Source organism: Lates calcarifer, linkage group LG6 (assembly GCF_001640805.2).
Source record: "Lates calcarifer isolate ASB-BC8 linkage group LG6, TLL_Latcal_v3, whole genome shotgun sequence".
Lineage (NCBI taxonomy): Eukaryota > Metazoa > Chordata > Actinopteri > Centropomidae > Lates > Lates calcarifer.
The window spans coordinates 4709913-4782001 of NC_066838.1; positions in this window are offsets into that span (position 1 = coordinate 4709913).

A 72089-nucleotide genomic window follows, 5' to 3' on the forward strand; every position below is an offset into this window, starting at 1 on the left:
CTGAAGAATAGAAGCGTCTTTTGAAGCGATTCTTAGTGCTGATGTGGTCCTGCTCGCTTTAGCTTAACATCATCTCGTCAGTCGATAAAGCTTTCTTTTTTGCTCCACAGATATCTGACGTTTTTGGAAGAATAGCTTTTATTTCTGTGTGTGAAGTGAGAGGAATGTACAGGCACGCAGTTCAGCCTTGGGAAACATGGAACTCACTTCAAACTGAATGTGCAGACAGAGAAGTTAGATTTTGATATTTAAATCATATGAACACTGGAGAGACCATCTGCATCAGATTTGTTTTCATCATTATTGTCTTAAGCATACCATATTCAACAAATACATTGAGGAGGTTAATATTTACTATGCTGCTTAACACACCTTGGGAAAAACTTCTTCTCATCCATCAAAGCACAATTTGTTCTCTAGAAGTGTATTTTTCTATGGCTGTGAATTTCAATAACTGCTTCATATTAACTTGAATGATAATGTGATTAAATCATCTAGATATTTGCAGTACAGGTCTGAGCATGAGACAACCATCATTATACTGTGAGACTTTTTGATGATAAGAAATACAGTGAAGAAAGCAGTTTCCACTCGGAAACTCACTAGGAATTTCGACTGTGACAGGCAGAACACCAGACATGACTCAGCAGATATCTTAGCTTAAACAGGGTTTACTAGATACCTTTTGAACACGCTAGTGACCTTGTCCAGCTCCAAGAACCTCTACCAACAAAACTGTATTTTGGCCACAGGAACCCACCGATCTTACTTTGGTTCCTGTGTTGTAGTTCCTTTCCCACAAAAGCGGTCCCTGCTCTTGAGATCCTGACCTGACCCATGCATGTAAGGATGGGTAGGCCTGTGCTACCCAGTTTTTTGCAACTGCTGCCCATTTGAAAGATGTATTTATTGATACAGTGCAAGAATGAAATAAAGTATTAGTTCAGAGCATGCCAGCAGAAGGTGCAATTAGCCAGTAGGCAACAACAGGTCTCATCAAATCTAACTTCCAAGAGAAGAATGATAACAATTGAGCTAGCTAACTTGAGTAAAGGCTAAACTGTCCAATAACTCCATGTGGCTAAATAACAGATCTCTTAGTTCCATTTTTCTAGGGACTGTATCAGGAAGAAAATAAGGGGCATTCTCAGAGTTGGCCATGTCCAGGCTCCACACAGACAGGCCAGTTTACACAGCAGAAGATGCCTCTTCCCACACCTGATCAGAGCCAAGATCACCTGCCTCTCAAACCCACAATGCCATTGGTGATATTCCAATAATTGAGCTTGTGGAGGGAAATAAGCCAGCCTTTCAGGCAAAATTTATGCAAGTCACTCCCTACATCACAATCAGTGATTGTTTTTGTTTCTTGGGTTTTTTTTTGTTTTGCTTGCTATGGTGGCTTGTGCAGATGCAGTGACCTCATGAGAACCAAATATTACTCTACATGTCTTCAAGTGAGTGCGTCTATCGAGCGTGAAAAGAAAAGAATCTTTGTTTCAACTGAAACGTGGCTACACAGCAACATTTTGGACATGGCCATCAAGCTGCACAGGCTACTCGCTACTGAAACAGCAATGAGTCATTGCTGTCTGGTGGGACTTGTGGCAGTGGATTGTATGTTTATGGTTGCACATCTGAAGTTGTGCCAATGCTGTGGTTGTGTCCAAATACTGTTTTCTACCGGAGGTATTCACAATCACGAAGCACTGGCCTTTCTATCTGCAGAGGGAGCTCACTGCTGTTGTTATTGTAGTGGTCTGTCTGCAAGAGCTGTACAGCGGCATCAACAACACACCCAACAAATCTTTCACACTGCTGGCAACTTTAATCATACAAATTTAAAGACTCTTTGTCCAAAATTCCACCAACACATCAAGTGTGCTACAAAAGGAGAAAATACACTGGACCTTGTTGCTGCTGATGTGAGAATGCTCACTCTTACCCTTAAGACTATGTGGTGTTTGTATGTCTGTTCTATGTAGCACTACGGACAGTTTAATTCCCTGTCTGTATGCCAAGCCTATGTGTGGTATGGTAATAAGGCATGGTAAGATTCTATGTTCCTGTATAAAGGAATCAGTCATTTCTGCACAGTAGGTCAAGCCTGTCATTTCACTAACATAATACTTCTTTTTATTATGTATGTATGTCCATAAAGTAACATTTTTCTGAGAATTTTACAGTTGTAAATGTGTGTTCTCAAATTAGTCTCAGTGTAACTTCTACAAAGCATTATTAAACAAGTAGATATACAATCCCCAACAGGGAAAAGAGAGAGAGACAGAGCCAATATGGTGCATTAGGTTGGTGAGCTGATAGTCATGAATAGATAAATTTAAACAAAAAATATAGTGTTCAAATTCTGCAGTGCAGTCTGGTTTAGGCAGATCTCAAAGTCATGGGCATAGGCTTATATTATTGTTGACTGTGATGGCCCTCTGGCTCCACCATGGCCTGTGCCTTTGTGTCTCTTTTTAGGTCCTGGTAGGCAATGTATTAATGCATCTGGGCACACCTAGCTAGCCCATCCAGAATTCACACAAGATCAGCGATCCACAAGCCTTCCCTGTCTGACTTCTGGCTCTCCCCTTTGTGATTATCTTTAATTTATACCTCACAACACTGCACTTTTACACATATACTCACACACCCTGGAACTAACTGATCACACATTGACTTTGTCGATTTTGTTACGATATCCATAAATTAATTTCCTTGTATAACTGTGCATTTTTCTCTTTCCTTGTAATGGCCCAAGAGCCAGGTCTTGACACTGACTGGTCAAACACACACACACACACACCTGACATGTACAATTTGTGCACAAAATTCAGTCAGACTACAAGCAAGCTTTAGCAGTAGCTAGTGTTGATGTTAAGACTTGATATATATATATAGACTAGAATACTTACTGTTCTTGATGTTCAAATGAAAGTTATGTGGCTGACTTTTACATTTGAACACTCTGAACTACAAGACTGAGAGCAAGTAAGTGCACAAACACTTGAAAATATCAGGCCTAATTTTCTCTTTACAACTCCATCTAGCATTTCTTTAAGCACAGTCTCACAGTCGTGCAACATTAAATTCCAAGAACTCAATGGCTTTCTCTCTTTTAGTCTGTTATTAGTCTCATTTAGCTAATATTCATGGTTCTTCACATTTGGTGGAAACAATTTCAAGCAGACCCATAACAAAAGTGGAAACTCTTTACCCTAATCACATCACAAGTCATAACAAGTCACAAGTCTACAAACAAGGGCATAATGCAACAGTCACAGTCTGTGTACCACAAGAACCATACGACCCAGCATTTTCTACCCTCTGAAAACTTAATTTGCAAACAATGAAGTAAATGTGTTCAAGACACACTGATAATGACAAGTGTGATGCTACAGAATTATCAAGTGTATATATACTTAGTCAGGTGATTAAGAATTACAGCCTGAGACAACAGGCTAATGTATTCAGGGCTTGGAAGGTGTGAAAGGAAGAAAGGAGGAGGAGGAGTATATTTCTGGATCTACAGGAAGGGGATAGCAGCCTGTCTCCAAGAAATGGCTTCAACCCCAGACATTTATTGCATCATACCTTTCCCTTTTCTGAGTGCCCAGCAGTGACAGCTGGAGCACTGGGAGGACTGGTGTAAATGTGTAAGTGCTTGTCTTCTGCTGCTAATACTGCACTCCCCATTCAACTGATGCAAGACACAACTTGAACTGGAAATAAGTGTTAGAAAGATGTTCTATTTTATCAATTCAAACAGAACACGCCTGGTAAGTGGCTGTAGATTAAATACAGTTTATTCAATTTGTCATGGTTACTTGTTTTACAATGTACCAAGTTCATTTATCTTTGAAACCTGAGGCTACAGTATTTGAAAGCTTGGAAGGCCGTGGGCAACTTTATGTTAGTGGAGATCACTTCTGAAGTCATACTGGTGGATTATGTACAAACAGGTAAAATGTCCTAACTAGAAACATTTCTCATAGTACAGTAGTTAAATTTAAGGAAATGATTCCAGCTTACCTAGATCCAGTGCCCTATCTTAATTTAGCAGAAGCTACTCCCTCCCAGCTTGATCATCTTGTAGACAGTGTTGTAGACTCACTGTGTACTACTTCAGACTCCATTGCCCCCTTAAAAATGAGAACAATAAAGACAAAGAGGCAAGCTCCATGGTTCAACTCCCAAACCCGTTCACTGAAACAAACAGCACGTAAGCTCGAAAAAATGTGGCGTTCCACCAAACTGGAAGAATCCCGCTTAGCCTGGCAGGATAGTCTTAAAAGATATAAAAAGGTCCTCTGTAATGCAAGAGTTTAAGAATTACTCATCACTAATAGAAGATAATGAGAACAACCCCAGGTTTCTTTTCAGCACTGTAGCCAGGCTGACAGAGAATCATGGCTCTATAGATCCACACATTCCTTTTTCCCTCAGCACGATGATTTTATGAACTTCTTTAATGATAAAAATTTCTACTATTAGAGATAAAATTAATCGAATCCTGCCCTCAACCAGCACTGATTTAAGTCAAAACACAGGATCCATAGACTCAGCTGCAAAACCTAACCTTGACTCTTTTGCTCCCAGCACCCTCCCCCAGCTAACATCAACCATTACAGCATCTAAATCTTCAACAGGTCTCTTAGACCCTATCCCAACTAGGCTACTTAAGGAAGCCTCTGCCCTTAATTTGCAGCTCTGTAAGATATATAGATATGTTAAATCTGTCCTTAGTAGCAGGATGTGCTGTAGTCATATAAAGAAGCTGTAATCAAACCTCTTCGAAAAAAGCCCACTCTTGATCCAGACATATTAGCCAACTACAGACCTATATCTAACCTCCCCTTTCTTTCTAAGATCCTGGAGAAAGAAGTTGTAAAACAGTTGTGTGACTTTCTCCAAGATAATAGTTTATTTGAGGATTTTCAGTCAGGATTTAGGTTGTATCACAGCACAGAGACAGCACTTGTAAAAGTTACAAATGATCTCCTTATTGCATCAGACAACAGACTTGTTTCTGTACTTGTCTGTTAGATCTCAGTGCTGCTTTTGATATGATTCACCATCACATCCTTTTACAGAGACTGGAGCATTTTATTGGGATTAAAGGAACTGCACTAAACTGGTTTAAGTCCTATCTATCTGATAGGCTTCACTTTGTACATGTTAACAGCAATTCCTCCACGTACACAAAAGTTAGACATTGAGTTCCACAAGGGTCAGTGCTTGGACCAGTCCTATTCACTTTGTATATGCTTCCTATGGGCAACATTATCAGGAAACACTCCATAAATTTCCATTGTTATGCAGATGATACACAGCTTTATCTGTCAATGAAGCTTAACAAAACCAATCAGTTACCCAAACTCCAGGCTTGCCTTAGGGACATTAAAACTTGGATGACAAGCAATTTTTTACTGTTGATAAAACTGAAGTCATTTTAATCGGCCCCCTAACACGTCAGAAATACATTTTCTAATGATGTAGTTCCATGAAACGGCATTGCCCTGGCTCCCAGCTCCACTGCAAAGAATCTGGGAGTTATCTTTGACCAGGATATGCCCTTTAGCTCACACATCAAACAAACTTCTAGGACTGCCTTCTTCCACCTGTGTAATATTGCCAAAATCAGACATTTTCTGTCTCAAAAAGATGCAGAAAAACTAATCCGTGCATTTGTTACTTCCAGGCTGGACTACTGTAATTCATTATTATCAGGCTGCCCCAACAAGTCTCTAAAGACTCTGCAGCTGATCCAAAATGCTGCAGCACGATTACTGACAGGAAATAGGAAAAGAGACCATATTTCTTGAACCATCCCTTAGTTATGTTGCTACAGGACTAGACTGCTGGGAGATCTCCCATGAAGGACTGAGCTTCTCTCTCTTTCTCTCTCTCACTCTTTCTCTCTCCCTCAATATGGATTCATATCCCATGTTACATGTTACTAACTCAATATCTCCCCATTCCCGTAGTATTGTGCTCTCCCGTCTCTCTCTCCTCTTCTGTCTCTTTCTTCAGGTATTTCTGCCTCTGGAGCTGTAGAGTCTGATCTGTGATGACAAGTCTCCTGCTGCTCCTACAACTCCACTCAACACCTGCTGCTAGAATTAGAAATGACTTGTACTGCTATTAGTTTTATTGCTACATTAGCAGTTAATAATTTAATTATCACTACTATCATTACTATTACTGTATATTTGGTATCACCTTACATTTTTGACATGGAACCCGTGTTATGCTATGACAACCCCCCACTTCTCACCCCAACCAGTCGAGGCAGATGGCTGCCCACCCTGAGTCCAGTTCTGCTCGAGGTTTCTGCCTCTTAAAAGGAAATTTTTCCTTGTTTTTCCTTTCCACTGTCGCCTAGTGCTTGCTCATGATGGGATTCTGATTCTGATTCTGATTTGTTGGGTCTTTCTCTGTAAATATCTATTTTAAAGATTATGGTCTAGACCTGCTCTATATGAAAAGTGCCTTGAGATGACTTGTGTTGTGATTCGGCACTATATAAATAAAATTGAATTGAACTGAACTGAGATTTGGCTAATAATAAATGTGTTTTACATGTAAGATCCTGTTGTCAGTTCATGTATTTCACTCCAAGAAATGATTTTACACATATGCTCCTTGTTAAATGCACTATTTATGAATAAAACTGTAATCAGTGAAATGTCACATCTTGCATGTTGCATCTTGATTGTACAAGTGATATTTGCCTGAGGGTCCCACAATCCAGTTAGCTCCATACACACACACACACTCCTGCATGTGTGTCTTAATTGCATTGTAGAGAGTATAATATTTTCACACAGTTACATCATGAGGATGGCCTTCCATTTGGGGACAAAATGCATATCTTCACAAATTAAACCCTTACGGGATTAAAGAAAAACTACAGTTTATTATTATTTTTGTAGTTTTGACCATTTGTTCTGTTGTTTATAAAATATTGTACTCACCAAGATAATCCATCTCAGAACATGGAGACATTGCTAAGAAGTGGTCCAAATGGGCCAACAAACACAAATGGTAAGACATTCACACAGATTGTAAACAAGTCAACAGATTAGTCAAACCTATTTGGTAAGGAAAAAGGAAAACTGTAAAATTATTATTCAAAGTATCTGGCTATAAACATCCATCATGGTCTACAGGTCAGGCTGACCTACTGTAACTGCTCGAGTTGACACTTTTTCACTCCAATGAAGTATAAATAGTGATATTGAGGCTTCCCCAACATATTCATATTTAATTTACTGGTTTTCTTTTTCCTCTCTTGTCCTCTGTTTTTCTTCCTTTTCCTTCTCCTCTATGCCTCTTCAGACAACTACATCCCCTATACACATCCCCAGTCATGCACAAAGGTTACCCACTGCAGCACCCACCAAAAATCACATTACACCATCCCAAAGGGTTGCCAACGGTCACACTTTAGGCAGACAGACAAACAAATCTCATGCCAAATACAAAGGAAAAAAAATAGCTATTGAATTTATACAGGCTTTCTCTATGGACAGAAAATGGTCTGAACATCAAGCCTTTTGTTTCATGTCTCACCACTAACATTGGTACATAAAGATTACAGAGAATGCAACAGCCATAAATAGTTGGCGGACACACACAGCTTATTAAATACCTGTAGCCATAAAAAAGGCTGCAAGATCAATATATGTGTCTCCCAAATGAGAGACATGTTATGCACTTTTTATGCATGTGGCACACTGGCAGTAACCAGTAATTGTTTATACCTCCTGATCCTGTACACCAACAGCATAGGTAAGGATCAGACAGTAATTGAACCTCTGTACTTTTCTACACATCCAACTATGTTCTCAGGATAACTCCAGCTCCATCAGAGCTGTGAGGACATTTTTATTCCAAGCAAAAGTTACAGTGGTAGAAGTGTTTGTGCCAAATTTATACCTTCCATATTCTCCACTACTTGGTTAAGCTGGTGGTTCGAACAGCTCTGAACCTCCATCTTGGCTGTCAGTGAGAGTCTGGTGTGACTGAAGTCATTAGAGTCAGTATAAAAGATGCTTCGGGTCATGCAAGTGCAATGCGAGCCACTGAACACTGGTAATGACAGCAGTTTTACAATGTACTGGCTATAGTTATGTTTGGGGTAAATGTTCAGGGAATTATTGTAAGTCAATGCAATATCACATTAACAGACATAAACAAAGTGTGGGTGTGTGTGCTCATACAATTAGACCATCATACAGTCATCCTCTGTTCAGATTGTAGCTTTACATACAGTTTCACAAATATACCCAGTAGCCACAGTTCTGGGTACAGAAATAATCACACTGGAATCACAGTTTTTCAAAGCATAAATCAGACATATTTACATATAATTATAGAAAGTCTGTTTATACAGTAAAGACGGAAATGATAAAAAACTATTGATTTTGCTATAGCTGCAGTTTCAGTGGTGCAGGAGGAGGGGAGAACATTATTTATGAACTTTCCCTACCCATTATTTGTGACTCCCACTTTCTCACCCGACCTTTCCCTTTAAGCCCCCATCGTTGCCCACTGCCAGCCCTCAGACCCTCTTTACTTCCTGTTCCTTCCCATCTTTCTCTCCCTGCTGCTCCCATTACTTCACCTCAGGCTTTATCCCTCTCACTCTCTCTTTTCATCTTTTTCATACAGACTCACCACCATCATTCTTTTTCTCACCTATACCCGTTCCCACCTCTCTTCCCTCACTCAACCAATTCCTCAGTCTCACCCATTCATCTGCACCATAGCTTTTCTTGAAAGCTCTCTCCACTTCACTTTCCACCCATGATCCACTTTTATGAAGCGCTCTGATTTCTTTGTTGCCAAGTTTCCTCACCCACCTAATAATCTTTCATTCCCCCCTTCTCCCTATTCAACTCTGCCATTTCTCTCTGTCTTTTCATAATCTGGGTCATCTGTCCCTACACTTCTTTCTGTACGACAGAAAGGCGATGGGACCAAAGAAGCTGCAGCAACACAGACAAAAGAAAAAAAATATTTCCCTGTCTACAAGTTTAGTTCACACTTAAAACCACTTTCCATCAATATGCACCAAAGTATCAAGGCCATCAAACCCATACACCAAATCCAGATAATGACTCATTTTCTTATAAAGGTGAAAGCAGAGCAAACATAATTGCTAACTGTGGGACCTTGAAAAGAAAATACAGCCTGATGTGTTGTTGAAGGCTGAAAACATGTTCTCTAATTCAGAGAAGTATTTCTACACAAACAGGAACATAACTTGTGGTCAACACGCACTTTTGGAGCAGTAGACATCTTTGGGCTGTCTCAACTGCTCAAAAACCTGAGGATCAGAGTTGTCTACACTTTCTAGTCCATCTTCATTCCATGGGTCATTGGTCTTATAGGGTCTGTATGAACCCAGAAAATCACCATTAGGTGTAATATAGAAAATAATATATATAATACTAGATCCATGTTGTCATGGTAACAATAATATGACTATAGAGAACTCTTATTATCATGGTTACAATAATAAACACATGGTTATGGTCCTGGAATGGTCAGATAAAAGTGTTATTTTAGATAAAAGAGACAGTACTGGCTATTGGTTTCACACAAGGAATAAAGGGCAGTTTCCTATGTAATACTGTGTTTTGTTGACCCCTCACCCATTTACTGTCTGACTTAAAGCTGAAGACATGGAAAAAATGTGAACTAAGATACTGTATAGGGTCTGAATTGCTTGTAGAACACAAAAGGTCATGTTTTGGCTTTGGATTGCCAAAGAAAAATGTCTGCCTTTTACTTTTGCTAGTGACCTCACTTAACTTTCTCTATTTGGATTGTTAACATAATTATGCAAACATTTAAAAAGTAAGGCACCAAGGAAAATCATGTTTATAAGATTCTCTAAAGCATCCCTTCAGTTAGAAGTACAGCATTTCCTTTACATTATATCTGCTCAAACTTCAGAAAGTTAGCAAGCATTTCATAAAAAGCAGAAATATATGGGTGAAGCAAAGATTTACCCTCATAGTGACTCGCTTGCACATGAAGCAGATGGTGACTAGAACATCCATCTATCAGTCAATTTTTCATTGCATATCAAGGTACAAGTTGTATGGGCATTAGGCAAAGTAAAGAAGCCCATACATCCTTCTCTCTAACATCATCTTCCAACTTCCTTTGGGGATCTGGAGAGGTCACATGGGATAAACCTTCCAGTGGTTTCTTGGCCTAAATCACAATCTCCACTAACATCTACCTCCAAAGGGAAGTGTCCAGGACCCATCCTTATCTGGTGTTCAAATCATGTCAACTGACTCAATGCAATTACACAATGAGCTCCTTTCTAGGCAAAACCTGGCAGAACTGTATGTGTGAACACAAATGTCAGAGTCGGACCAGACATTAAGCAACCTTTATCCTGCCAGCTCCATAGTATAAAGTCTGTGTAATGAATGATTGAGCCCATGTGTAAATAGAGCAAGTAACTGTGTTGATGATGTCTCTCCTGCAGCACTGTTCTACACAATTTACCTGAAGGCGCCACCTCAACCAAACGGAACTTTTCCAGTAGGCAAGAGTATGTGTTACACAGACATCCACCAGATGTGTCCTGCATGTGTAAAAAGGCAACACGGAAGAAAGTCTGGATGCTGTGCAGAGTTCAAATGTGAAAACGGCTTAAAGGTGAGTCCAACTAATTTTGGCTGCTTGTGTCCTTGATCTCATTCTTTGATCAATGTCATAAGTTCATGACCATAGGTCAGGGTTGGAGAGTAGATCAGCTCAGTTCCCTCCTCACCTGAACAGTCCTGTATAGTCAGTCCACCTGTCATTCTCACGCTCCATCCAACCCTGATAGACTGGTTTTGAAGCCTGGGACCAAAAGACCAAAGCCCTAACCCTTGGCTGCCAGTTATTGCTAACTGATTAGATTTTAATTAATTATTCTATATTTGTTTGGATTATTCCCACAAGGGTAAAATATGGTGACAGAATTATAGAAACTCAAGTTCCAGTTCAAAAACCGTACACAACCACCAAACAGATAAATTAAAACTAAATAAGCTAAAATAATTTCTTTATAAATTAAGATCACACCAAAATTATGAGAGTTGTGAACATGACAGAAAGAATGTCACAATGTCATAACAATAAATTCCATTAAAAAATATGATGAGAAGTAAAAACAGAATAAAAAAGGTATGTGCATTTGTGTTGCTGTTTCTGTGTGCAGGTAAGTGTGTGCAACTAGAGGGTAATAAAAAATTGTCCAAGGCTTCTCTTTTAAATGGATAAAAAAAATTACTTCAGTAGGTTGTATTAATTTGTTCCCTGCAAGTTATGCAACTTTTACTATAACTAAAAAAGGAAAGGGAAAAAAAATTAATCACCTTCAGTGACTTTCCAAAACATTTTCTTTTGTGGTGACTCTTTGCTTAAATTAGTTTTCACATTTTAAAAATGTCAGCAGCAGTCAAAATGATTGCTTTTCTCTTGCAGCAAAACTTTGTTAAATACTTATGCAAACAAATGTCTCTTTTTCAAGGACACCTTAACCACACAGAACATTTTCTTATTGTAGATTATCAACACAACTCACAGCACAGAAGCACTGGGAGTACTGAGGTGCAGTGAGGGGGCGGGTGGTACAGATCAATACATTGACAGACAGCAATCCTGATGTTGTCCATCAATTCAGAGGAGTCTTTGTAGAGAGGTATTCATCCTTACTCAAGGTTTTGAAACAAACTTAAAGGTCAGCCTCGAAGCTTCTACAACTTTTACGAAAAAAGTCGCAAAATTAATGTCATGTTTGACTCAGTTCTACTCAAGGAGAGCACTCCTACTTTGAGTTGAGTTCGGGTTCCACCCACTGTGAGAGCAGAGCATTGCCATAATAATTTGAATTATATCAGCAACTGTGAGGCTGTACATATGCACAGCAGTGCGTTGAGCTAAACGCTAGTATTAGCATTACAACCTGCCCAAAATGACAATGCTGATATTTAATGTTTAGCAGACATAATATTTGCCATGTTCACCATCTTAGTTTAGCCTGTTAGCATGGTAATCTTAGCTAATTAGCACTAAACACAAAGGGCATTAGTTTTATGATTATTTTACAGTTTTATAGATTTGAACCCTCAATCAATCAAATAACTGGAAAATCTTTAAGATTTAAACTCACTATCAGCTATGTGTCCTCTAAAAACGCTCTTAAACAAGAAACAGTCACAACTTGCTTCACTGTAAAGAGTTTTGAATAAAAGCATCAAAAAATACGTGATCAGAGAAAGTAAGTAAAACCTAATATAATTCAGTTTCTAGCTTGTGTTTATTGGCTTGGTTATATATGTCCCAAGAAAATGTGTAGACGTTGTGCAGCCCTGGACTGTACCATTCATGAGGAGTTATCAAGAACACTTTGATAAGAAACATATTTGAAATGTACTGCATGAGAAAAAATAACTATCCTTATTTAAAGCAGAGGTTGTGGCTGTGTATAGAGTAACTTTGTTGCTATGCCAACTACTGTTAATAAAATGAATGAAAAACATGTTTGAATCATCTGCCTGTGTTATAGTGCCGTATCCTCCATTATGCTGAAAAAGACTGACAGCACATTTTGAAGGCCATATTACTTAAGGATGGCTCTAAGTGCAAATCAGGAATGATTTTGTGCTGTCAGACACAAACAGAGTCGCAGATGTTACTAGTGTATCAATAAAAAGAAAGAAAGAAACAGGAAAAGGGCACATTTAGATTGCACCTATGCTGAGTGAGGATGGGGTGGGGGCGGGGTTGATTTATAGAATGCACATATTAATATACAATAATATATACACACAATACTATATTATGACACTATAATTATGCTAAGTTCATGTTGCTGTTAAATTAAGCCAATACTGTATGTTCCACTGTAATTGCCAAAGAACTAATCTCAGTGGTAATTAGGCTGACACTGTTTGAATTTGGTACTACTGTATGCGAAAGTGCAGTACTTAAGAATGAATTTGAGGTACTAGTGTTTTACTTGAGGTGAGTATATGCTACTTTGTACTTTTACTCCGCTACATTTCAGATGGAAATGTACTTTTTACTCCATTGCATCTGTCTGATAGCTATAGCAAGTTACTAGTCACATGGATAAGTAAGTAAGCTAGCTGAGCTAATGGTGGCCAAAGCTGTGTAACTTTCATTGATGCTGTAAACACATGTAGTTGTAGGATATTGATACATGGCACCTTGCACAACTTGAGAGTAGACTGAAAACTCCTAAGTTAGGGGCAGTTGTAATGTGCATGCAAAATTGCCATGAGAGGTTTTCTGATTTTTCCCTCACTTAAGGCCAACTGGACTTCCTCCCACTGCTTACACAAGCTTGTTTTTCAAAAAATTACATAATATCACTCACTGAGTTATTATGGCCTGATTTTTGTAATAGGCTTTACCATTTTCTAACACTTAAGACCAATTTTACATTTGTCTGGACCTCCTCCCATTGCATACAATACACAACTTCCAGGACAAAAAAAATGCAATTCTGACATATATTCCTGTTTTCTTTCGTTCTTTTTTTATTTTTATTTTTTGAAAGAAGATAGGGCTGAAAGCCAAATCAACTGTTGAATTTATGAATGAATTTAGCTACATGATTAAACTATGTTCTTAAGTGCTGAAGTTGAAGGCAACTGGACTTTTTTTTGGTTGACCCACTCCAGTCTTATTTGCGAGTCATTAGGGTCACATGAGCCTAGATGTGACTTGGTGGGTCGTTGCCCCACCCTGACATTGTGCCATCAGCCACCTACAATGCAGTCCTGCACACACACACACACACACCTTGAGACGTGACCCTAACGACTCACATGATGTCCTCCACTATGCCGTAAACCATGGTAGAATATGTCAAATGACTCCCTGTCTCACCTGTATTAGCAAACCCTTTAGATTTCAAGACTCAGCATTACAGTAGATTAGATTCAGTCATCAATCCAGCGACCTATCAGCCAACCCAGCAGTCCCAGTCAGTTTTGTGCCTGAAGTTCAGTGTAACTCTCTCTCTCTTTGTGTAGCTTGCTATCATGTTGTATTCCTGTATCTTGTGTTATTGCACCACATGCGGCAGCACACAGAGGCTGCTCACTGCCACGAACTGACATTCATTGAGGGGTACTTTGGGGCGAATGCCAAAGAATTAGCCTTTGCGAATATGCATAAAATCTCTTCAATAGACAGACAGAGAAGGAGACAAAGACATTATCTGTGGAGCTGGCACAGATTTCCTCGGATAAGACCGTGTGTAGACTTTTGTGTGAAGGTTTAGACTGTGGGTGTTTGGGGAAGCAATCATACCAATTACTCTGAGTGTGTGTCTTTGTGTGTGTGTTATAATGAACCCATTTGTCTTAAATCTTGTGCTCGTTCATAAAATATAGATGCTACAGATTCCCATTAGAATTGCAATGGTTATTTATTATTTCTGTGGAATGAATAATTCAATTTTAATTTTTGCAAATGCAGCACTCAAAAAGATGAGAAGATAACAGCTGTCGTAACGGCCACTCTATCTCTCTTTCGCTCTGTTTGTCTGACTTTCATTCTTGGTGCTGATGTAACAAAAAACACTCTGTTTCCACCCCTGACCAGTAGGCCAAGGCCCAGCTTTGTATCGCTCTGTGAAACTTTACAAATGCAAGAAAAAGTAGGCCATTTTCCTGAAGACCCTAATCACATACATTTGAAACATTTTACAAAGTATTACACTTGTTTGGCAGTGTGTGTGAGTTGTATAAAACAAATACTTTTTTGTTGCTGTTAGCAGACTGTGTTTGGTAGAAAAGGAGCACAGGAATAGGGTAGGTTGTCAATCCAGGACCTTCTTGCTGTAAGATGATGTCACCAATGTCCAAATAAATGTACTGAGCTTATATAATGGTTTTCCTCTTTAATGGACAAAGCACTTTGACAACTGGAGACTGCGCTACTGTAAAATGCAAGCCCAAAGATTGTCTTTATTAAGTGACTCCTATTGGCTGTAGTTATTATGACGGAAACAAACAACATTAGATGATGTAGTATATAGAGTTATTAAATTTGCATTAGATAGAGTTTGGTAGATGGTTGGGTCGAAGAAAACAGGACTTTGACACGTGAGATCACTCTTTGTTTTTCGTGTGAAACCCTCAACATTGTTTCTTTTATCCATGACTGGTCCACGGCCTAACCATGACGATTGTTACCATGACAATGAAGGGCTGATACACCTGCCACCAGTATGCTCCCATGTGTCATGTTCCAATATCAATAAATGTTCAATACACCTACTGTGTGGTGTGTGTGAGAGGGAAAAACACATTGTCATCTTCACATATCTATTTATCTACAGGTTACACAGATAAGGTACAACATGTTAATCAGTCAGTTCTAGCTGTTGGTAGGCATGTTTTTTTTGGGGGGGGGGCTAGCTCTCACCCTGCCACCAGTCCAAATGCTGATATAGGCTACAGCCACGTCCTCACTCCAGCACCGTACTTGACACAGACAGGATATGGATATCAATTCTGTCATCTCAAAGCAAACAAGTGCATTTCCCAAAATGTTAAAACTGTTCCTTTGATAAACTGTCAGATATTAGTCAAAAGATAACAGTAAACAAGTCTGATTCAACAGGCTTTTATTTCAAGCTCTGTAAGTTATGACCTTTCAAAGTGTGTGTGGGCTTTTAATAGCTACTGTATGTCATGATCTTTTCTCTCTCTTCTCGACCTTTTCTTTCTCACACAAGAGTGTTAATGAAAAAATGAATTCAAAATGCCACAAAAATCACCTTTAAAAAAAGGAAAAAAGCGAGATGAAAGGCTATTGCAAGTTTTAACTCTGATGCTATGACAGTCACAGTGACAGACGCATCATTCCTACTTCTAACAAGGAGTGCCAACAAAGACAGATCAGAGATTGTAACATGGCATCAGCAACTTCTGAGTCAGATTTTCCTTTTGTTATTTTTTGTCTGTCTATCTAAATCTTACTCACCTCTTAGGTTTTTTTTTAATGTCCTCTCTAATTTTAATTCTCTGTCATACTTCCCTCCCTCTCTTTGCGTCAGTATACAACAGGTCAGTGAAGAATTGGAAATGTGATGTCTTAAAACAGGCCAGGTCTGTCACTGGAGGCTGAATACTAAAAACACAACCTTTCTCCAAATCTCTGCTTCTCTCACTACTTTTTTGCTCTCCTCATCCTCACACAGTCACTCATGTAGCTACTGAAATGATCTGGCTATGGAGGCTCTAAATTTGCATCCCAGATCTAGTGATAACCAACTAAGGTGACATCCACTGGCTAAAACTTTCGGAATCTCAAACTTAGGAATCCACCTTGTTTCAAAAGCTGTAGCTCTTTCTCCTTGCCTTCCTCTTCATCATCACAGTCCCCTTTTGGCTTCTTCTGTGTTCAAACTGTGTAACTTTAGTGCCCAGTGGGTGAGAGTTGCCTGCATGTTAGCAGCCTGGTCACTGCCAAACACCAATTTATTGATCTCCCCTGGGGTCAGGCCGAAATCACTCAACTATTCAATCAGTCAATAATAATCTCTACAGATTGGTGGCAGTCTTCTTCACAGCTAATATTCCTGTGGCAATCTGTCCACATGTCTGTGGTTGCACAGCATGCTAGTCTATAGGTGATGGCTTTCTTGACAGTTGGCAGGAGCGCTGCCCTAGGCCGTCATACTTTCTGTTTGTGTAATGAAATACAAGTCACACCAGAGGAAAGGAGACTGACATCACATTGGCCATGAATGACTCCTGTGTTAACTCTGTGAATCCTGGTGTTTCGTTTTGGAGGCTCTCAAGTTCTCAGCACATAGTTTTGTGCATTTTTCTTTAGCCTTTGTCAACATGTTGTTGACACATTGAAGATGCTTGGGTTGAGGTCTTTTTTTTCACATGATCTAATATGCTTCAGGAGATATGAGGTGTCCCTTCTAAAGGAGACAAAAATGAACGGTTGCACATAATGGCTCTTTGTTGACTATAGCATAAAACAAGACGAAACAACTGATGACCCCGTAGGTTTTACCTCCTTGTACTCCTTTTCCTTTAACTTGGTCTAACACCTACATATTCCCCTTTACTTCACATCTCATTCTCCCTCTCACCTCCAAACACATTGTGTCCTCCATCGTCAGAGCTGTTCCTGGATCTAAGAATTGAGTGGACACATGAAGGCTTCTAGTTTTAAGATCATCCCAAGTACTACACACCATTGAGTAACCTGTTCAAGTATGACACTGACGAAGTAATAAAAGCAGAGCACAATGCATAATCAAATGGGTATATACCAAATAGATAAGGAAACAAAAAAGAAACAAAAAAATAAGGGTGTTTGTTATTTTTACTTATTTCACCTAATGAACTGTACCATAGTCCATTGATGAGCTGTGCTTTTTCATTCTCTTTTCAACATGTTATTTTCTTTATATTTTTTAAAAACCCTTTACACACAGCAGGTCTGTCAAGTTTCGAATTTTTCAATGTGCTTTACCAGTGTGCAATGGGCTCTAATATGAGCAATTCTTCTGAAGGTTGAGTTGCTTTTTATTGATTTTTCTAAATTAAAAATGCAACAGCCAAAGTGTAGGGCATGGATTAAAAAAATGTGTTGTCTGTTCTTATATGAGCTGCAGAGGTTAAATTGGGCTGAGCTTTGAATCCTAACATCCAAACAGCACAGCTCCATCTTCTTCAGTATCAGAATGTTGTCAACTCTTAAAATTTTGGCTTAAAACATCAAATTTCAGACACTGTCTGGGATAAAAGTAGCCATGCTCAAGTTTAGTCCAGCACCATCAAAAGCTGCCTCTACATTTTAATTATAGTTAACCAAATCTGGCTTCCAATAGACCCATGCTTTTTGCCACATTTTTCAGCTGTATCACTGAATCTTCAGTTTGGATACTTAAAAGCAATTGCCATATTGTCATTACTGCAAGCCTTTAAGTAAAGTAGTGGTAAATAAGACAATGGACAGTCAGTTATATATCTGGGGTGTTATTCTTGTCCTTTGGGACTCTCAGTGCATCATGGGGGTGAGCTTTTTTTGTCTCTTAAATTCATTTAAAAGGTCACAACTCTCAATAAATATGAATATAGATAAGATAAAAATAAAATAAGAAATCAACAGCAATATCTCTTTCCAGAAACCGTGCTATTCTTATTCCTGACAATCCACATTCACTGATCACAGTGTCTACAGATTTCATTGGAACTGCTTTTTGCTAAAGGATCACATCTGTAGAAAGGATCCCTATACACCCAACCCCCAACCTCTAACTGTTGTGTATGAAGCCTTTATTTGTGTAAAGCCAACTTTCCACTGGCCTTTGATGATTTTTTAAATGGTTTATGAGTGTCTACTTTGGTTGCTATGAAACTAGTGAGGCATCCATAAAGACTCTATACAGACAATATAAGCTCTGCCAGATATTTTTTTTTGTGAGAACTGGGTTTTGTGTTACAATACACACAACTAACTGTATTTCACTGCATCCAAGAGGGAACTGCCTGCGTTTGTTATTTAGTCCAAATGTACAGGAAGACATCTGCAAAGGCTACCACTGTCCTTCATTCTAGCATTCTTCTCTTCTCAACTGTTCCCTTTATTTGTGTTCAGATAGAACATGAACTTTAGGCATTGTGCATCTGAAATCAACAGAAAATTGCAAGTGACCCAAGCGGATGCAAAATTGTTTGCAAGCTTACAGTAGTAACCAAGTACTTATTAGTACTAAGTTTTATTATTATTATTATTATTACTGCCAAAACCAATACATCATATCATTAGTTAGCTAACAAGGTTGCATTACTTTAATTGGGAAGTAGCAGGTTATGTTACCAAAAAAAAAAACAAAACAAAAAAAACACATTCATCACCACATCCACTGTGAGGTATTTCATAAAAGTGCAGAGGCTGGTCTTAGATGACAACAGAGTTAAGTTCAAGGTGCTAATGTAAGCTCTACGTTAGCTAGCTACAGCTGATTAAAAAGAGTTTCAGCTTCTTTCAGTTGATTATATTTGGCAACAAAGACCCCCATGCCATCTCACTTTCTCTCACTGTTTCATCAACAGAGGAACATAAAACAGCTTCCCTCTCCCCTTGAGTGAATGATGCATACTGTGGCATGTTAAAGGTTAATGGACTAAGCCAATGGCTCCACTACTGCACATCATAAAAAACAACCAAATCATCACCACGGTAGCTATTTGCCAAGGGCAAACACAGCACATGAAACAATGCTTCCACAGAGGAAGACAAGATTAAAGAAAAAAATGCTTAGCGAGCCACTATGTGAATATTATTGGACACCACAATGATCCAAGAGGTAACTTTATCATAAACTTAGGAAAGCTTCAGAATATTATAGTAATTATGTTGTACTGATATCTGTTTTTAGATAGATAGATAGAATATACTTAATTGATATTGAGATAACCAACAGTCACCTGTGAAGTTTTAAAGTTTTTTGAACTATGGTGAGCTTCTATATACACCTCTACACAATGCATGTGAGAGCAGTCTGTCTGTGTGTGTTTGTGTGTGTATGTGAGAGACAGCAAGACAGTGTGAAAATACCCTGTAAGTTCCACTCCAACGCCTCTCATCCTGTCAGCCCTCTGCAAGGCCGGGTCACCTCAGGGTCAGCACATTTCTGATTATCCCAGATGATTGGCGGCTCTGTCTGCTGCCATGGGTGAGTGCCTCACTATGACATCAAGTCTTATTGGAGGAGACCTGAGTTCAGGGGCGGGGTCAGAGGTGACAGAAGACTGTTAGCTTATGATTGGTTTATGACTGACAGCTTGACACAGCCAGGTAGACCGAGAAGAACAGAGGAACAAGGGGTCAAGGTATCACTTGTATATTGTATTGGATTAGTTGCCTTGGCATTGGTTATACTGTTTTAATTAGCATTATACTCATCATCATTATGCATACTGCTGTTGTACACTACAGCTGCTGCTTGAAAATGTTATTTTTATTATAAGGTACAAGTGGACAAAAAACATTTACTGTGTTCTTCTTGTCCATGGAAAATTTTAGTAATATCCAGTCAGGAAAAGCTTTTATTTCAAATCTGCTTTCAAGATGTCATTATTGAAGTTACTGTGCTTCATGAGCCTGTATAATCCTTTTTGCCTACTTTGATGGAGTACTTAGTCAAAAAGAAGACTGGTCAGTCAAAAGCTAAATACTACATACACCCTTTCACACATATATTACAAGTCTTTGTAAGTCTAAATATTGTCTTCTCATCAGAAGACAATATTTAGTTTTTTACATGGCCAAAACATTCACAGCAAAATTTATGTCATTATTACAGGATCAATGTTTGATTTATAGAAGTCTCAGGCTGTTATTGGACTTTGTCATTTTATCTTGTCATAGTAGGAAAGCACAGGTTACTAATAACATTAACAATGGTTCTGTGTTATTCAAGTGTTCCAGTAAGACAGTGTAACAGTGCACCAACATGAACAATACCAAGACTCTGAAACCAAAGCAGCTTTATTCTGCTGTGATGTGTCAATATGTCATCTGTGAAAAAGGACTATTAAAGTGAAATAATTAAGTCAAATTGAAATTCAATTTTCAATTTGTGTGCATGTAATTACTAACTATATTAAAGTTCAAATTATAATTTTTTTTTTCATAATTTTGAAAATGCTTATTTATGGCCTAAAAACAAAGGCTTTCAGTGCAGTCCAAAGCATTACACTGCCATAATAACAACTCAGTTATATGTGAAACAGAATTTTAATTTGCAAAGTGGCAGACTGAGCAACCTAAACTAATCCTTAAAATGGAATTGGACTCTGAAATTCTATTATTTTTATTATGGCAATATATTGCTTTTAATTTTATTTTCACAGTAATTGTGTTTTATCAAACATAAAAACAAATGGAAGTTCTTTTTAAAAACTTTAACATAAAATGTTTTAAATCATGTGCACACAAATGGAAAATTTATATTTAATTTGATTATTTGATTTAAATACTGGCTTCTATGGTCTTCCATTTTTGGATGAGAATACTAATTACTGCCCTTAAGCAAGGCACTCAAGATGTATTTGAATGTGAAGGAGGGGGTCACTGGAAAACAATCTGTTCTTCAACTTCCGCTGTATAATTCAAGTTTATAGAAACTGTATCATACATTTCAGAGCTGTGAACGAACTTCTACAGTACTTGAAGTGAGCCAACAAGTGGTACAGCTGCCTGTCCTTACTAAAATTCTCTCCTTTGCTCTTAAATGCTACTCTCAATTCATTCATCCTTTCTTAATCAATTCTTGCACTTCACCCCTACTTTGATACGCTGCCTCAGATCTCCACCTCCACCCACACTCCTGCTCTTTAAAACCTTCATCCTCATGTTCTTCTCTGTCTCTGCTCAGACTTAGCCCCTTTTCTGCCTTTAGTTTTTGTCTCCTCCTCTCACCCTCTCCCCTCCTCATCCCCCTTCCTCTCTCTGTCCATCTTCATCTCTATAAACCATCACTCTCTTTCCACTCTCTCTCAACCCCGCACTAATCAGTGTCTCATCCTTTAAAGCTACTTGTTAAAGCTGGGAAAAAAAGGATGAGCTTCAGTGGAGATTGAGCATGAGGCCAATCATCCTCACTCTCTCCCTTTCTCTCGATAGTCCATCTTAGGTAAGAGTTCAAGTGGTGCTGAGGGTTGTTCAGATCACATCAAATCCCCATCTAACATCACCCCAGAGACTGTTTGAAATAGTAAGATTCTTATTAAAACTGCCCGAGCATGCCGTCAAATGTCAGAGTCTGTGAAACTTTAGCAACATATTGTAGGCTGACCATAGAATGTCAGGTGAAATATTAGATGGATTATTGACCTGACCAATAGCACCAATTTCAGTCAGAAGATGTACATCATGCAGGTGAAATAGAGATGAGTTTTATTAAGGGGTTTATTAAGGGGTTTTCAGATAAGTGTGGTAAGTATGGCATTCAATACAGTGAAGAAATATTTTATATATACAGTGTATATTAACAGTTTATAAGATATAACACAAAAGACAAAAAGGCATACAAACTACAATGATACCATAGCTATTGTCCAATTTTCAAAAGAAGATAAAATTGCTTTTGGTCATATTTGTGGAAACTGTGTCAAAATTTCAAGCCACACAGTGAATGTTTCACATAACATTGACATTTGAGGGCCTCCTTTGCGAGGAGACATGCTGCCAACTTCCGTGGTGTGCTATTGACTGGAGAAAGTCATGGCCCTGTGGCCTAGAAATGCTCATAAATTCAGGTTGGGAGCTCTATTTCAAAACAAAGTTCAATCCACGGTGTGAGTTTTTCGAGGCTACAGATTTCAGCACTTGCCCAAGTAAAGGTTGGATCACTGGTAGTGCATATAACATCTTCAAACATCCTCCAGATCTACTGTAAAATGATAATTTTGTGCTATGAGACAGTACTTTGGAAAATCTTACTTACTGTTCCTTGAACCCTTAATAGCTCCAGTGGAAGTGCTCTCCAGTTTTATGAACTTCTCCTCCTGTATGTCTGACTAAATGAATGAGAGTATTGCTGAAAACAAGCACATCTCAGCAAAACTTCTTGGGGTAAATAGAGGATAAAAATTGATTTTCTGTCTCCTAAAGTGCAAAAACAAAGTCAAAATGTCAGGGTATCTCAAAATAAAATAGATCTGCTTTCATAAAACAGTAGTTCTGTAGAGATGGACATCCATCCTCACTACATACTATATTTCTTTACAGTTTGCACAATATCAAGCATATCGCCTTTATAGGGTCTAACATCAAAAAAAAAAAAAAAAAAAAAAAAGGTAATGACATGAATTTCCCTTAGTTAAGGGTCATTCTTTTGCTAGTGCACTGACCTGAATTTCCTCTTTGGGATAATTAAATTTGATTTGACATGTTGTGCCTCAGGGCTGTAATCACACAGGATGCACTTCTAGCAGCATGGGGTGCTTTTTGTAGTTGTTTTGAATGAGTTTGAAGCACTTTGCATTCTGCTTTTGTGCTCCAGGCGCCTCTCATTTATCCACTCGTCGGCCTGCTTTTATTGAAAAAGCACCTGCACTCTCAGTTGAAAATGATCACGCTCAACTTTTTTAGTCTAAGCATATAAAAGTAGAAAAAGACTTGTTCCGTTAGGTCTGATTTCAGCAAGGAAAATGGAGGAAAAGTTGACTTGTTCTTCCTATCCATACTCTTTTAGTAATGGAGAATATTCTGATCAAATGAAGTGCATCAGCCTGACTGAAATAGGTGTTTTTAGTTTGCTAATTACATTACTTAATGTTATTCTTCTGACTTTACACTGTTGCCTAGCAACAGCAAAAGGACACTTTGCAGGCTTTTTGAAATAAAGGCCCTCAAAACTGGCTTTGCCTGTTGTGCCTAGTTTTAGTGAAACTGCACTGCAAATAAAGGAACCCACTGCCTGAGATGTTGTGTTGAAAAAAATGGGATAAATGTGATATTTGAATACGAGTGACGTCCTTCACCCCAGATGGTCCCATCTCACTTTAAATATGGAATATTTCTAATAAATATGCTGCTGGTATCTCACACATTCACACTCTGCAGGGCTTTACCCAGGAAATGTCAGCTCACAGGATGGTCAATATCTGATAACCTTTTTATGCTCGATCAGAATGTTTAACAGCGACCACCAGGTTAGGCAGCACTTAAAGCGACACAGCAAAATCTGTTTTAAAATATCACACTCTCACATGCCTGTAGACTTGATAGGTGGCTTAAAATATTTGTAACTTAAAGAGATTCTAATAGTGACCCACTTTTACACTGATAAAAAAGTATCAAATCACAGAAAGTTCTCAAACTACACCTGCAGTATAATCTGCTTCTTGACTGTTCATACATCCTGAGTTTATTCCAATTACCTTTGCTTAAATGGGCTGAATACAAGACTTTACTTGGACATAACAAATAGCTATACAATTTACAGGTGAAAAAGGCTCTGATTTAGTGAAAAAGGTTGTGTACCTCTAGGTATCCCTCCAACAAGCAAGGCAACATTGAAGATTCTGCTGGAGAACTAATCCACCCCTTAATGAACCCATAGATGAATTCTAAATCTTGGTTAAACCAGTTTCTAATGGTTCCCATCTGGGTTCCCATCTCAACACATTCCTGCTTGGTCACATTTATCCTAGACTGAGCACTGATCCTGTTTTCAATGTGACTGTCAAAAGTTCAGTAAAAGCTATAATAATGAGGCAGTGTACTGCATGAAAGCCCCTTCACACTCTGCCAGTTCAGCCTCTCTGAGATGAAAGTTGACAGTGTAGGAGAAAAATGATAAACTCTTTGGTCATCAATTTGAAACAATGCTCACACTGACCCAAATGATACTGATTTATTTGAGAATTACAAGTAATATTAGACACTGTGCTGTAAACTAGCATTCCTTAGCATTAGTTTTAATAACTAAAAGAGATATAAACCATTATGTGGCAGGAAGCTTACAGTGATTTCAAATGCTCTTTTCAGCAGCTAAGATTTTTAGCCATTAAGCCATTGAAGCACTTCAAGCACTACAAATACTGTTTGAAAGATATCTTTAGCACAAATTCCTCTCCCAGTCTAGTTTTTGCTGGTCACAGTTGAAAAATGGGGTTGCCTGGCTTGAAAAAAATTTCAATCGTGATGTGCGTGGTCCCCACATAAATAGACCGGGAAAAGATCTGTCAATAGTCATATTGACATCATACCAGCAACAGTACATAAAACTGACACCCTTTACCTTAAAGGTGGTATTCAGGTGCGCCATGTTTTGCTTTCTCTGCCTGTCTGTGTGTGTGTGTGTGTGTGTGTGTGTCTTTAACCTAGATGCAGAGAGCATCTTACTCACCACCAACGCTCCTTGCCCCTCCCCTCCAGACCCACCTCTCCATGTGAAATCAGTGACACAGAATTGAAACCAAAAAGCAGTGACATCGAAAAAATACTGACATCGTAAAAAAAACGTCATTGAAAAACACATCATAATACAAAATATATTCTCATAAACTAAGACAATAAGGTTGTAATTTTTTGATGGCTGTGTTTTATTTTTCAGTAAAAAATGTTTTGATGCCAATACTTGATGCCAACTTTTTACAGATATTTCAATGCCAATGTTTCCTTTTTCAGTTTGGGTTTTGTTTTCAATGCCAAATCCTACTGTCACTGTTCTAGCTCCATAACGGTGGAACTGTTCAGTGCATATGCAAACACACACACACACACACTCAGGGAGCATGGTTCACATTATCAAGAACAATGTTGCTCCTCCTCCTTTCTTGTGTTGGGTTTATCTCGTCCCCACAGAACATGAGTGTGAAAATGACCATGACATGAGTTGGTGATGGAATAAAAAGTGTGTGTGTGTGTGTGCGTGCTCGAGTTTGAATGAGTATGTGTTTCTGAGTGAGGGTTAAATGGATGCAAAGGTTATTAAGGGCAGCAAAATAACTGGACAGATAATGAAATTTGACTGCAAAGATGAAAGGAAGAGGAGAGAGAGAGACTAACAAAGACAGGTCTGTCTATGTACGAGCAGATCTACTTATGTTACAGCCATCATTTTAAGGCAGTTTTGCAAAGTGTGAATACAGTAGACATCCTTCCACTGCGGCCTCACAGCAGAAGTTAACCGTGCTAACCTATGCTGTTGCGATCCTACTTATTAGCCAAACTTACCGGGGCCAAACCATGACATTGTCCTCTATCAAACCAAGATTAATCTTGCACTCAACCAACTGGCTCAACCAACGTTTGTGGCTGAGCTGGTAATTAGAAAGCAAGCAGTGATTTCACATATCCACCTGCTTGCAACTATGTCAGCTTGTTTGTACATTCAGTAATGATCTTTGTTACTATTTACTGGTTACTTTGAGCAGTATCAAAGCTATATTTAAACTGTGTTAACTTACAGTCGATGCAAACTGATTTATCCCATGGGCTGCTGCTTCTTTTAACAAATTATTTCTTATCATTACTGGGTGTTGAGAGCCCAAACTGTGTTTTTGGGGGCAAAGTACAAGTTCAAAGCAGGAAATAATAACAGGGTGGCTGTAAATTGTATGGTGGAGAGAGGACCCATAGTGATGACTCTCACATTGAACTGGGTCATTTTAATGCATTTAATATTGCTTAATGTAGCTTGTAAGAATAAATGTTTTAGAGCTTAATAAGTCAACATTGTGCTTTCACTTTCACAATAGCATTGTTGTTGTATAATCTTTAATCAAAAGAGTAAAAAAAATAGTATGACTCCTGACCTCAAATTGTAATGACTTCAAATCAAAGGACAATTTATGAAAATAAACAAATGATTAAATATTGTGTTTTGTGACTTGTCCATATCTCTAAAACTCAAAAAAGGTGGTGATGTCAGAAAATGAAGAAATAGCTTTATAGAAGGAAAAAAAAAAAAGCAAACAATACTGTTTGAATGAATTACATCCAGCTCATGCCCTCCACTAGGATGACAACTATCCGAATATAAAAACAACATCAAGTTTAACTCTCAGATAAATGTAACTACTGACACTGTCACTCTCAGAACACTGCTGACAACCAGGGCTAAAGATTCTATCTAAGTGACATTCAAAGCCCATAACTCTTAAGGCAATGTAACAACAAACTGGACCTCAGTCTCATCTTTTAAGGGTTTTGGGTGGCAAATAACCATCTTCCTTGTTATTTGAGTGATGTGCCTCTTTCCTGGTTTCTTGCACACAGTCACACTCCTAAGAACCTCCCTTCTCTCTGCTGCAGACAGTCTCTTCTTAGCATCCAATAGCTTTCTTGTGCTTTAAGGCATCTTACTTAAGGGTATGTTAAAGCTTTAATGTCAGCTACTATCTCCTCTGGCTAAAGGTGAGGACCCACCGATACAGTGAGTTAGGCTCAGCATGACACAGTGGGTGAAGGTTAAATCTTAATGACATGAGAATGCATTTATGTAAGTCAATATTATTCACATATAATTTTCATTTACACTTCTGTTTAGGGAGTCAATCCTAAGCCTGTTGCAATCATACCTAAAAAAGTCACACTACACATCCTGATGGGACCGCTTAGAACCAGTAACAGACATGGATCCATATATTTTGTTTTGTAAGTTCTGAAACATGTCATGTGTACTGCTTAGAAGTTCATACTCTATATAAGACTGTGAATATTTAGCAGCAGCTCACAGCTATTATTTTACTTCAGTTTAATGCCGGGCATTTCTTATTTGATTTCTATTGGCTTCAGGACTCCTGCAAGGTCATCTACCCTGACATACTTCAGGTCCTCAGCTGAACAAACTCCAAGGTTTTTCATCATCTCTACTATCACTGTATAACATCCTCTTTGGCCGAATACACAACTGAGGATGAGTTAAAGTCACTCACCCATACATCCATGACTACAAGAGGGGACTAAAGATGAGTTACTGTTTTACAGCACAAATACCATGTTACTTTGGCTAACATACTTATTTTTTCCCATTGACATTATTAATTAACAATTCTACACTGGAATTCAACTAGTACAGAAAATAAGAGAGTAAGGAACCATTTCAGTGGCAAATTCAATTCCTATTGGTCTACTTGTTTATAGGTAAAACTAGAATTTGAATGATGCTGAAAAAACAATGAACATTGCAGAATTTAAATTTCTGCTTTAAATTTAAATTTAAAGAGGTTAGAATAGGGTCCCTGGGCAGCGCTACTTTTTCATCCTCTCTGGTTGGACTGAAAGCAGACTGGAGGCTGCAGTGACTCACTATCGCCTCTTTGTGTATAAAGTGGTATTTCAAGATGGGACAAGCTGAGGCTAGATAGATATCCCTGCAACACAGTACATGGATGATAAATAGATAATTGTGAAAAATACACATGTATCTCACTTTCCTGCAAAAAAGACCTGAGACATCAAAATCTAATGGGCAGACATTTTATTGACATTAACATTTACTGAGCACATTCACAATAGTTCACGAGCTTTACTTTGTGCCACTCTCTGAAATGCCAAAATGTCAGCTTTACACACAAGCTACCCAGAGTTCTTTAAGGGAGATTATTACATGTATTTGCTTAACACATTCATAACCCCATATCCAAAAAATCAGTTAACCAATAAATTGTTTCTGTCATCCAATATTTTGTTTGAGTTTGAGAGGACTGAGCACTGGAGGCTATGGGGAGTTAGACTTATAACCACACTTGAAAATAAAACCAGAGAAATTAATCCAAATAGCAAATTACCATTTAATTCTTATACATAATATATTTATATCATTGTCCAGTCATAGAAACAATGGTTAATTACTATCCATTACAGTCATTAAAATGTATTTTAATTGCACAAGTCGTTGTCCTCTACCTAGTTTAAACATGTTCAAGTTAAATGGCTGACTTTATCTCCATCAACATGTTTTACATGTTTGACTTTCTCTAGTAAAATGGTGAGAACAATGACCATCAACGCTGTTTGGTTTCATTATAGTTTAATCTGAATGATTCTACACCTCTAAGATAAGAGAAGGTTGCACAAGAGCCAATATGGCAGCAGTAACAGCAAATGTCGGTAATGAGAACTACAGGCACACTAATGGAACTGTACAAAGCATAAAAAAGTTGTTCCACCTACTGTACAGGAGTAACTAATACATAAAACACACTCGCTAATACATATGAATAAGAAAATGAAGTGTCCCTCCCTCCCTCTCTTCATCTATCACTCTCTGACACACAAACATACACCAGTGAAACACACTTTCCTGTCCACTAACTAATGCATGCTTTGAGGGCTGCTCCTCTCCCGCTCCATCATTAATGCTCATCTGATGTCTGATGCTCACTGACTGATCAATCCCAGCACGTCAGAAGCTCCACGGATATGTCTGATTAGCATGGACGCACATACACAGACTCACACCCTGTGACTGACATTTTACTGAGGCTAATGAAAGAGACATCTCAGTGGCGAGGGCAAATAAACTCATTGACAGGGGTAGTAGGATGAGTTATTTAACACCTTTGATCTCTTTGCATGGGCAAACAGCCGAGGATGATAATTATTTTGGGATACACATCAAGTTGATTTTAAAGCCTAGATACAGCACTGTACATTTTCTAAAAAGAGTCTGCTTTTGGGTGATGCCAGTTAATTTATTAAAAGTGTGATCAAATGTTACCTGCATGTACTACGTACTTTCAGAAAGCTCTGTTCCTGTTGTGAATGAATGTATTACATATGCAGCAGGTGTGAGTACTAACTTTAATGAGTTGGTATTCCGCATTATGTCATATGATCACCATCTGGACCTGTGTTACATGCATTTTTATGACCACTTGCAGGTATGTATTTGCAATTTTGCCATGACGCAGACGCAGCACCATGTTGAAATCTGTGAGGATCTCCATCATCAGGCCCAGGATGACCCAAAACTACATGTTGAGGATCATCACTGGTGACTACAACAGAAGTCTTGCAGTGGAGGAGGCGCATCATGCTTGTAATGCCTGTAATGCAATGGCAACTGGGCATTCCACAATGACCGTGCGCCTGCTCACAACACGTTTTTACGTGAATGTTTTTTGGCAGTACCAACACAACAGCTGGATTTGGCTCCCTGCGACTTCTTCCTTTTCCCCAAAATGAAATTCAGGCTGAAGAACAGCCATTCCAGGGAGTGTTCTAAGCACAGCAGGATTACTGCAGTCAGTTTATCGCTGCACAAGGTGACTACTTCAAGGGGACAGCCCCCAGAATTAAATCAGGTATGGTTTTTGTTGTAGGCATAGTCTGTGCTTTTTGATCACACCTGATACACATATATAGTTACAGTATAATTTTAGGTTTAGAGAACTTATTACTTATAATATGCCATAATTCCTAAAAAGAAGTCCAAGTGAGTGAAAGACACAAACAACAAATCCAATCTTCATATGTGAAGCATGACACAGACACAACAAAGTTGTAGCAATCTTGGTGATTATTTTAGTGAGTATGATAACAAAGCTGATGACCGATGACCAAAACTACATATATGAAAGCCATGTTGAAATAAACTAGAATTATCTTTTAAGTAAAACAGAAGCAGCACAGTTGCTTAGCTGGAACCAGAGAGAAAACTCCACTGACCTGTTTTAGCTCAGAGGAAAAGGAGGACTACGAGAGATAAAAGTTGAGATCGTGTGGGAGGCAGAGTTGGGGAGGAGTTGGAGAGGTAAGATATGAGGAGGAAGGAGATGGTGGGTATTAAATATGAATACCCCCCTCCCTTTGCCCTCCCCTTCCTGTCCATCCATGAATCCAACTCACATCCAGTCCACTATACTGCTCACACTTGACAAGCCCTAAACACCTGATACATAATTCACTCGCCTCTCTCCCCTCCACACACACCCACACAGAGTTTCAGAAAGTGACTGCTTTGAAATCCCAATCTAGGATCTAACCTGGAAAAATGTTTTTGTACAGATCAAGAAAATACTGATTTTGTTTTATTTCGGAGAGGTAGTACACACTACATTTTAACTGCAAAGTAGGTGCATGGTTGTTAACATACAGTTTGTTGAGCAGATTCTGTATTTATTATGACATGAATGGATGCAATTCTGTGATATTTATGTTGAAGAGAGCGTAAAAATAAATCCATCCTGGAGGGCTTTTGATCTGCTTGTCATGCATCATATCACACTTCAATTAAAATGTGACTGTAGCGCATGTATGCTGTGTTAAATTTATGCACTGAGAACAACATGCAGCATTGGAACAATGAGAGCTTATATGGTAATGGTAAGTTTTATGAACAGAAATAGAGAGTGGCTGATGTGAAAAGAGAAATGGTTGATGTTAAAGACAGCATAATAGAGGTGGAAGGACAGAGAGAGCGTCACAGACGTGAGTTGAAGAGGGGAAAAAAAGAAAGAGAGGGCAGATCAAAGCTGTTTTTCTCCCTTTTTGCAGCTCTTGATTCAGAGCAGCAGGAGGCTGTGTGATGCGAGCGGCTTCACCCCCAGTCGTAGCTCTCTGGCTTTGGTGTCGTTCAGGGAGATTCACTGTCCCCCCTGGGCTGCATACATGCCAACCAGGCAGCCTGCACAACCAGGCCATGCAGGAGAGAAAAAAAGAAAGTTTTCCTTCCTATCTCGCTCGCTCTCTCACGTTTTTGAGTTCTTAACTCCTCTCTTTTTCTCCTGTCTTGAGTAGTTTATCCTTCCCTTCTGTACTCTCCATTCTTTTCTGTCCTCTTCTCACTCTCTGAAACTTCTTATCTTGAAATCAATGTGTTCTCTCTTCCTTTCTTACTTATCAGAACTTTTTGTCCTCCAAGGACAAGTGCACAGCACACTTGCGAAACTTTACTCACAGCCAGACAGTTTGCAGCACAGCGGAGGTGGTAGCGTTTGTTATAAAACTTTTAGGTTTGCGAGGGGGTGATTAAAGCTAGGTTTTCTTCTCTGCTTCGCTGAGCTCCTCACTTCTTCTTCTTTTTTTTTTTACTCCTCCTCACCTTTTATTCCCCCTCTCTTTTTCTCTTGATGCCACACCATACAGTGAGCTGTGAAACGGGAGGATTTTTTTTTTCTTGTGTTCTTCAAAAAGAGCAATTGGGGGCAGCCAACAAAGGGGGCCTCTAATAAGCTGCCTACATATCACAGCGGAGGGTGAGTCCCGTGTTGCGTTGGCAGAATGATTAAAAGTTACCTGTGCCAAATGATTATTTCTGCGGTGCCCCGGGTTCAGCTGCGCTGAATGCAAGGCGGCCTTTTACTTAGCCAGCACTGTTTAATTAAAACACAGTCAAATGAGATTTTGCCACAATAAGGGACGATAATGGGTCAGCTAACTGATAGGAAGAGCTTTATCCGTTCTCATTAACCACTCCCTTGATAGCATTCATGTAATGGAAGAGTCCATCACCCCATCTCATTTGGGAGGGAAAAAAAGAGGGAGCGGATGAGGGGGAAGGGACAGCGGAGGGAGGGCAGTATGTTGGAAATAACACAATTAGGAAAATGCTAACACTTTGAGACTTATTATCCCTGTAGGCAAACGTCGTGGGATGTAGCACAGCAGATTTGAAGAGAATACATCAGCAAAGCTCTAATTACTATCATACATCCAGCTGGACTCCCAGTCTGGTGACACTGATAGGACTCAGAGTCATTGTCGGTCCAGTTGTCACTTAACATAACCCAATCTGACCCCACAGTGGAGTAAGGATGCACCAGTCTGACTTTTCTCCCCCAAATACTGATCCTGCAGCCAAGCGTCCCTCAAAGTCCATACTAGATGATTCCGCATTTCACAGTTTACGTCCACCTTACAGCAGTGCCAGTGTAGGAAGCTGCATGGCCTTTATGTAGTGAGGTAGACTGTAAGGGTGTGGAGATCAGCAAGGAGACTGGAGACAGTTAGTGTCCCATCACAGACTAACAAAGTTGAGTTTCATTGTAAACAAGTTAGGTTTACAGTCAGTGTTTCTCACCAAAATCCATTGTGTGTAACCTTGAGGCTGTGTTAAATGGATTTCCTTCTCCATAAAACATATGTAAAAATATTTTCAATCCTACATTGTTTAAATCCATGTTTCCTATAACCTGTGGTTACCATGTGTGCATATTGTTGAAAGTGAGAACTGTAAAAACATTGGCACTGGATTAAAAACAACAACAACAACAACAAAACACCCTTTGTGAATTTATCACTGATTTTCTAATGGCCCTCATTCTCTGAGCCACTTTATCAACCTTTGTTAAATTAAATTGTATTCATTTCTTCAATGACATGTTTCAGAATATTTCCTGACAAAAAAGAACTGAACAGAAAACTGTATTTTACTCAGATTAGACTGGCTAAAAAGGGCCACTATCAGTGGTGGTATAGCGATCAAACTAATTGGAACAGTAGATCACTATTAGTGTCAGCTGTTGCAAAAAGAAACATGCATTTGATGACAAGGGCTGTAGCTACCACTAGAGACACCAGAATAATGTCCTCTCCACATTTTCACAAAAATTAGCTACAGTGTGCTGTGGTGCGTGTTGACATCTTACTAGATCAACTGAAAATGAATACATAAATAAGTCATGAATTTTGTTTATATGGTTAAAGCAAACATTTAGACCATCTTGGGTCTGCATGTAACAAAAATATATATTTTTGGTCAAAATTTTTAGAGGGCTGTTGTCTCACAGCAAGAAGGTTCTGGATTTGATTTCTGTGTGGCGTTTGCATGTTCTCCCTGTGCCTGTGTGAGTTCTCTTCAGGTACTCTGGCTTCCTCTCACAGTCCAAAGATATTGCAGCTTAAGTTAATTGGTGACTCTAAATTGCCCGTGTGATGTGTGAATGTGAGTGTGAATTGTTGTCTATATATATTGGCCCTGGGATGGACTGGTGATCCCTACAGGGTGTACCCATAGGCTCCAGCACCCTGTGACCTTAATGGATAAGTGGTATAGATAGTGAATGAATGAATGAATGAATGAATGAATGAATTTTCTGGGGGGTGAAGTATGCGTCATTGTGGACCCTGATTGTAAATGTGCATGAAATGGATTCCTGAAAGCAGCACAGCCAGAACAGAGTTAAGATAGCAATTATGTAAATGCTTTGCCTGGTTTACAATAACTTTTACAAGACTGGAATAAGATTCTGGCATCTCGAAGCCCTTTTGTGCTTTTAGCTGCTTCTCGATAAAGACAGAAAGTGAAGTATGAACAGATGAGACATGGTAAACACACACTTTAAATCAAACAAAAAAAGTCCTTGGTACTTCAACAGCCAACACTGAACAAAACATCATCTCACCCTTGAGACTGCACTTGGCGTTGGCCTTCAAAAGCCTCATTCACCAAATGGCTCATTGTGTGCTCATGAAGGGTCACTTATGACTCTGACCTTGGGCAAACATTTTGAACAGGGACAAATGAATGACAAGGAGGTGACGGCAGATTTGTAGCTGACAAAAGAAAAAACTTAGAGAGGCAATTGTGTTGCGAGGATAGGGAGGTTGTAAGAACAGTGGAGAGAGCGGAGGAGGTGGCCTTGGACTTACACAGAAAAAACGTTAAAAAAATTTCACCTGAGTGTTGAATCATTTTTAAATGCTTTTACTTATTTAAATTTCACTTTCTTTTTTATCTGTAATATTTGGGATCAAAGCAGATCTCCAGTAGAATGAAGAAAATCACACCTGATTTTATAAAATTCATCTAAGAAGTTGACCAGTAAATGTGAAGAATGACTGAGGTGCTACATTTATTAATGGCAGGAAAGTCACCATGAGGTGGTTGTGGTAGATGGGTTGGTTGGGTTCACATCCACAGTTCAGTCTGTGGTTAGGTTTAGTCAACAAAAGCACTTTGGTTATGGTTTGAGAAAGATCATGGTTTTAGTTCATTGTACATAAACATGTGTCTGATGTCACTGTGGACTTTTTGACCACATCATTTCCTTAACCTTAACCAAGTGCTATGAGAATGTGAGAGAGTAAACACAATTTTATATACTGTCTAAGTTTTGCCCAACTCCGACAGCACTTAATTTAGTGAGTACAATATTTTACTTACAGAACAAATGGTCAAAGCAACTACAATAAAATTAAAGTTAAAATAAACTAGTTTTATTGTAACTCTCCAACAAGCTCACTGCACCCATCTTCACATGATCTCATACGTGGCCTTATGTGTGCTGTCCACAATCATTGATATGTCAATACTACTGTGCTTTCATTCTACAGGTGTTGCCACTGCACTCCAATTCTGTGTGCAAATCTATAGAGAGCCAGTGAAAGCTTGAAGCAGATTGCTTTGTACAAAGCTGAGCATCCACTTTAGAGAACTCAATTCATTACAGTATTGTTATTTTTGGAAGGTAAGCCACATATACCTTGACAGTGTGTCTTAGTCAGAATTTATCTAGCATACATCGTGATGTTTGAATTCCCATCATGGACTTCAAACTGTCATCCACTAAGAAGAAGACAATATTAAAATTGTGTTCTTTGGACAAAACAACGTTGATCTGTGTGACCACCAGCTGACTGGATGCAGATGGTCACAGATATTACAGGCCAATCACAAAAAGAGCTGTGTACATTCAGCAAGACCATGGGCTATGAGGTTTCAAATTTGAAAAGGAATGCACAGGTCCATGTAGACTGGTGTAAACTGCTTGCGGGGGCCATTAGAGCAGGATGTATCCTCTAAAAGTGTGGTCCTGATTTTTACTCTGTCATGAGCAGCTGATGATAATGAGATTGTACCATTTACACATGATAACAAGAAGAGACTCTAGGCCCTTATACACAGAGATTATGCTGCATTGCCATTAAGAAGGCCCTTCATTACACTGCCTTTGCCTGTTTACACTGAATCAAAGAAAGCCAGCATAATGCTGCCCCAGTGTGTGATTTTAGACAGCATACCACCATTCTGGAATCAGAGGCATGACATTACACAGCAGCATCTGCAGCGGTCGGTGTCAGTTCCACTGTGCCAACTCTCCATTCAACACAGACATTGATTCTGCTCTGACTACCTCTATGACTACCAACATCCCTGCCTTGAACAGGTTGTATAATTTGAACAGTCTATGGATCAAATACACTAACATATGGTAACACTTTTTATTAGGTTACACTTATTCACCATTAACTGGTTGCTTATTAGCATGCATATTGGCTCTTTATTAGTCATTATTAAACATGATTCTGCATGATCATATAATACGGCTACTAGACCATTAACTAAGAGTTTTCCCTAAATAACCCCCTAAATACTGCTTATTGATAATAAGTAAAGAAGTTGTTGTACATAATATCCTTTGCTCAGTAACAGTGATAAGTTTATAAGGAATTACTGTTGTGTTACTACTACCTTATAAGGTCCATACTGAGCAAAGCATATAAAGATCATAATTCATGTACAACAACTTCCATATACATGCTGATAAGCAACTAGTTAATGGTGAACAAGTGCATCCCAATATTACGTGTTACCATGTTACCAAATTCATATTTAATTAATACTCTAAATTATGGTAACAATGTACTGTACAAAATACAGTCTTGGATCTTAAAATGTCCTGCTGAACATTTTTATCTTAACATTTCTGCTAGCTAGCTAACATTTCTCATGGTGTAATGTTATGAAGGTAAAGGGGCATGGCATCTTTAACGACTGTTTTACTCCATATCCAATTCAACCGACATTTTTAAAATACATACATGGTGCTGTATCAATGAGCATATACTGTGTAGATTCAAAGTTCAACTATGGGAAATTACTGCAAAGTACAGAATGATTATCATAATTTTTAATTTAATTGATTTTTTAAAATATAAAAGTAGTTGCCCAATGAGACAGGATGTTGGGGATTCAGCTGTAATGGTTAATTTTAGGAGGGTAAGGTGAGGGGCTAACCAGGGCTGAAAACCAAGAGCTCACTGTACTTGTTGGGTCTGACAGCATCATGCATTAGGCCAATGGCAGTACCCCTCAAAGATAGGTGTACAGGTGTACAACTGTACTGTGTGTGTGTGTGTGTGTGTGTGTGTCTGTGTGGTTTAACAGAGAGGGGAAAGGTTCTATTATATTATAATGAGCCTTCCTTCATCTGCTATGATGCATTCATTCTAGAACTAAGCTGCTTCTACACAGAACTCTCACTTAACTAGAGCCTGGACTGAGTAACACTTGTCTTCAGCCATGTGTTTCTTCATTCTCTACAGTGTTCAGTTGACCTGGAGAGCCGACACAGAAGAGGTAGGTAAGATTTTCTAATTTGACCAACACAAACCTTAGTTTTACATGTATCTAGACCAACTAACTTTTTATTTATATTTTATCTTCAAATCAACAAAATCCTTCCTCTTTCTATAAACTGTATTAATTTTCAACATGATCCAGTCAGTCAGTCAGTGTAAGTACCTGCTCACAACTTAAAACACACTGAGAAATAACTAGGAAATATTTGGATTAACGTACAATAAATACAGGACTGATTTTACGACAGCAGTGAGGTTTTTCTTTATAATTAAAACTTTTTTTTAAACTTAGTATTCTGGGAAGGTGGACAGGAGATCAGATGCGTGATGGTACAAGATGTCCATCACAAGCTGGTTACAGAAATGAAACAAAAGAGGTTGTGGAGCCTCAGAGAGAAGGTTAAGTCAGACAGTGACAGCAGGGACAGTGATGCTACTGTTTGACCTAACCTCACTTCATCTCCCTTAAATTTTCCTCCCCTTCCTTTACTTATCTATTCTTCCCACCTTTTATCGTCCTGACCTTTCTATTTCTAATTTCTTCTTCCTTTACCATACCACACTTCCTCTCCTTACCTCCTACCCCTTTCAACTTCCTCCCCTCTACCATCCACTGTTCACCCACCTTTTCTTTTTCACTTCCTTCCTTTACCTAACCATACTTCCTCTCCATCCTCCTCCCTCTTCACCCAGTCTATCCTTCACCTTCCTTTCCTCACATTTCCACCCTTCATTTTCTCTTTCTCTTACAGAACTTCCTTCCTCTTCCATTCACCATTTATTTTCCTCGCTCTTTTACCATATTTTCTATCCTACATCTTCCTTTCTTCACCTCTCACATTTCCTATCTTTCACCATCTCCTCTCCATCCACTCACCTCCTCCATTTCCTTAATGTTCCTTCCTTTACCTCTCCACACTTCCTTTCCTGACCTTCCCATCCTTCTTCATTTTCCCTCGTCAGTTTCATGTTTCTTTCTACACCCATTCTATCATTCTTGGATGGGAGATTTAGGTCTCTCCATCCTCCCCATGCTTCACCTCTTCTCCTTTACTTCCACAACGTTCCTATCCTTAACTCTCTTTTGGTTTTTTAGTTTAGTGTCGAGCATCGTATAAAACCATAAAACCAGAGACTTTGTAAGTGGAACCATGTTCACTTGCACTACAGGAGGTGCTGGTGCTTCCATTGAATGTAATGATTGACACACACACCTCCAGATGTCTGAAATGTCAGATCAACATATGAGCGTTTTACTTTTTCTTTTTCATATGCACTATCTGTGCACCGTGGCTGTGCTGGCAGGGAGAGGCTAACTCTAGTCCTCTCCACCAACATCTATAGACATCTAACACACACACACACGCTCCCTCACCCTCCCAAGCTCATGGCTGCAGACTTGAGCAGATGAGGTAAAAAATGCTCTGGAGCCCAGAGCAGGTGCTACGCCCACAGGAAGCAGAGATGGAAGGTGTGACAGAAGTAATCGTTGACTAATTGACCAATTGGAAAAATAATCAACATTAGTTGACTACTAAAGTAATCTTTAGTTGCAGCCCTACTATCTACCTGTATTCTCTTTTCTTCTTCTCTCTCTTCCTACTCTTGCCTCTCCACCCTTCCTGTCATCTGTCTTCCTCCTTGTCACCTTCTCCTTCCCTTCATTTATAATCCCTCTTTTCTGTTCAAAATGGACTCCACCATTGCTCTCCTTTTTCCTCCTCCCTGTTCCTCTCCTCCCAGTCTCCATTCTTTCTGTCTCTTTCGTAGATGGGGAGTGGGGCCCTTATTCATCCTCCTTCCTTTAACCACCTCCTGTACTGAACCATTCCTCCTCTTTCCTCTACCTCCCCTGTTTTACATCTCCATTCCTTTACATCCCCACTCTTCCACGCCCTTGGTTTGACGGTTGGTCGGTTGGTGTAGATATTCCATGTTTTAATCTGTGTCAAATTTCCACCTAACACACTATACATGTATCATAACTAACAGAGCTCTTTTTCAAAAACAAATAGTGTGACACTTATGGAGACATTGACCTATTGCTGGAGGGAAAGACAAGAAGTCAACTTGTCAACAGAGGTGTCATATAAAGTTCAGCATTCAAATTCAATGGCGTGTTATTGAGCAAAGCATAATCGACAGAATTGATCGTTATTCATGTACAACAACGTTCTTACTTACTATCAATAAGCAGTAATTTGGAGGTTATTTAGGATGAAACGCTAAGTTAGTGGCCTGGTAGCCATTGAATAGATCATGCAGAATAAGGGATTAAGTAGTTATAAGTATTTTATAATGACTAATAAAGAGCCAATATGTATGCTAATAAGCAACTAGTTAATGGTGAATAAGTGTAGCCTAATATAAAGTATTACCTAACATATACATTTTTTCTTTTCACTCATGGAAATTAAGCACTCAACTCATGTGCTGTTAAAAGTTTGTTAGTTTCATCTTTAAAGTAGAACGGTGGCGGTGGTATTTTAAATTCATAACTGCTATAAAGAAATTCAGAGGCAACAAGATTTTGAAAAAGTTTCTGAAAAGTATAAATACCTCAAACACACAAAGACACACACAAACAACTCTTTCTGTGTTCACTGGAACAGTGAATATAAACAGTTGTCAGAACAATCCACAAAATAAAAATGAATTGTGAGGGGAAAGCGTGCACAGCAGGGCACAGACAGCCTTTTCTTCCCCTGCTGCAGCTTGTAAAATGAGACGTGATTAAAATGTTCCTTCGGTCAAGGCTGTGTACTGCTGTTTAGTGAATTCTAACATGAGAATAAGAAGGATATACCAAAAGAAGTAGTTTTCTGTGAATGCAGACTAAATCATCATTCCCTGCGAGCTGCAGTATTTTAGAGCTAATTGTTTGTGCTAATTCTCTTTCTAATTCACCACCCCCTGCCTGTTATTATCAGAATCATTAGGCAGAATCATTAAGCATTCAGGAGCACCCTGCCCACCTTTGTGCAAAACAATTGCATTGAACTGCACTAAAATCTACCCAGTTGCTTGGGAGTCAGCCAAGTGATTTTCACATTAAAGGACACAAAAGTTGATGTGATGAAGGTTTGGAGGTGATTATACAATATGTTAACTGATCCTCTGCTGACGTATCTCCTTGGAAAATCCATTTGTTTAAAACAGGCTTTGTCTTTTCTCAATGAAGCAAGAAAATGTCACCAGTCTCCACTGCAAGTGAATTACTGACCATTAGCAATAGCACTAGCAATGTTCCTCAGGCCTTGTACATGAGTGAATCTGTTACTTTAGTGAATTTTAAAATTTTTCTTTTTCTTGCTATCAGTTTTAAACAGCCCCATGTTCTTCCTGCAATAAAACTCTCATTTGCCTGTTTGCAAAATCAGACCACACCACACCTGAGACACCCACAAGAGAAACTGATCTTTGTACTGCATTTGCTCCAATTTCTTTACCTTCCTCTGTGTGGCAGTTTTCCTGTACTAGACCTACATAATGATCTCTGTGGGGAGATTTCTTTGATAAAGCAGAGAAAGAGAGATATACATGATAATAATGCACCAGAAAGTAGTGCAGTCCTCTTTAAGAATATAGACATACTGTATATGAGCTAACTAAACATGCAATACTGATTCTGTGTTTTTCTTAGAAAATTTTCTGAAGTAAAAACAAAACTGATTCAGTGCCACTTGTGTACCAATTCACATGAATCCTGGATGCAGCATTTTTTCTGTTAATTGACGGGGTTTTGGATGGAGAATCCAAAAAAAAAGAAAACTACTACTGCCTCTTCATTTTATAATTCAGAATTTCTGAAACTCCTAGTAATTGCACTGGGAATATAACGTGAACATAATTGAGCTTCTGTGTGGTAGTAAAGCTATAGTGTCTATGCTGAATGCTTTTTAGGCAGTAGATTTAGGAAACAAGAACAACAACAACAAAAAGTGTGTGGTACATGTCAATCTTATCCAACACAACAGACAGCTGTTCTGGAGACACTGTCTAATTTCTCCCATACTCCCCATCAAAATTAGTTTAATTAATTGTAAATTTACAAGTGTGTTTCAGTAGCTCTTTAGGAGTTTCAACTGGATTTTTCAGTTGTAAAATTTATAGTGATGACTGAGATGGTAATTGTAGTCTAGATGGTTTCCCGCTTTAAGCTGCATGATGTCAAATACATCATAATCCTTTGTAGTTGTAGTCCCTTAATGACCCAGCTGTCAAACTGTTGGTTTACTTGAGATTCCCAGACTTTCCCAGAGTAGAATGGGAAGCAAAGCACTCAGCTACCAGGCTCCTCTTGTGTGGAACCGGCTCCCAGCTTGAGCCCACTTTGGGTCTGGGATGCGCTCTCTCCCTCTTCTCATTCTGCAGGTGTCTCTGACTCTGGAGCTGCAGTTTCCTCATCTGCCAGTACTCAAAACCCATTATTATTATTATTATTATTATTATTATTATTATTATTGTTGTTGTTGTTGCTGTTATATCTTAGTATTGATATTATCAATAACAAATGAATGCAACAGTATATACAGCTGTTCCCAGTCTCTCTCTTCTCTCTACCCCTCTCCCCCTCTTTCTCCTTTCCCCCCATTTCATTCTTCTCAGTCTAAACACTCAAGGCAAATGGCCGCCCACCCTGAGTTAGGTTCTGTCAGAAATCTCTTCCTGTTAAAAGGGAGTTTTTCCTCTCCACTGTTGCCAGGTGCTAGTTTATTCTGGGAACTGTTGGGTTTCTCTCTATAATACCGTAAGTACTTTGTAAATCGCCTTAAGATAATGCATGTTATGATGCTATGTGATGAACTCTATAAATAAAATTGAACTGAATGTCAATTGTTATAGTTGCACTGCACAGTCGGTTGATAGGTAAAGTAGTAAGAGGACAAATGGAGCAGATTAATTTGTGATCCTCCCCACACTGTGGCTGTCTAATCAAGTCAATTAACACTGAAGGCTAAAGCCTGGACTCCCCAGTCTGCTGTCTGCAGACACCCACCCAAAGGAGCTATACACACACACACACACACACACACACAAAAAAAAAAAAACCCTGACTGTCTGACTGGTGCTTTGAGATAAACAGTTGGTGGCGCTAATTCTCCATTAAACTACTGCAGAAGTAGAGGCACAAGAGGATACCTTGATTAAACAAGTGTCAGTCAACCGTCAAATGATGGAAAACCATGTGGAAAACATGACTGAACTATGACATTTATGACCGTTTCATGTATCACTGTGATAAACATTATAGTCTCCTCATGTTTTCTTCTGTCACTACTTTTCTCTTTAGTAGAAAGAGCACACTTGAGTGATAAATAAGTCACATGAATCAAGTACGTAATGATTTATTTACTGAGTCTGTTTCCATTGCACTTTGTGACATTTGGTTTTCAGCATTTCCACTCTGTTTTGTATGTGTAGATTGAAAGTGTGCATAACTTGTATTTGCGATTGGCTGTCACATCAGTCACAACTTAACAAGTAATTTGCTTCAGTGTGGTACTGGGTGCAATGGCAGCATTAACAAAGCATCACAGAGCACTTAGTTCAGTTTCTGAAAACAAGTAGTCAGGCCAAAGCCCTTTGATGTATGCTGTGAACTGGTCACAAGCATATGTAACTATATGTGGTGATGGTTTGTCTTCTGTTTGGCTGTGAAGAGAGGAATGTGGTTCTGGGACACAAGCCCTTTCATTGAATCTGTCTGGCACGAAATTGGGGTTATAATGACAAAAAACCCACTTACACACCCCCTACTATGCAGACCAGGTTTCATCATGACAACTCTGTTTAAATACCAAAGGAGGGGTGTAACATCACATCCTGTCTGCTGGTAAATGTCACAGTAGCAACATACATACACGTCATACACTAAGTTTAAGACAAGACATATGTAGTACGACTGTAAATAAGCCTTAACAAGCTGACAGGGCTGGGAACTGCCACTGCTGCCAGTTGCATTGACATTAATTAGAATTTTAATTATCTGTACCTCTGACTGTAATTCACTGCCCAGACTTACACAGCAGTTGTCAGGTAAAAACCATGTATCACCAAAAAGTCAGCATCTAGGGAGCAATTTAAAGCTTGATGACAATATGCTTGACACATTTTAATGGGTTTTCAAAGGGTTTTATGATCTTGAGAGGTTGTATTTCTTTCAACTCACAGAAGTTAAGACTGCCCTTAAACTTATCTGAAAACATGATAATTACTAAACTATAAGGTTTTTACTGATGAGACATGGATCTTCACACATATTTCCACAAATGTTCCACCCACATAGTCACACTAACAAAAGCCAGTGACACACGCTCACGCTGTAGTTTGCCAGCTGGATGAATTACATCAGAAGTTTTACGGTGGCCTCACAAAAGTTCAGCCGTAACTTCTATGTTACACTGTCAGCACATTTCTTTATAGCGGAAGACGACAGGACGGCCAGAGGGCTGTCAGCTGCTTCATTAAGGATCTCAGCATATCCAATTACAGAGTTACGACTGTTTGGTTAAGGGACAGAAAGCCTGAGAAAAAGAGAGCACCATAAAATGAGAGAAAGGAGGTGGCAGTCAGACGATGTAAAAATGCAGAGAGTAAAGAAAGAACAGAAAGTAACAGGTAGAGAGTCATAAGAAGCAGGAAGAAGAACATAATTGAATCTAAACCTTACAATCAAGCAGTGAAAGCCCAGGTCAGGCAGCAAAACCTTGGAGTTAGGTAATCTGAGTAGCCTTGGTGCAGAGATGACAAATACATTTGGATTATCAAACAGCTTTAAGAAATCAAAACATAATCGAATACTTGGTATGTTGGTGTTTATAGACTAGCATTTTTACTGTATTCTTGCCTCTGGTTTGCTGCACACTTCATCCCGCCCACATACATTTAAACAATGAAGAATCAAGCTAGTAATGGACATCCAGTACTCTCAACTGGCCTACTTGGCCGCCTGGCAAAAAAAAAAAAAAAATGCTTCCAATAATACAACTGATAGAAGAGAAAGTGATCATGTTTTTTATTAACAGTAATAGCAGTTTTAAAAGTTTTCAGTCAGATTTTAGAACCCGCCATAGCACAGATATGTCCCTTGCAAAGGTCACCAATTATGGCCTTCCTCTGACAGCTGACAGAGAAGACTGCTCAGTTCTAGTTTTAAAGTCCTGTTTTAACACAGTATCTCACTGTAGCAACTAGAGCAGGTTTTATCTCCTAACAAAACTTTTACTGTTGTAATACCAGGCTCCTTTTTCTCAGTAAGATTCTGCCTAGGTTCTCTATTGCATTCTCTCTCACCTGCCTCTTGTTGTTGTTGCTTTTCATTCACTTCTCCTGTTGTTGCAGACTCTGGTGCGTACCCTCATCACCCGACCTACCTGCATACCTGCTGCTCCTTTTCTTATTACCATCTTAGTATGTATACCAGCCACATACCTACAGTCATTTGCTAAGTTCTCTTTGTACTTGTGTAGTCTGTAGTTTTCTAGCCTAGTTACTGGTTTTTGTCTACCTGATGCTGACCTTTGTCTGTACCTGTGTGTTCCTCACCTTGATTTGTATGCCCTCTCTGACTGCCTACCAGTTACCAAACCCTGCCAGGCCTAAGTGAAAAGCATTTTTTACTTTTACCCATCTGTTCCATGAATATTGAGTCTAATCTTAAGTCTCAGGATAATTATTAATAGTGGCATTCCCCAGGGAACCATCTTTGGCCTGTTGTTTTTTTTCATAGTGCATCTTTCCCCTCAGAAGGTAATACAAATCCATGGTGTCCTCTTCCATTGCTATGCAGATGACACACAGCTGTATGTTCCACTGAAATCCAAGAACTCAACCACACAGACTTGTGGTCTTATTAACGTTATCATCTGTTTTGATGACATGAAATGCTAAATGTTGTCACATTTAGCAAAAGGTGGATCAAAATCTGATGGCAGTAAGTGGGATGTTTGTTTGTGCTGTCAGGCCACTGTCCATCAAATCTGATCAAACCTTAACACAGTCATGATTAAGCAGATTGGCAAAGTTTAGTAGTTTGTTAAATTCACAAATAATAACTACCAAACTAATGCTTTTTTGTTTGTTTTTGTGTGTGTGTGTTTTCCCTGATACTTAACTGTGATAGCATTTAGAAAACAAAATCGGCAAAGCAAGAAAACACAACTGAATACAGACAACCAAACAAAGGAAAAAAACTGGAAATAAAGGAAACACAGCCAAATGCAGCAAACATTTTTGTACTCGTAGTGTTTTCTATATAAATTTGTACTTTCTCAAGCGGTATGACTCAATGACAGCAGCAGACAGAGTAAGGTCTGGATAAAAAGAACTCTAACGAGTGGAGTTTTTGGGTAAGTTTAGAAGTCAGTTTGCCTGACTTGTTACACAGTGAGTCAGTGCTGCCTTTCACAGCAAGTATTATATTGCTCACTTCATCCATATATGGAGTGCATATATGCTGGTTTCTTACAGCCCTTCCATCTCAGTCCACAGTTCAATCACATCAACAAAAAGTTACAAGCTCTGCTACGATAGTGTAGTGAGGTATCAAACTAGCACTCGCTTGGTAATGCTTGGTAGTGCTCATGAGACTGTGGGGCCTGTTATGGAGAACATTTTTGAAATGCACTTTATTTGTCACTGTTCTGTGTTTGTTTTTCTTCTTGTGTTCTACATTTACATTACTATATATATTTTTTGTTATAGGCTTGAGATTTGATTTAAATTTGTTGCACTTTAGCAATTACCTGTATATTCTGTGTTCTTTCACAGTAGCACCCACAGGTTAATGTGGTGACTGGATCTGGCAGCCAGTGCCAGTATGCTGGTGGTGAATTTCCAATCCAGCTTGGCAGAGAGCCTGGTGCTGGCAGCGTGCCTTACCTGGCCAGCACAGCAGTGCAATGTGGTCCAAATACCCACAGAGCCCCAAGCAGCTCAACCTCACATTACTAGCCAGCTGATTAGCATAGACGCTTTGATATGAAGAAGCACACACTGTTGTCCCTCCATCCCATTCACTCTCCTGCTTGTTTTTAGTCATTCCAAATTCTCCATTTGGCACAACATGGCACAAACTGAGTGAGTTATTGTTTAGATATTTGGTCATTTGTGGCCATTGATTATTTAAAAGACAGATTCAGCCTTTGATCATTCTACTGATTTACTGGATATTTTGTACTGGTGAACTGCATCAAGTTTAAATTATCTTTCTAGAACAGCTCTCACTTGACTACTTGCGTGAGTCAGATAAGATCATTATCTCACTACATGTCACTACATCATCTGACAAAATGAACAAAAATACATGATAATGACAGCAGCTGTGCTGTGATTTTAGCTATACTGACATTTACAATGAGTGATGACAGAATTCAAAGCATAAAAGGTTGTCATATTCATGTACAGTCAAAAAGCATCTAGATTACCTAAAAATGTGTATTTCAATATGTGAAACATGAAAGATAGCAGGAAAACAACTCTGAGCTACTCTATACTGTAAATGTAGCTGCTGAAGAACAGGCATTTCCTTATACATTTCCACCGGACACTGAAACAGTAACAGAGCTGTGAGTGAGCCAGAGCACCCAACCTCAACAGAGCCAGATCCTGTGAACATAAGAAGTTACATAACCCCATCACCTAAACATTAATTTTATATACATATGTATAAAAAACAGAAGTAGGCTGAAACTTTTTCTCCCTGAGCAATGTCTGCATGTAGCCTAAAGTGGGGTACACACTTCAAGATAATCAGGACAATTTTTTGCCCAAGTCCCCCTCTCCCAAACAAAGTCAGCAAAGGCCAGACTATCTGATGGCCTTAAAGATTATCTTTCCAGGTTTTCCTGTGGTGTGAGGTGTGTTAAGAGTGATTTTACCCTCCCCGATCTGATCGGAAGACGATCGGAGCTGCCCCGACTTGAAATCGTAAATATTAAACATGGTCAATATGGTCAAAATATAATACAATCAGAAAACCTGTTGGGTGGGGGGAACACCAAGTATTGTATGGATTGTCACATGGAACGTAATGATAGCCAATCAGGAGGCAAGCTGACTGAAGATGGAAGCATGACAAACAAGAGACATGGTGACAGGATCAAGAGATACCCTTTACCTGTCTCTTCTATATCTGTAATGTTTGGGACAATTTTTATACACCTCCAGCTAGGGCTGTAACATGTACAGCCCATGTTCATGCTGTCCCCATGATTTTTTCAATAGTTTTTTTTTTTTTTTTTCTCTTGTGAATTTTCCATTAGAAGGAGTCCACAAACCACCAGAGTCAAGACTTGGTTGTTGGTGGATGGAATCTGTTTGTGTTTGGTGTGCTGTGTTGGTCTTCTTGTTGCATACGAAACACTGTAAGAACAAACTGTGAAATCTGACAGTATTTGTCATCATGTGTGTGGTATCTCACATTTTCTAAATTGGTTAAGATCTTAAAAATCAGTGCGTGCCAGGGTTAAGAGATCAAACCCAAGGCAAAATGTTTCCAAAGCACTTGTTGCTCAGCAAATGGCAGGAACTGATGGCGACTAATACAAGTGAATCAACATTTTTGTCAGCTCTTTTCATATCTTATCTAGAATATGGTAGCTGGATAGTAAGTTTGAAAACAGGCCGAATATTCAATAAAAGAGTAATCACTAATCAGTAACAACATATGTTGTGATGGTTTTAAATATTTCAAATCTATACATTCCTAAATGCCTTTCACTATGAGTGAATAGAAAAATATACAGAGATTTGCTGGTGATTACTGTGCCACATCACATCATATAAAGAAAGTGAGTCAGCATTGTGCTCTTTCAGTCTCTCCCAGTTTATTACAGCTCACACACAAGGCATTAAAACATTGCTTGTAATAAAAGCACTTCCTGTCCTCGTCTGTGCCTCTGATTCTTTAGATATACCATATTTATCTTGAGATAAAATCTACATGAGTGACAGAGTCAACAGCACAGCCGTCAGCGCCATTACTACTCCCTCTGCCTGTCTGTGTTCCTCCTCTTTAAATCTGAGCCCCGGCATAGACTGATGTCTCCTTAATTATTTGGCAAACAAACAAGTTGCTTGTCATCCCGTCCCAGTCTATCTCTTCATCTCCTGCTTCTTCATTCCCTGCTCTCTTGGCAGATTGCTGAATAATGGAGTGGCTCAGTCTAGTAGCCTGCATGTGTGGGAGTGTGTGGGTTTAGTGATCTTGCTAACATTTATATTATGTGTGTGTGGTAGATGGTGGTGGTTGGGGAGGGTCATCGTCCTAGCTCAATCTGGAGTTGATGCCTGAGGGTTATCCTGGAGCTAATCTCTAGCGACCTGTTCACATGCCGATTGCTTCCCCAATAACATACATACACACTCGCACACACACCACTGCTCGCCTGCCATAGACAAGAGAGGGCAGAGAGAGATGGAGACATGAATGAGGAAACTGTAGTTTTTGAAATTGTAACTGTATTAAGGCATTTCAATTGCCAGCAACACTATCGAAACAGGAAAGGCAGGGGAAAGAGACCAGGAGACATGCAGTAAAAGGCCTTGGCTGGACTCACACCCAGGGTGCTGCAGTAAGGACTCAGACTTTATGGCACACTTGAGCTAGTTACTATCCGCCTAACTACATAAAGGACATGCTACTTTGCTACATACTACAAAGGTATTATCAAACATTATCAAATGTATTCTAATTATCACTTATTTTTTCATATGTTGTTCTACTTTTTACAATCATGAAATAATAATAATAAAAAAAACAACTGCTGTAACATTTGAAGAAAGGCTCAAAGTTAGACAGTAAAGTTACACAATATCTGATTAACGAGCAAGTGTGACAATATCAACAAGTATTCCATGCATTTTTAATACTTGGTTTGATACATGGCTTGATAGACCATTTGTGTGGTGACGGAAACATTTTCATTGGTACTTAAATAGTAATGAGGTTTGATATCCAGCCCTAACCGAGACTTATATAATAACACATAGCAACCTGAGCTCGTTGTGTACTGCATCTGCATTTTTGATTTCATTTGAACATAAAATAAATGTTTTCATCTTTGCATTTGGACTTCAGTTATTTTTTTCTACCAATCATGTGTATGTTTTGCATACAATCAGAAGCTTTGCACTATACCCTGTATGTTGGATATGACATTAAGTTTTCTTACATTATGTGAGTATAATGAAATAGCATTGCCACATTCAGATTTTGTAATGCAACATTCAATGCTTGTTGTGGATTATTGCATCATTATAGTGAATAAATAGTTGTTAAATGTTGCACTGGCTCCTCAGTAAGACACAGAGCATTACTAAACGATTGGACAGCACTGGCCTGTAATAGGCCAGATTCTATGATGCATCCTGTCACCATGGCAGAACTTTTGTTTTTGCATCTTTCTGTATTGTGTGTGGGATATGCAGATTCTGCGGCACCAAGCCTTCCTTTCAATGACCAGGAGCCACCAAACGTGCCTAATTTTGTTAGTGTCATATGTAAATGATCAGTTGACTCATGCAGTTCTCTTTCCACAGCTGCCGCTGATTCATCAGTCAGCTGCCAGTGATTCATCGTTGCGTTTCATTGTGGAAGTCAGGGCTGAAATTTCACTTCAGTGGTGGGAGAAAGTGAATCAGATGTTTTAAGTGTCTGAGCAGCATTTCCACAGTAGATTATGTGCTATTTTGCACAATAGCCTAATGAGGGCCACTGATTTGATGCTAGTGAAGTAAAAAGTGATAGCTGTAAAGGGTATATGAGGGAGAATGCAGGTGCATGAGCAAATTTTCCTGAACACATTTGCAATATAAGGGGAGAGAGACATATATATAGAGATAGTGCTTTGATGATGAGATATTGTCACCTTTTATTATGTGAGTCATATGGTGGCTGTCGGTTAAATCTTTTTTTTTCTTCTTAACCACCCACAGTGTAGCCTTGAAAAAGGTGAAACTTGTCAGGTTTTACATCACCTAGAAACCAACTCATAAAAGCTGTGCTATTTCACTGGAAATCTCATTCATTGACATTTAATTTCAAAATTTTGCAAAGTGATTGAAATTTTTTAAATATCTGAATGTTATTAAAAGTAGGTGTTTGACATTTTTTTTAGCACAAAAGTTGCTGACTATTTTTTAAAATTCTTTTTTGCTGCTTTTCACTACATTTTCTAGTTTCAAGTTTGGATTTCCAAAGAGCTGCCCTCAAGACATCAGACATCATTTTACTGTTTACTACTTCAGAGGCAAAGCAGCGTTTCAGTCGCTCCATGCATGCTGTTGATTATTCATATCAACTCTGTGGAACGGAGAAAGAAAAAAATCAAGTGAAATGGCGTAGTGATGAAAGAGGACGAAATAGTGAGATTAGAGGAGGGAAATATTGGTTGGGAGTGAAAATAGAGTTCAGAGAAAAGAGAAAAGAGAAATATGAAGGGAAATGTGAGGGGTGTTGGAAAGAAAGAAAAACGTAGTGGTTAGACAAAATGAGAGAAAATGTATAAATAAAGTAGGAGAGAAGTGTACCTGTCAGCCCTGTGCCGCTCATCCTCAGGCCATCTGCTGTGCTACATCAAGGGCTTTGCATTGATTAACATGCCATTACACCCTTCACGTGGTGTGTGTTTGTGTGTTCATCCATACAAACTATAGTGTTTGCGTGTGTGCCTTCATATGCTCGAGTCAGTGTGATGTATTAATGTGAGTGCATCTTTGAGCTTGCATTCATGGGTTCTAGCTGGAGTGTGTGTGTGTGTGTGTGTGTGTGTGTGTGTGTGCACGCATATGTGTGTGTGTATGTGTGCGCTTGTTTGTGTCTGATTGTGTTGGTCCTGTGTGTACATATGGGACTTGTTCGGCCATAATTACACCGGTGCATTGAGGTTTCCAGTTGAATGCTAGTGGGAGGTGGGTGAGGGTCTGAGTGGAATAACCAGGGTTACAGATCAACAGGGTGTCCCCCTGGGCTTCACCCTGATTATGGCTAGACACATGAAAGAATGGCAGATGGGGCTGTTTTCACTGACTTAAAAAAATGATTTCAGCTGAGTGAAAATCATGGCCTGCCTCACGGTCATGGTCAAGGATGGATAGTGTACCTAATTATGTTAAGATAACAACTGAAATGGTTGTGACTGAAAGTATTGGAAACTGTCAAGTACTAGACATTGGCATATTTGAAGATTAGATTCACAATTTTGCACTGTATTTTATCTGGGCAAAGTACCCATATAGCTACTTGCATTTGAGCAACAAACAGTATTGAACAAACTGAAATTCTGATCTGATAATGGTAGGAGGAAAAGTCAATGCTAACATGCTGATATAGATGGTTTTCTATTTACCATCTTAGTTTAGCGTGTTAGTATGTTAATATCTGCTGATTAGCAGTAAATACAAAGTGCAGTGAGGCTGATTAGAATGCTTAATTTATGACCAAATGACAAATTAAAATATGCATGATGGTGGCAGTGGCAGAAAAATATGCATATCTTTATCAAATTTCATTGAAATCTATCTAGAAGCTGTCATTTCACTCAAAGCCAAAACCTCATGGGTGGCACTTGAGGAAAGTCAGAGGATCACTGAAGTAATTTGGATACATTGTCTGGGAGACATGAGTGTTTGTACCAAATGTTGTGCCAGTCTCTTGTGTACATGTTGAGATAATGATAATTTAAAAGTAACCTGCTGGTGGTGCTCAATGAAAAGTCAGGGGATCTCCAGTGTCACTGGGTTGGATCCTTTGGGCAGCATTGTGATGCACTGAATTTCATGGTAATCCGTCCAATGCCTTCCATCTGGACAAAGTTGCTGGACCTACTGACACTGCAGTCCCTAGAGCAATATTACTAGCATGACTAAAAAATGATTTTGTTAAAAACTTTACATTCCTCAAAGAAAGGCATAAAACTTTTTCTTGTTACTGGTACTGAAACTCTGGCAAAATACTAACAATAGTATGGAAATATTTCATAAGATACATATTTCTCAGAAAGATGGAAGTTGAATAAATGAATCAAGTAACTTCAGACTTGATGTCATGGTAAAGCCATGCTATAAGGCTGCTGTGTTTTTAAAAGACAGGAAACAATCTTAGTTTTATCCATGATTATTCCATCTGTGGTGTTGAATCCAAAATGCTTCCATACGTTACTTCTCAGATGGATTTCTTAGCGATACCCTAGTTTACTGACATAGCAACAGAACACACAATAGAATACTGAATACTGAATTTTGTCAAAAATTCAAACATCAAAAATTTCCCAAGTTTAAATTTTGAGTAAAACCACCCTGAAAAATACTCCCTTAAATCCCAACCTCAGTCATGACGTATTACTTTGTTCTATTTCTCTGAGAATTTCACTGGTAAAATGTAATTGGAAAAAAATCCACATGAGCAACACACCTTTCAAGGTCACACGTGTGCAGCTGCAGTGAAAGATACTGTTAGGTACACTCTGGAGGAGTGCTGGGTATTTTATTACATAATTAATATTTTGAAATATAATTTGGTCACAGCTCAGAGTACTCAGCCCATCTCTGCTACAGTGCCAACAGAAGGATCACTGCTGACTAATTTTTATATCATTATAAAACTTCTCATCATAGCTGTGACTGAGAAGCTCCCATCTCTAAATTATACCCACTCACTGAATTTGAATGATATATAATCTGAACAAAAACTAATGAGATAATACTCTCTGCCCTTGTTAAGTCATCAAAACACCTAATGCATGGATCTCGGAAATGCATATTTATAGCTACTATTGCAAAGGTCTTGCAGGAGGAATTCTTGTAAATTGGATCATATTTTAGTTGAAGGAAGACATTTAGATTCAAGCTTTGATTAACAGTAGTTATTATATCATTATACATTATTCTTTCCGAAATTACTGTGTGTGGATCAGGCATCATTTGGATTCAAAAGTGAGAGAAAATAACTGGCTGGCAGCAGGATTATATACTTTTTCGCACTGCTGCACTGTGGACTTACTTTCACATGGCAGACCTCAAATGTTTGATGCTCTGAATATTTGATAGTGAAATAAATCCCTTGATGCTGCTGGTGGTTGGCGGTTTTTGTCTTATGAGGAGGTGTGCGCACAGTCAAAAGACACACACACACTCAAACACACACTGGTACAGTAGTAGGTGTTTTTTTGTCTGGACGTGAAGCTGCTCAGATCACACACACACACACACACACACACACTTGGTTGGCAGTAGACAGCTTGCCAGTGCGCCAGCTGTAGCATGAGGCTCCAGATCCATCTCAAGCCAACAGAATTAGAGCAGCAGGACTGTGGTCTCTCTCTCTCATGAGAACACACATGCACTCAGAGGGGCTGTGAGCGATACCTTTAGCTGCTGCTCCATTGGGTCGCTGTGAGGTTCATGCATGAGATAGACATAGGCCACAAGAGGAGGAAGAGACAAGGAATCAAGCAGCTGTGGGGTTGAGAGCACAGCCTGTGATTGCAATATGGTGCTCCCATTTTAAACTCCCACCCACCACTGTGTCTTGTGGGGTCAAAGGTGGTGATGGATCCATGGGCCCACAGCTCAAAGGGTCCACAAAAGTTCCAGTGGGATGTATGAATTAACGAGAAAGTCCAAGTAAGGGACAGACTTATTCAGTCTTGACAGTTAGAAAGGAGCACATATTGAATGATATAATGGGTGTGTAATTACAAAGAGCAACTCAGGGTATGACAGGTGGACTATGATTAGTCTTGTTGCTAGGCAACCCCTGTATTCCAGCAAGAATCATTAAAAACAGTTTATCTTCCAACTTTATGCAGCAATTTGCACCAAAAATATATTTTAAAAAAGGAGAAATGCAAAATTTTGAAGTAATGGATAGAGAAAGCAGTAGCTGTGGCTGTGCACTAAAACATAGATGAAAACATAAAGAGCTGGAATAGAAAATAAAAAACCTACCATATATAAATATTTGACTTTGTTATACAGTTTTTTTTGTTTTTTTTTAAATTGATACCTTGATTAGGGATGTACAAATTCAACTTTTTCTCTCCTGATACCAATTCTGATATCTTCATTTAGGGTACTGGCTGAAACAAAGACTACCAGTGCAGATTTTTGTGAAATCCATTAACTTCTCTGTGTCTAATGTAAGGCTGTAACTATAATTTACTTTTTAACTATGTTTTGGACATGTTAATACATCAACATGTTTTTGAGGCTTTTGAAAATTTTCTGTACCATGAGTTTATGAAATTGCGCCATTACAGTGCATCAACCCTTTAACAACAGACACAAAATGATTTTGCTGTCTTCCATGATTCACACAAAATTTGTGCTGTAATATTACCAGTGCTGCAAACATATCTTTCAGACAGTGGTGAGCAGTGGGGATCAAAGTTGATGCTGCACTCACTGTCTTTGCATGTCCACACAGAAAAAGGCTTCCCTCACCATAATTACATGCTTCTACAAATCTTCACCAAACCCTTTCATGTGTGTGTGGTTCTGTATTTTTTTCCCTGGCTGACCTGTTAAACCATGTTGCTCCCCAGAGTGTTTTTTAACTTGAGTTTTCTAAAAGTAGGATGTCAGTGAAACATCAGTCTTGGTTTTCTGTTTTATGAACCTTTGTTAAAAGTGATAAAATATATTCTGTCCATGTAAAGTTTCCAAACAGTCTCCTGGCAAGAAAACGTCTAAATAGTGTTACAAAAAATTGTACTAATGAGTAAATAAATAAATACATTTTTAATAAACACATTTGGTAATGCTTGCTAGGGAAGACATTAAATGCAGTGACACACATAGCAAACAGTATTGGTCAAGTTACCTGAAAAATGTAAATAATTACTCACTGAGAAAGTAATTACGTGATTTTACAAATTACACACCCACACATCACATACTCTCTGTTTAATACATGTAGAATTAAAAAAAAAGAAAGAAAAAAAAAAGACAGGTGGCTTTAGCTTACAAGATACTTATTTACTGAGCATCAACAGGTAAGTGTTAGCTCTGTTGACTGTGTGACTCCAAAAGTCCAGTCCTCACTATGAAGCTGCAGGGCTCACACACCCTCCGTCTCAGAAATTATCCAGGGGATTCCTGAATGTAGGTTTACCTGTGGCTAATGTTAGCCAACCAAGTAAATGAGTAAATGAGTAGATGTAAATGAGCCAACTTTGTAGGCTTTCAGTAGTGGTTAACATGTGCTAAGCTAACACATCCTGGACCAGGCTCTCCACTGAACACACAGAGACACAACAAGTCAACCCCCCACATAACTTGGATTAGAAAGTGTTAAAACCTACGACTGTAATCCCTTACAATACTCATCCACACCCTTAGACATCACCACATTACACATTACTGTGCTACCCAGCACCAGTGGTAAAGTATCAGTGGTAGTTTTACGCACACTTGCCTAACAATCTATTTAATCAGGTCAGTAATGGCTGACTGAAAATGATTTCAGTAGTGTTTTTATCATCTGACTGTAAAACCAACTTGTCCAGAACACATACAGTCCAACTTGCTAAAATAGGTTTTGCCATCAAAATCATAACTTTAGTCAGCTCAGTAATTGAGTATGTAATAGTAATTGTGTATCTGTCCTGTTGCCTGGAGCCTGAAGTTCCTGCAGGAGTATGGGCCCACTAGTTCTAAAAATATCACAGCTAAAACTGCAAACAGGCCTGTAATAAACACAATCATAAATCAGAAAATTAATATATTAAATATTCTTTTGGCTGGAGCAGACCATTGAATTCTATTTCTTTTCATATTCAGATCCAGTATTTTACATTTAGTGATCGTAAATGTGACCTAACTGTAAAGTATGATCAGACAAGAGGGCCAGCAAACATAATGACGCGCTGGACAAGGCACAGAATTACCTGGAGGCTACCAGAGCCTTGTACTAAACAGTTACTATTGATTAAGTCTTAGCATCTAAATGAGTTGTTGTAATAAGATCAGTCTTAATTTTATCTGGAGACATCGGCCCCCTGCACTTTCATCAGTCTGAGCTCAGTATGGTAATTTTCTTTGTTCAGAACAAATTTGAAAAATTGAGCAGTGAAGGTTTTACATCTCACAGAACAAAACAAATCAAATGCTTTTAATGTGAATAATGCAACCCCAATAAAGCTTGTATAAATTCTTAATCTGGCCATGTGAGTGACTCTTTTACTCTTTTTAGTACATCTCCCTAAATTCAGTTTACCATTCTGACCTTCTCGTTTGTTAAACCTTATTTACACTGACATGAATCAGATGGAAAGACGGTCCCCTGCTAAATAAATTAAACAATGACAGATTCTATTACAACAAAATTAGATTGTTCTGATTGTTGCTTTTGTTGATTTGTCTTATTATTATCAACTTAAGTTACTCAGAAATAGCCATTTAACCAATTGTAGAGATGCTAGTATATCACTGAGATACATGTTGATCATTTTATAAGGGGAAAAAAAAAGGGATACCTTAGTCATAGTGCACATTATGGGTGCTGCTCTGCAACAATAGTTTAGGGCAAATACAAACAAATTCCAGCTCACCGTATGGTGTTTGCATGGAAAAACTAAATAACTAGATGAGACAACCACATACATACATAACGCAAACTTTTTTCCTTAACAAGTTTACGTTGCAGCCCTGCAGTCCAGCCTTGACAATGGACTCAACACTCTGGTCCTCAGCGGCTGAGATGTTGAGTGTTCTTTTCTCAGTAAATACGGCATGTCACAGGGGTTAAATACCACCTTAAGGAACAATGGAATTGAAAGTGAAGGCAATTAGCAAATCAATAGCTGTTTAGAGCTGGTGGTTTCTAGGGAGGTTAAACATCATCATTCTAGAAGCAGGGTTGGCAACATTGTGTTTTTTTTTCTCCCCCTCTTCATTCAGAAACTTTTTTCTCGTTTTTCGTTGCTACCGCTAATTAGCAATAAAGTACAACCCTCCAAAAGCACTTCAGTGGAAAATAGAACATTGATTTTATTTATGTTTGTATCAAGGCGCTTTATAAAATATTGAGGTGGGTAAAAATGCTGTGGATTGATTTAGGTAAACAGGGAGGAAGAGGTTTGACAATATAAATTATAAAGTAGAGACTGCTCCTCCCAAAACTTCTACATAAAGGCTTTTAATCTATCACTCTGAATGCATCAAAACCGAGAATTCTCAAGGAGACCATTGATTTTTCAGAGTAATTGCTCACCTTCCAATTCAGGGAAAAGTAAGCTTGCACAGAGAGCACTCAAAGCATTTTGACTGTGACACATCACACAACAAGACATGTGCAACATATTGTGGAGTTTTACATAAAGAGAGTAACATATACATGCAGTATTACATAGACTCTATTAGATTAGAGCAGCAACACCAATTTAATAATTGAGCTGCAACTATTTAACATTGATTCAATGTCAAAGCTGTTTTTTTTTTTTTTTTTGGAACATTCAGTACACCACCGTGGCTCCATTGTGACTTCCAGCCTCTAAGATCTCTCTCAGACTACAGGAACGGTGCTCTGATCTTTCAAGCAAAGGGACTACAGTGTATAACTGTCACAAAGCTTGCCCGGACCTGACAGGCCAGTGGGATGTTGGCTGTTGGTGCCGCTTCTTTGAGGATGCCATTGGGTCGACGTTGGGCCGACACCTCATCCATCTCAGCCTCCGTGAGCCACCTGAGCCTGGCCCTAACAAGGAGCTGGGGGAATCAGGAGATTGGGAGGGGTACATAAGGAAAGAAGAGAGGGGAAAGGGGTGAAGGGGAGGTAAAGTATGGAGGGGGAAGGGATGAAAGGACAAAGGAGGAGGTCAAAAGAAAGTGAAAAGGGGGAAGAAAGAGAGGTAGACAGCCCAGTGGTGGAGAAGATAAGTGTTCTTCACAATAAAAAAAAAATGTACAGCAGTGATGGGTGTGGGTTGGTGGGGTAGAAATGTGAGAGGAAGGGGGAAAAGTAGCAGAAAAGGGAAGGAGAGAATGAAACTTGGGTCAGCATGTCTGCTTCAGGGGCTGTCGTTATATTATTTCTCCCAAAGGCATTTTACCTTCAGAGATGGCAAGGTGACCTATTGTGCTCAGACAGTGGAACAAACCAACTGTCAATTAGTGTTATCACCCACTAGTGACCTTAGCAACTTGAGTTGATGGGGCCACCATGGTTGCGTTTTTCTTTAACATGATGTCAAATTTCAAGAATGTTGTCATTTTACAGCATTTCAAGGGTAACCACTGGGTTACACACTCAAGAATCTAGATAATCTATAATCACATCTTTCATGAAGGAATGCAATTTAATCCACCCAACAGTATGTTTCCATCTTCATATCTATAGGCACAGAGACTATTTAACTATTGCTCAAGAGTATGTTTGTACAGATTACAGATGGGGGCACATTAACAACTGGTTTCTCCAGTTTGATTGCGTAAGCCCAGCCCTGATTTAGGACCATCATAGTACATATTATGGTCCCGGAAGGCTATCAGCTTCAACACAAATATTTGAGTGACTCAGGCATTCACAAAATGCAGTATGGAAAGTTTAATCTACAAAGGCAGGTGTAATATGCCACAAAGCATACATAAATTCTGAGACTGCACCTACAACAAGCAAAACTGTACCAATTTAAATTTGGCCACCATCTTGTTCAAGACAGTCACATTGTGCAGCAATACACTGCTCCAAGCCCTCCTGCCACACTTAAAACACTCCCTGGAAGTCAAGCACTACCTGCAACTCAAGCTTTATTTTAAAAGCAATCCTCCAGCCTGAATATCAGTTTGAGGAGGAGGAATTTGCAGATAGTCAAAAACATTCACCAAATAGAGCAGGTGTGGAGCAAAGGTTGTGCTGGAGTGGCCAAAAAACTTGCACGTTTTCAATACACAATAAGCAAGTATGTTGTCATGATGGAGCACCCAATTGTCATTGCACCACAGCTGAGGTAGTTTGCACCAAATGTCCTCCATCAAATCCCTAAGAATGATGCAGCAGAACACTTGACAGTCTGACCCTGGATGATGAACTCATGGTACACAACTCCACAAATGTCAAAGAAAATGATGAACAGCAAAGTTGGGCCATCTCTGGCCTGCCAATAGAGATCTTCACAGACTTCGACATGATGTTGCTTCTCCACCGTGGTGAAATTGCAAGTGGTCACAAAAATGCATGTAACCCAAGTTCTGATACTGATTGTGTGATGTAACACAGAATACTAAAGTTGTTGCTCACACCTGTTGCATATGCATTACCATGCCACACTCTGTTGGTTGGCAACAGAAACAGTCTAAGAATTCTTTGATCCCACTGTGTAATGTAAAGCACAACAAAAATCAACAAAATCGGACTTGGAGACACGGAGGGGGTTGCTTCCATTTAAGTAAATATAAACCATGTAAAATGGTACATGGTGTCTTCTTTGTTAATCCATGGGAGCGCTGTTTCCATGCACTGTACCATGTGGTAGGTGAGTGCAGTTTAGTTGTGGGACTAACAATGGAAAATGTGCTAATATTGATTGTTTTTCACATTGGCATGTAATGACTTTTAAACATCAGGATCACTATATTAATGGAAGCTACCTGCCCACAGCAGGAGGTCAACAGAATGAAGCAGAGAGTGAAAAGACTATTACCACGCCAGGGGTTACTACTGGAAATTTTACAAATTTATGGAAATACCAAGGCAACCGTGAAATTACTGGGTAATGTATAGTAGCTAATCTAGTAGTGTACCTCCTAAAACAAGTTCAAACACTGTGACATGGACAAAAGCATCAGATTATCTGAATGATAATGTTAATTCCACTACACTCCAGTCCTCCTCGAGTAGACAGAACTTGGATTTAGTGCTTCTCCTGTGCAGTGCTGAATTTTATTGTTGTGCTGTGTTTTGCTTATCTGTAGGTAGGACAAAAGTTTAAAGCAAATGTTCTACTATTTTAGCCAGACAAAGTGACATGAGTGTCAGTGTATCTGAACGTATCAACAGACGTAATCTGATAAGCCCTAAAACCCATGAAAGTATTACTTAGAGTGGACTTCCTGATGTGATAGGAACATGTGGTAATGTGCCGCACTACTGCAGACCAGGCTGTGTTCAGGCTTTTCACCTCTCTCACTCATGAGCCATCACTATATTCTACAACAACATCAGCACGTGTCTATAGACACAAACCTGGGACTTGAATTAAAGTATACCATTATAAATCATTGAGCATCCTCTCCGAATCCAAGGCTAAACTGATTCCAGTTTAACACTCTGACTCTGTGACTTTACTGCAGCTAGTCAACTATTCTTGAGAATCTTCTCTCCACTCAACTTTAAAACACTCTCCCAAAAACCAGAGTCACTAAAAAGCCCTTCCACTATCATTAATTAATGCAGAGTTGATTAGTTTTCCCCACTTGCCGCTTCAGAGCCTGGTTGACTTTTTCCACACGCTTATAAAATAGATGCAGCGGTGCAGTGTTGAAATGTGGTCGATCACTGCTGGAAATTAAAGTCCAATGAAAAGTGGACTGAGTGGATTCAGTGGTGCGTGGGGAAAGGAGGCCTGAAGGGCATATATGTGTGTATCAGTTAGTGTGTTGTAGGAGAAAGAAATAGGGAGAGAGAGTTATGTGTTCATGTATAAAGTATCTGAATAGATAGCGCAGAGGGATGCAATAAAAAACATCTGTACTGTGTAATGCAATTTAAAAGCTGTGCAAGAAGCTTATAATGTTCATTTTTTTTGTTGTGACGGTGTTAGAGGTGTGGAATCCGATCAGATTTTTTCAAACAATAGTTCTTCCTGTTGGTCTCAACAGAAACTGATCATAAAGCTTCACAAAAGGTTAGATTACATTATGTTGTGCAGGGGTTGCTTTTATTTTGTTTAAGGCCTGTATCTCTCGTCTGTGAGTTGTACTTTTGCATATGTGTGTGTCCTTGTGGATACAGTGCACATATGCACACAGACGCATACGAGAGAGCTGGAAGGGGAGCCAGATCAGGTAAGAGAAATGAGTGAGAGAGCAGGAGATGGGCGCGAGGGGGGGAAATCTCATAGTAAACACACTGCCTGGAGCTCATTAAAAGTGTCTCTCGGAGGGCTCAGAGGCAGCAGCAGAGTTGGACTCAGTCTAGCCCTTGTCCTCCCAGCTCCATACTAAACAGCCTAATTAGACTTTGAGTCTCCTGAGCTCTCTAATGATAGCACTTCACAAAGACAACACAAGGAAATACAGCACATCGGGAGCCTCAATCTGATGCTATGCTTGCTCTCTCCCCCTCTCTTACATCAATGATGTCAGTTTATTCACTTGTTTCTTTTGCCACAGTGGAATTGTGATTGTGTTCAGGGGATTTGAGCGGTTCAACCATTAACACTTGTATTTAATGCTGTTTAATGGTCAAACTGAGTATACAGCTACTGAAAAATGAAGTATTTTTTGAATGTGACAACATGACAAATAACTTTTAGCTCAAGAATAGGGTTAGTCTCAGTATGCTTTAAACAAAGAGCGTGTGGTATCATGTGACAGGACATGAAATCCTCATTCCCACATCAAAATCAGGGGGGCTACACTGAAATTCATTTTCACTTCAAGCAGTGATTGCCTAGGTGTATGAAGGTGTGAAGGCAGGACTTGAACTGCTCTCTCAAGCTCTTTTTTTCATTCCTCACACAACTAATTGTCTTCCGTTGAGTGTTACACCAGAGACTCTCTGAAAGTGTGTGCTGTTATCCCCATTTGTACAATTCATTTGTATGATGGCAGCTCTGGTTTGTAGTGTATCCATGGATGTACAGACAACCATCGACTTGATTGCTCTTGATACTTAATCATAAAATGCTACTTATGAGTCAAGATCTGATGTTATGAGAGCCCCTTTTTGTATTATATCTAAGTGGACATTTATCGTCAATGAACATCAGTGGGGCTGTAACTAACAATTATTTTCATTATCAATTAATTAGCTATATATTTTTTAAATTATTCAAATGATGAAATGTCAGAAATAGTGAAATAAATACAGATCACAACTTCTAAGAGCTCAAAACACCATTTTTAAATGTTATCTTTTGTTCAACCAGAACTCTAAGACCCACAGATTTTTAGTTTACAATGAAATATAACAAGGAAAAGCTGAAAATTCTTTCATTTCAGAAGCTGAAACCAATGTTTGTCATTCCGACCATATTTGCTTGAAAAACGGGTGAAACAATTAATTGATTAACAAAATAGTGCCGATCAGTTAATCAGCTAATCATCTCAACTAACTTTAAGTGACAGATTTGTTACACAAAATGTGTCAAACCAGGATTAGTGCTGCCCACAGTCTTTACAACCATGTCTGTCTGTACGTGTGTAAATTCAGTCAGCACTAAGTATGCATTGCTGATTTTTGAGAGATTTTAAGTGATCATCTTTGTTTTTAAAAACTTGATGTTGTAAGAGTAACTTTGTGAACACAAATCACTTGAAAGTTATTCCGTCCAGAAATGTGACTTTTATCTATGAAATAAATGTTGATTAAGTTTGAGTTTCTGTAGTTGGCTTACTCTTTTCTGCTAATCCACCAGGGTTATCACTTTTCCTGCTAACTATGTAGCGCCTCTATTTTTGTAAGTAAGGATTCATTTTAAAATGTCAACTGTGCCTCTCTATGTCCTAATTAGTCATGTTATTTTTTGGTTTTTTTTGATGAACCACTCATACTACCCACCACATGGAGATAAAACATGCTACATGAGCACAGTATGAAAATAAATAAATAAATAAATAATGCAGGCAGAGGGAGTGAATACTGGACAAGAAGTCAACTAGAAGAGGGCAGCAACAAACAGAGAAGGTTTTCAATATTTGTCCTTTATCCTTATCAGAGTAGCAGTTAGCGTCTTTCATTTGTCTTTTCATGCTCTGCAGCTGCTGAGGAAGAACTGAAGTATGAGCAGAGAAAGACGATGAGTGGAGATGAGGAGATGGAGGAGAGAGGGGTGAGGAGGGGGGATGAAGAGGAGCAGAAAATTGAACGATCAGCTAACAGGCTTTGTTGAAGCAAAGCTAGCTGGGGGCATCAAAGGCGATGGGGGGTGGGGGGGCACAACGAGTGAGAGGGGGCTGCAAACAGACAATAAACACTATATCCCCAAAGGGAAAAACAGGAAAATGAGGATGTGCCATGAGTTCTGATACCTTGTCCTTACTTCCTAGTCGTCATGTGGTTGCAATGAACATCAGGCATGCATTCACAGCTGCTAGCACAGACAAACACACAATTTACATATACTGTATGTAACATCTGGTACATGTAAACACATATGCATTCATATCACCCAGACATGCTATCATAGAGGGGCCTGCGGTGCATCACTCCTTTGCAGACTCCCTCTCTCTGACATGCGGGATTAGAGTGATTTGCTGTGATTAAGCAGCCGCCAGTTAAGTTCAAGCAGGTTTTTGTAATAGTTTAATTCATGGCCAAGGAGACGGGCTTAAATGAGATTGTAGAGTGTGGTCGATTAAGCTCATTAGGCATTTTGAAGAGGGCAGCCTTTCTCGCATCCCTCTTTTCCTGCAATCAGATCCGGGATGAAAATGGGAATTAATTAGGAAGAGAGGTTCCTGCTGTCCTGCTCCGATGTGTTATACTGTGTGTGTGTGTGTGTGTGTGTGTGTGTGTGGCCTTGAGGATCAGCGCTTTATCAGTCTCAGGCTTGGCCACTGGTCTTGGAGTATTAAATTAAGTATTAAATCCCCTTTCATACCTTTGTGGCGACTTTGGGTCCATACACATACAGTATGTCTTGAGGTGCTGGGATTACAGTTAAAGTAACTTTTCAGTTGAATTAAAATTAAATGAACAAAGATAATGTGCATTAATGCATGTTTCCATCCACTGGTTTTATGTAAATATTAGGAGTTGGACAGATCAAGATGAACGTCTGGTGGTGTCACAGCTCATTCATTCATTCATTCATTCATTCATTCTCTGCCTACCATTTCCATTTCACTCATTCTCTTGTCATTTCAGATCCTGCAACACCCTCCAGTAACTCCTGCCCTTTAGTCACCTGACTCATCCCCACCCACCTTCTCACCTCTTCACAATTCCCTGAACAACTCTCACTATTTATACCAGCCCATTTCCACAGATCACCTATTATGTTTTTCACGCTGTAGTCTTCCAGTCTTTCCTGCCTGTACTCTGACTTCACCCACTGTTTGCTCTTGTATTTTCCTACTCAGTTCAGTTCAGTATCCTGCTTATTCCAGAACTGGATCGCGGTGGCAACAGGCTAAGCAGGGCATTCTGGACGTCCCTCTCCCCGGCAATGTTTTCCAGCTCCTCCTGGGAGATTCCAAGGCGTTCCCAGGCCAGAAGAGACACATAATCTCTCCAATACGTCCTGGGTCTACCCCAGGGTCTCCTCCCGGTTGGGCGTGCCCGGAAGATCTCCAAAGGGAGTCTCCTAGGAGGCATCCTAACCAGATGCCCGAACCGCCTAAACTGGCTTCCTTTCAACGCAAAGGAGCAGGGGCTCTACTGTGAGCTCCCTCCGGATGTCCAGGCTTCTCAGACTATCTCTAAGGCTGAGCCCAGACTCCTTTTTGAGCCCAGACATTTTCCTACTGATCCTTAATATAGGTAAACTGTTTTGAACTTTTAATGTTGTCTTGTCCTAAACCTGAGCCGTGACAAGTGTTGCTAATTCCTCATTCAGGTTTCATTAAACCACTGCAGAGGAGGAAGCAACAAACAGCCAAACCATAAATTAATAAAAATGATGTGGAAATATGACCTGTTTATTTCATGTATCAGTTTGAGGAAGGTCTTCTCACTGATTCACACAGATGTGATCTTTTCATCTGTCGACATTGTCGTCTCTTCAGTGGGAGCTTCAGTGGAGGTTTAAGTCACACACTTCTCATACATCTTGATTTATCTGCTAAGCAATTTTTCCACCTCAACCAAATGTAAAAACTTTTTTGCAAAATTATAACATTTTGCAGATAACATTTTCTTGAATACATGAATAAAAACAGGTGGATGGAGATGCACTTCTTGATTTTAGATTGATCAGAATTCTTAACCACTTGCCTGTGTTGATGAAGTACTCACAAGAAACATAACCTTACATACAACATAACAATAACTCTGCAGATCAAAATGGCGCTGAGGAAAGTAAAGCATGTCAGTGCCTCAAATGTCCTGAAACTTATGGCTTTGTCTTGTTGTACTGTGTTTTTGCTCTGGGTGACCAAAGGTGAACCAACTCAGGCCGTTTATGGAATTCTTAGATTTGGTTTTAAAGGTGCAGACCTGGGCTGAATTGGGATCAGACTCCGCTCCAGTTTGTTGCCCCCAGCTACTTTTCAGGTATTGTTGGCACTCAGAATCAGAACAGTGTACCTGGACCTGTTCTGCTTCATCACTCATTGAGAGTCAGCTATGGTTCTGGCTACCAGCTGTGCCAGATTTAGGCTGCTATTGGGAGAGGCCACTTTTGGCTATCTTGGAAATCCTAATACTCAACAGAACAGAAGCACTGGTATAATGGCCTCATAAAAACTTGACAGATGGAAAAAGATCACAGAGCTGCATCCTTCCACTTATGTTCAAGAAGTTAGAAGAGAGCAGAAAAAAGTGAAACAGGTCAATAAAAAGTGTTTTGCAGCCAACTCTAGGCACACAGTGTCTACCATTGGGGCAGCCAGTGGTATGTGCTTCCAAATTGCTGAGACAGTAGTGACACAATTGGAAATGAGCCTTCTCTGGCATAGTTCAAGTTGGGGCAAACCAACATCCAGATCATGGCCAAAGGGCTCAAAAGAGAAGACTGTGAATAGGAAAACTGCACTCTCCCCACTTCTCACTTTCACTCAAGTCTATGATAATTTGTGATGTGTGTCTGTACATAATCACATTTATAATTGTGGCAGAGCTTAAAGCACAGGTTCAACATTTTGGAGAGTACTTACTGGCAAAAAAGAGCGTTACCACTCTCATATCGATCCATTAAACAGTCAACAGCTGGTTAGCTTAGCTTAGTGCAAAGACTGGAAACAACAAACTAGCCTGGCTCTGTAAAATGGTAACAACACCTTTACAGCTTTAAAGTTCACATGCACATGCTATATTTTGTTTCTTTAATAAATACAAAAATCAATGTGTAAAAAATGGCAATTCTGTGTTTTATAGGGGGTTATGTGTTGGACAATGTCTTTGCACAAGAGAGCACATAAGTATATTTTGCAAAATGCCATGCATTTCCTTTAAGAAGGCAGGTATACAGTCAAAGAAACTGCTTTACACACATTTTTACATGGTTTAAACTCTTAAAATGTATGACAAGTTTCACAGACAAGTTTCACTCCAAGATTTTACATTTTACACACACATAGCTCAGTGTGCTTGGAATGACACTTATTATTATAAATAAGGCACACAGCATTGGCATTGGATGCAAGTCTCACATCCAGTGGCGACGTTCAGTGCCAGTGCATTGCGCCTTATTCAAAACAAGGCTGGCAGCAAGGGTGTGACGTTTGTGGTGGTGGCATGGCATGTAGCACATATGACTTTCACACAGGAGACTGGAGTTTGTATGTTAATTGCATCTTCAGTTAACATACTTCTTATTATTAACTGAAACCCAATTTTTCCCTAACCTTGACAAAGTGTTTTAGTTTCCTAACTCTTAGTGTGCCTTAAACACAATTAATTTCTAATTAACCTAAACCATACCATAGTTTCCATACACACATATTGTGGAAAGAGAGAATTTTGAAAAGCTTTCTTTTGACATTTAACAGTAGGGTGCTCGCAACAGCACTGAATGTAAAACAGTTTTCATTGAATGTAATCACTGAATAATAACATGTTCTACATATGGGTATAGAAAATGCCTCATGATATCTTTTTAAACATTTTCTTACAATTAACCTGTCAAACAGATAATTGAATTATCAGGATGAGCCTCACCTGATTTTGTCTGCAGCCTAACATACCAGCAATGAATGTAATCTCAAAGTCTCTACTGGATGACAGAAAACCAGAAAACTGCCACATTCTACTAGTGTTCACTATTTCAGTGTATAAGTACAGTACTTTTTTTCAACAAAGATTGACTTCCTTCAAATTCCGTCAGTGGTTTTATAAAAAGTCTTTCAGAAAGTAGTCAATCATACTGCAAAGTTTGTCGCAGCACCTGTTTTTTTTTTTGTTTGTTTATTTTTTTTTACATGTGTTATTCAGCATGTCTTTGCAATTAATCTGACAGTGGTATATTCAAAAACTGTGCATGTAGCATCTTTTCATTAAACATAAAGTTATACAGAAGCAGCACACTGAAAATAAATAAAAGCCATTTAGATATTTGTTATTCCCTTTGTGACTGGTCTGCCACCACCACTCTTATGTGGCTTAATGTTTACATTTACAACCCTCTGAGAGTTCTCCAGATGAAGACAAATGATATTCATTACTGTTAACTATTCAATGTGAATTCATGAAGGACAGTTTAGTGTGACAAATAAATAATTGAAGGACAAGCGTTCCTACTTCAGTGGACAGTCACAGCAGATTGACAGGAGGGATGGCGACATGGCAGGCACTTGGTATGCTTCTTTGTGCATAGAGCCATCAGGAGGCTCCCGGGTCTTCACAAGCTTTCTATTTAAATTCTTCAGGGACTGTTTCATGTCTGATTTTTTTTTTATCTATTCACTTTGAAGTTAGCTTTTTGAAGCTTAGTTAGTTTGTCTTAGTTTTAACCCAGCAGTGATCTGTTTGGTTACTAGAGGAGCCTTTAGGGGAATCTGTTCCAAATAACATCAAGTGTTATTGTTCAGGGATTTTCTCCAGTAATGGAGTTCAACTGCCTCATTGAACAGTGTGATGAATAAAAATCCAAACAGTAGTAATGGTTTATTTATATTTTTGAGATTTTGTTCTCATCATTTAATAAGCTGCAAACTGCTGGTGGGTCAGTCATTACTGACTCATTCTGTGCAGCCAAAGAATAAATTCCAGTTGAAATCCAGAAGTTTCCAAAGATCAATCTGAAAATTCAACCTGGAATTTTGAGGAAAATGTACAAAATTAGTATTCACAATGTTGATTATTATTTTTTATTGATATTGATACCATTTTTGACACTGCCTAATGATTAAGATCTTTATCGATACCATTATTGATACTTACCATACCAATACTAACACACCAACCCTTTGAGTGCTTTGTACTTTCGGCCATTGTAAACAAGAAACAAGCAGCCAAACAGGAAAAGAAATGGGAACGAGGAATGATAGCTGCAAGAACTGAATTGAAGTTTTGGGTCCGTACAGAACCAGGTCTCAATCCCCATCCCTATGCACAAGACATCTAAGCATTTAGTGGAATTGGTGCAGCCATAAAAGATATGGTATGACATATGCCATAACATATGGTCTACCCAAAATGTTCCCGCAGTGCTGATTTGAGTGTGCCTGGGGGTCAGCATTCTCAAGGTTATTATTCATCCTGAGATAATTAGACTCGCCTAACTTGATCACAGCATGATAACGTGATCATTTTTGGACCAAAATAGTCACGTGACACGCAGTTGGACAACAAAATAGTAGGTGTAAAAAAAAAAAAAAAAGTTTTCTTACATTAGTTTGGTAACAAGAGCTCAAAAAAGGACAAATGTTGGTAAAGGTATTGTTGTAACTGACATACAGTATATCACAATATACAATGAGAATACATCTATAAGTAACCGACTAAAACATTAATGCACTAACTGAAAAAAAAAAAAATGTGTGTGTGTGTGGCTTATTACTGTGTTTACAAACGTCATTGAAAGTAATTACATCCACATGGTTTAGAATAAACCTTTGTATTTCCCACGTTTCATTGAACATCTTGTGTTTACTGTGCTGAATCTTTTCCACAGCTGTGCAACACAGACACTGCTTTAATGTTACATTACCTCAACACTGTGAGTTTATTAGAACATTTATCACTGGTAATGAATGAAAATAATCCAGGTAACTGACAGGCTCCATCGTTTTATCGTTTAATAATCATCAAACAGGAATAATTGGCTTAAATGGCTCTGCAGAGCCGTCAAGATGTTTCGAAAGTGTTTAAAGCACATCAATCATAGACGTGCTTCTCTTATTCAGCTTGCTTTTGAAATCAAACCGCCCACCCGGCTTGAATTCTAGGTCCACTTTTTGGTGACTCCGCCCTCTGTGCTGCTGAGCCAGATGTTAGGAGGAGACACTGAGCAGTGAGGGGTGCACACACACACACACACACACACACTTGACTGGTTAGCTGTCTCCATGACCAGATACACATGACAAAATGATGATTTGTCAGTGCTCCAATGGTATGATTTTTCAACTTCACTGCTCAAGATTGACTGTTGCTCCTATATACACCATTAATTATTTATTGTAATATCTGTTTTATTGCGTGCTAATATTTTATCATTAAAGGAACTTACTGTAAATGTATCTTTTACTATGCTTGGTGCTCTCTAGATAATTTGAAGGTGCATCTTTCCATCAAAATATCCACACAGTCCTATAAGGCTTTCTCATTCCTCTCACCATCATTGGATGAATTGGATAAATCATTCAGTGTTATATTTGGGTTAGAAGAAATACATAAGGCAGCAGCTCTTCAAAAGAGTTGTTGGAGACTTCAGCAGTTCATTACTTATGAACACTGATGTTTGTAATATATTATTTATTCGGCGCATCCATTTCAAATGCAGTGGTGTTTACAGTATTTCTTTACAAGTTGTTCAAAAGTATAAAGATGTGCTTCAGGCTAGAAAAAGCATTTCATCACCGCATGTGAGTTTTCCCTCCACAGTCAGAAGTTATTCAGAGCTTTAGTGAGCTTGTGCGGGGGTTACTGGTATTCTGCATTAGAGTGGATACATACAATATAAGCTGTTTTTTTTCCTCAGATAAGAATGAAGAAATCATTCCATACCTGCTTCAGACCATACATAGCTCTTTGAACAAGGTTTGCCCTCCATCTTAAATCCCCTTAAATCATCACTTCTTGTGACACTTTGTTACTTCCTTTATTGTTTATTTCTGTTAGTCAAAACTACAGAACACACTTTCCACTTTAAGTGGATTATGTTGTTATTCTGTAGATGCAAACTACAAATGCAGAAGAGAGTTAATATGGTTTTTTTTTCTTATAATCACATTAAAACCTGACTTAAAAATATACATTTATGGTCTGCCTTATTGTTATAAATAAAGAAAGATACACACATAACTAACAGTACAAGTCACACTGATATCAGTCTGAACCATTTCTTTTCAGTAATTTGTTGATATCATATCTTATCCTCACCAGAAGATCAGCATTAGTCCGTTCTTGAAACACTTAAAACATCTTGTGTTTAAATTTTCTTGACAAATCATGCAAACTGCTGTCTCTTGGTGGTGGCTTCAACTGACTTCAACACCAGAGGCAAAATACAGAGAATCTAAGAAGTACAGAACCTGCAATTGAGATGACTGTGAGGATTTAATCATGGGGGGTGGACAATATGGATGTAATACGAAATATATTACCTGAAATTTAGACACTGCAGCTGACCAACAGAATAAGTGATCATGGCAAAGCCATCTTTCCCTTCTTTCTTGCTCTCAACTGCCCAGCAGCAATGCAACTCTGGCATCGTTGGCGTATTCAAGGGTCAGTGTGATGTGGCTTGTTGTAAGCACAAAGAGATACCTGATCAAAGATTTTTATGAAAAAAAAGAATATCATCCTTTCTTGCCTGTCATGCTGCAGCTGCTGGAACGGAGCGAGGCAGAGCTGGTGGTGAATTCGGTCGCATTGTAATTACCTCTAATTACCTTGTCTAAAAACAGACACATATCACACATCTGCACACAGGCAGATAGATTCATACTCTGCAGCATGTAATCATGCAGCAAACATCATAATAGATTTTTGGTATCAAAACGCTGTAATGACAGAGAATCCTAACAATTATGTTTTCCTCTGTCTACTCTTGTACTGATGTCCCTTCCCCCAGAAACACTTAGGTCTATTGTAAGACTTGTGAGACTTGTTCTGAATGACATGATTTCATATTGAGGTGGGTATAATGTAAAATGATTGTCTCACTCCCTGTGTGTGTGTGTGTGTGTGTGTGTGTGTGTGTGTGTGTTTGTGTGGGACGGAGGGGAGGGCAAACAAATGGCCTCACAAGAATATGGAACAAAAAAAAATCAAAGCACACAAGAGACCCTTGTGTATGTGCTACCATCTTTTCCCCTCCCTCTCTCTCTTCTTATTCCTATTCCTATCACTCACACAAATGCAAACACACTTAGGCAGACACCAGAAGAAAACACACAGTGATGAAAAACCGGAGTAAACACTTACATAGGTGCACACACTCAAACACACTCAGCCAATGGCTCTGGTAAATCAGCCTATTGCACATGCTAATACTATGATGCCTTTTGCTACATTAAAACGTCCTCCAGGCTGTGACTGTGACTGCTGCAACTATTGACTTTATTTACCATAAAACCTGCTGCTTGTGATGCAGTGACATTAAATCAACTACTGCCTCATAAATTCTTAATAAATTAAGGCACAAGGGAAAATATAAGCATGTGCCCATACAGATACATGTAGATTTGGAGATAAAAAAGAGTCAGGAATACACCCGAGCACACACACACGCAAAGCAACAAACGACTGACAAAGTAGACATATTCATTCACACGAGGCGCATACCCATGAGCACACACTGTCACACATGCCCCTTGCAAGTGGAATCAAACCAGATTTTTGAAGTCATCTTAACCTGGGGCTGTTGCCCTGGCAACCTTGTCTTTAAGGAAGAAAATTCCTGCCAAGGATCCAGAAAAAGGGTGGAAAATCACTCACAGCAAAATCAATGGAACGTCTTTGGTGCTGCGTTCAAACAACAACATTACACAGGAAAACATCTCTGATGTTTCAGTGTGTAAAATTAGTATTGTGAATTTGGGTAATAATTAGGATCCTGATGGCTCAGCAGTTCAGAAAATGCATTCTTTTTGTTGTTGGGGAAAAACTCAAACAACCAGTTTTTATGTTTTGTCTTGAGATTGGAAGACTATGTGCTCCTCTACGGGTTGAGAGAAATCTGTGATGCCTGTCAATAAACTCAAAACTGCAGTGGTTGTCAAGAAAATATAAGGATGATTTCATGAGT